Below are 72,089 nucleotides of genomic sequence, written 5' to 3'. Positions count from 1 at the left end.
ATATATATATATATGTAACCATTAATATATAATTATATAGGTAATATTAATTTAACTTAAATTTTTTTTATTAAAAATATATATTTTAATCAAACATGGGCAACACAAGGTTAATATACATACTTATAAGTCACATTTTTCTTTATCGATGCAAGTATGTTGCATTAGGTTAACAAATAAAATCTGTCTTTATTTGTCTTGAATTTACTACTTGAGAGTCATCTCAAAATTGAGTTAGACGTCTCAAAGTTTTATTTAACAATGTCTGTATAGAGTTTAATATATACTCGATAAAAAAAAACCTCATAGTCCAATACAAATGCATTTTGCATGCAACCAAATTGTTGAATAAATAATCATAGAAAATATTAAAAAAACTTGAAAATATTTATTCCAAAAATAAATTAGGCATCATGAGTTAAAATTTTTTTATTTAAATTTGACTCAATTTCAATTTTTATGGGTACATTTTATTATATAGCGTCTAGCAAATTATACAAATTATTAATTAATTATTGCAAGGGTAAAGTTTTACATAAATTTTATGGTGGTAATGTCCTGATATTATGTGTTATCATTGTAAGAAGGAGGATCATACAAGAAAAGTATGTCTTGATCGAGTGAACAATCATGGTGGAAAGGATAATGGTAATGCAACCATTGTGCAAGATGATTATGAATCATCTGATGCCTGTTTCAAGTATCGACTCTAACAAGGAGTGAAATATGGATTTAGGTTGTACTTAACACATGACTCCAAACAAGGACATGTTTGAGAAATTATGTGATCAAGATAGTGGATCAGTGGTGCTGGAAAACAATAAAGCTTGCAAAATTGTAGGTATTGGATATGTAAGATTCAAGCTCTATGATGAGTCAATAAGGATATTGGCCGAGGTTAGGTATGTACCTAAACTTAAGAGGAATTTGATTTCTTTTGGTGAATTTGACGAGAAAGGATATGTTTTCAAAGGAAAGCAATGGTTCCTAAGGGTAATGAAGGGGTCGAAGGAAGTCTTAAAGGCGTGAAGAAACAAGTCTTGTATACCCTTGAGGCTTAGGTTGTAGGTGGCTGCAAATGTGGCATCTATAAAACATGTGTCGAAGACTGAGCTATGGCACGAGATACTTGACCATGTCAGTGAAAGAGGCCTGGTCGAATTGTTGAAACAAAATTTGTTGTGTGGCGACAAGGTCGAAAAATTGGACTTTTATGAACCTTGTGTATTTGATAAATCCTGTAGAATTAAGTTTAACAAAGGTAGACAAAGAACACATGGATCCCTTGATTACATTCTTGATGATCTTTAGGAGTCTGCAAGGAATCCTTCACACTTAGGTGCAAAGTATTCCTTATTCATAGTTGATGACTATTCTAAAAAGTTACGGGTATTCATTTAGAAAGCTAAGGATGAAACTTTTGAAATTTTCAAAAGTTAGAAGACCCTGGTTGAAAACCAAATTGGCAGGAAGGTCATGAGGTTAAAGACTGACAATGGTCTTGAATTTTGCAATGAGACTTTCAACAACTATTGTGTTGCGTCTGGTATTGCAAGGCACAAAACTACGACAAGAGCTCCCCAACAAAATTGTTTGGCTGGAAGATTTAATCGAACCATCTGGGAAAGAGTGAGGTGCATGTTGGTTAGTGCGGGATTAAAGAAGGTGTTTTGGGCATAAGTTATTGTGACTGCAGCCTACCTGATAAATAGGGTCCCCTCGACTTCCATGGATATGAAAACACCGGAAGAAGTTTGATCAAAATATCCACATAATCTCGACAGACTTAGAGTATTTGGGTGTTTAGCCTATGTTCGCATTAGGCAAGACAATGCCGAACCTAGAGCTCTGAGATGTATGTTTCTTGGATATCCCAAAGGAATCAAATTGTTTAGGTTATGGTGCCTAGAGCCATGTCACAAGAGGTGTATCACAAGTCGAGATGTAGTTTTCAATGAAGCAAAAATTGTGTTCAAGAAAACTGACGGCGTTGGTCGAAGTACCAAGATATCCGAAGAAAAGCTGGAACAAAGGGAGATTCTTGTTAAGGTGGATCATGTTGATCCTGAATTGCATAACCTAGATAAAGTAGAAGAAGAAGTAGAAGTTGCTTTCGAAGCTGAGGAGATTAATAATGACTATCTTCTGGCAAGAGACAAATCGAGAAGAGTCATCAGGCCACATTAGAGACTTAGTTATGCGTATCTCATAACATTTGCCTTAATCTCTACAAGTCAGGTTCTTGACGAAGAACCTAGAGACTACAAGGAAGCTGTGAGGAGTCGAAATAAGACTGAGTGGATGAAGGCCATGGATGATAAGATGAAATCTCTTCACGATAATAAAACTTGGGAACTGATCGAGAAACCTGCAGGGGTCAGGTTAGTCAGTTGTAAGTGGATCTTCAATGTTAAGGAAGGAATTGAAGGAGTGATGTCAAAGTGTTTTAAGGCAATGTTGGTTGCTAGGGGGTTCACTCAGAAAGAAGGTGTCAACTTCAATAGGGTGTTCTCACTTGTTGTAAAGTATAGATCTATTCAAATGTTGCTTGCTATGGTGACGAAGTTCAACCTAGAACTTGAACAGATCGATGTGAAGACAACCTTCTTGTATGGTGATCTCACTAGTTTTTTTTTGTTTTTTTGTTTTTTTGCTTTTTGTTTTGTTATTTAATACAATTGAGTGTATATGATCATTGTTCATTTTACAATTTATTAAATTATTTCAAATTTACATATGTATCTAAATACATTTTATATCTTATCTAATATATTTCACCATGCGGGCGCACAATTATCTTACTAGTATATCGTGATTCCTCATTTAGAAAAAAAAGTCAATTAATTGTATCTGAAGAGATAAAGTTAAAAATAAAGATTGAAATTAAAATACAATATAATAATAAATTAAATAATAGGTATAATTTAAATAATAAAATCCAAATGAACTTTGACTAAAATATGTGATTTTAATAAATATTTTATGAAATAGGTGACCATTAATATATATTTATTAGGGAATTTTAATTTAATTCAACCAAATTAATTAGAATATGTATTTCAATCAAGCATCGGCAACTAAAGGTTAATATACATACTTATAAGCATGTTATATTTGTTTTTACCTATGCAAGTATGTTGCATTTGTTTAATAAATAATATTTGTTTTTGCTTGTCTTGAATTTACTACTTGAGATTCAATTCCAAAAATTGACTTTGACATCTTAAGTTTTATTTAACAATGTCCATATAGAGTTTAATATATACTTGATGAAAAAAACTAACCTCAGTCTAACACAATGAATTTCACTTCTATACTCCTCCTTTATAATTGTCCCTTTTTTATTCCAATGTCACTGTTGGTCAAATATGATATTTTTTATAAGACGGAGGAAAAAATAAATTATCGTAATCATAATTGTTGATTAATTTAAAATAAAATAAAAAATTACCTTAATTATCATTGTTATGTCAGCAAAAATGAAAGGGAACCAACAAAATCCTAACTGAAGTAAAGTTCATGAACTAAAAAGCATTTTTAAAATAGAGGGATTAAAAATTAAAAATCATCAAATTTTGGAATCAAAAATACATTTAAACCACATAAAAAAAGTCAATTAATTATACATGAAGAGATATAGTAAAAAAGAAAGATGAAATTTAAAATACACTACAATAATATGTTAAGTGATAATATTTAAACAATAATTATTCAAATGAAATAAAACAAGTGACTTGGATATATATATATATATATATATATATATATATATATATATATATATATATATATATATATATATATATATATATATATATATATATATATATATATATATATATATATATTTATAATAGGTGACCATTAATATGTAATTATATAGGTAACATTAATTTAATTTAACAAAATTTAATTAAAAATATATATTTTAATCAAACATGGGCAACGAAAGGTTAATATGCATACTTATAAGTGTCTAAATTTTTTTTTATCGATGCAAGTATGTTGCATTAGTCTAGTCTTTATTTGTCTTGAATTCACTACTTGAGAGTCATCCCAAAATTGAATTAGACGTCTCAAAATTTATTTACAATGTCCGTATAGAATTTAATATATATCTGATCAAAAAAAATCTCATAGTGTAATACAAATGGTTTTTGCACACAACTAAATTGTTGAATAAATAAATATTAAAAAAACTTGAAAATATCTATTCCAAAAATAACTTAGGCATCATGAATTTAATTTTTTTATTTAAATTTGACTCAGTTTTTATTTTTATGAGTACATTTTATTGTATAGCGTCTAGCAAATTATACAAATTATTAATTAATTATTGCAACTCTTTAAATTTAAAGAGATGCATGTAGGCATGGCAATATAACCCGTACTCGCGGGTATCAACCTGAACCCGCCCCGAAATTGACGGGGAAAACCCGCTTTGACTGACTTTGGGTTTGGGTTTTCCCCGATTTTAAAATATGAGGACGGGTCGGGTAATGGGGACACTAGTACCCACCCCGAACCCGTCCCCGAACCCGCCCCGTTTATTTTACTATGTACATTATTATTTATTTTTGATAATTTAAAATATTAAATATGTGGTTAATGTTTTGATATTTTAATTTGAATTTATTATTTAAAATATTTGAAATGTATGTATGAAATTTTTTTAGATTGTTTTATTTTATTATTTGTAATGTAATTTTATTTTGGAAAAATAAATGTTTCTATTAAAAAATTGATTTTACTAAATGAATGGTGGTGAGGCGGGGATACCCGAACCCGTTTGGGACGGGTTTGGGTTTTGATTCCCCATCCCTGTTTGGATTTGGGGCAGGGAACAGGGATTGTTTGGGGATTCGGGTTTGAGTTTGGGAGAGGTAAAAACCGTCTCCGACCCGCCCCGTTGCCATGCCTAGATGCATGTAAGGACGCTTGCACCATATTTATGCGCAAGAAGCACGGACACCTACAAAATAAAAACATATTCAAATGTTTATTTACTTTTGTTAAAAAAAAACTAAATAAGAGATGAAGATAAAGCAAATACCTTATTTATGCTAATAACCAGAGCAACGTTTTGCACAATATTCCTTGCACTCCGGAACAAAATCTTTACACTTAAGAAAACAAATAAACTTACACCAACCTTTTGAGAAGTTGTTTGGCTTAAAATCATCACAATACATTTCTTGGTTTGATCCATTGCCATTACTCTTATCAATATTTATATTTTCTCAAACTATATTAAAATATACAACTTTGAGATTAGAGTCTGCACAAAACACCCCTGCCAAAATGTTTGCGTTAGACCATTATTTATAGCTAACATATTCTTCTTTTTTTTTATTAAAAAAGTTTACTATATTTTAAAATAAATTTGATATTTCCTTAATCTCTTATTCTAGATATCTTTCCACTCTTATCCCACGCACATCTATTATTCTAGTCTATTATTTTTAACTCTCTCCAAACACACGCACATATTCTATATGTGTCAGAATTTCTTGAAATCAAATTTAAGTCTAACATTTTTATATCAAATCTCAACCGTTAATAAGATTTAATAAAACGATCGTATTAAATAAAATAAAAATATAAAAAATATGGTCATTTCTTTTTTCTAAAATAATAAACTACTTATATGATTGTTTGATTTATTCCTAATATCAGTTGAAATTTGATGTAAATTTTTTAAGGATTTAATTGAAATACATTGACAGCGTAAAAGAATTTTATTATGTCCGTTAATCCTAGACGTTGGATATTGAAATAAGTTTGACTTTTATTTTAAAAATCTATAAAATAATACAAACGGGTGATGGTGATGAATCGATAGTGTAAATCTTTTTACACTAACAGTGCATAGTAATTAATCTTAAATTTTAAACTTATAGTTGGTGTTAACGGATCCTGATTTATTTTATATATATATATATATATATATATATATATATATATATATATATATATATATATATATATATATATATATATATATATATATATATATATATATATATATATATATATATATATATATATTCAACTGATTCATAAAATTGGGCATGTTTATATATTTTATCTCTGTATTTTTTTGGATAAAGTCTTTAAATTATGCATTTTGTTTTATTAGTTAAAGTTAAAAGTTACAGTTAAGTTTATAGATTTCTAACATATTTTCCTGCCGATTTTAATTTTAAGAACTAAAATTAAAAGAATTTTAACATTCAAAAAGTATTTTGAAAAATAAAAAATAGAGAGACGATAATTAAAAACACATCAACTGACAGAGATCAATTAATTATTTAATATATATATATATATATATATATATATATATATATATATATATATATATATATATATATATATATATATATATATATATAATTAAATAATTGACCATGAATATTTTTCAAATAGCCAAAGTTAATCCAATAATTTAAAATAATAAAATACAATAGAAAAATAAAATATTAATGTATTTATCTATACTACCTTTTCGAAAAATATTAATTTCTTTTATCCTATTATTACTCTGGATGTAATTCTTTATGGCGGACGAAAATATGTGTTATGCTAGGGTTTGACAAACTGTTGAGGTTTTCACGTATAGCATTTTTCTTTTCTATTCATGATCACTCATCAATTTTTATGTGCATTGAACTGCATGTCTGCACCAAACTCACATGTTCCAAGAGAGAATCATAGAGACATATCATCTGATAAAAAACGGATGTCCTTTTTACAAGCATGGTAGAAAGAGGGAGACGAATTCACGACATCTCATTTACCTAAACTCACCATGAAAGGTGACACTGTTAGCACAAAAATCTCCCAGGAGGAATATTCTAAGGAATTAGAAGAATGTAAAACTCATCTTCATGGACGGTTGATTATGGGGAAGAGAGATATGCCTTGGATAACACGAGATCTAGCAAAAAAATTGAACGATCTTTGGTTAGACATGGAGGAATGGAAGATTGTGCCTTTATGTAAAGGATTCTCTGAGTTTCTATTAATAAACGCAGAGGATATGAGGAAGGTGTGGGTTGTTGGATCCCGTAACTTGAAACCATTTTTGCTTTGAATCTCAAACTATGCACCATATTTCAATCAACGCGTGCATGCATGGATACACATCCTTCATCTACCACAAGAATACTAGAGGCCACATATCTTAATCGAAATTTCCAAAGGCATTAAAACTCCTTTAATGTTAGATGAAGCGACGGAACAAAGGTCATTTGATTTTTATGCGAGAGTGTTGGTGGAATAGATCTATCTTAAAGACTGTCGGATGAAATATTGGTAGAAAGAGACAACTTTGCTTTTTATGTAAAGATTGCATACGATAAGTTATAAGAGTATTGTGCATAATGTATAGCTGAAGCTAGCGGAAATATACCCGAATGCATCGCACACTCAAACATACAACATAGTCGCCATCGAACTTTATTTATTCCTGAAGGAAAGGGAAAACATCGATAAAACCCGGGGGAAAGAGATATCCTAGGTAAGGAAGTCAGTTATGCAAGGGGAAGGTATTAACATCCCTAACATCCATGGTACTCCATGGGAACCGTTTTGATTGTTCACGCTCGAATATGTGTTATCTAAAGATTACTCGCAAAAGAATGAGGGAAAGAAAGAAATAGATAAAGTGCTCGGTGAGGATTGGGCCCCTCATGGCTACGTATCCTCATTGTGCAATGAGGAATTTAGAGCTCCGTAGTTCAAAGAACTAGTAGTGGGAGATGGAAAGAAGTGTGATCCAAGTATGGTCTGAATCATAGGATCATATGATTGAACTTCAACAAGAGGTGAAATGTGAACCCAAGAGTAAATTGGTATGAACCAACAAGTGAGGGGTCTAAGACATGGTATCACTGTATTGGAATAACCGAAAAAGAAAGGGTTTCCAGTATACGACTGCAAAGTAAGTAAGGAGATGTTCGTTTAAGCAACGAGAGGACTAACAAGATAAACAAACGGCTCTTGGTTCACAAAGGGATATTATATTTGGCTCAAAGAATAGGTATATCACGTGAAGTGAATGAAGGTAGAATCATGAATGCATCATGGAGATGAATGGAGAAATGCCCTAAGGCAAGAGTAATAAATAAGTATGCTCACGGAGGATTCGGACCCTCGTGCCTACGTATTCTCATCGTGCAATGAGAAAATCAGAGCAATCGTAGTTCGGCCCATTAGAATAAAAATAAAGAGAGATTTGATAGGATTGCCCGGAGGCAAATTGCTTAACAAGCAGGAATGTGGTACTAACCAATGATGGTAATCAACCACGAGGACAAGTGAGATACGATTGGCCTATACACGAGAGGATTTATAAGGCAAGAGCTTCGTCTAAGCACGAGAGGTCTTATAAGACGAACAATGAAATGATTGTCCTACACACGAGACGATTTATATGCCAAGAGCTTCGTCTAAGCATGAGAGGTCTTATAAGACGAACAATGATTATGTAATGATTGGCCTACAAGCAAGAGGATTTATAAGGCAAGAGCTTCGTCTAAGCACGAGAGGTCTTATAAGGCGAACAAAGATTAGGGGGGTTTGCCAAAGCACAAGAGGACTAACGAGGCAAATAATGATTGACTGGAGTGGCCCTAAGCACAAGAGGACTGATAAGGCTCACGATAAATAGGGTTTGCCAAAGCACAAGAGAACTGACGAGGCAAACAATGATTGAGTTGCTTGATTATGATTTCAAAGGCTTGGTTACAAGGGAATTGATCCAAGGGATATCTGAATGTCAAAGGGGGTATGATTAATGATCCACTGAGGAAAAAATGATTGATGAGGTGGGTTGTCGCTACACCGTCCTAAAAGGATGTACAAAGAGTCTAAGGGGAAATATATTTGATCTCAAAAAGATGGTCTTGATTGATGAATGAAGAATGATTGATTAATAAATAGGATAGATTGATAAACAAGGTAGCTCGCGAAGAATCTGAATTCTCCTGCCTACGTATCCTTATAGTGCAATAAGGAAATGAGAGCTTTCGTAGTTCAGCCCATTATGGCTGAAAACAAGGTGATTAAGGAGGCAAAAGAAAAGATGATAGAATGATTGAATGAAAGAGTGGAATAAACTTGATAGTTACTTGATAAGAATCACACTAAAGTCTATGAGTAAAGATGGATATGATAAGCAACGAGCCAAACGTCTCACACCCAAAGATATCCAAAATGAGTGTAGGAAAGCTCTAGTCTCATTCCTTCTTTACTACTTAAGGCTCATGGCATGTAATTCTCATCCTAACTTTCAAGTTGCGAGAGGAGAATCTTTGTTGTTCTTGTGTTGATGAAGACCTTATCAATCATTCGATTCGAATTGCACTAAAGTCTATGAATATAGGTGAATACGATGAGCGATGGGTCATTCGTCCCATACCCAAAGATATTCAGAATGGGGATAGGAATTCTCCAGTCTCATTCCTTCTCCATTTCTTAAGGCTCGTGTTGTACAACTCGATTCATGATTGATAAGTTGTTGATGTAGTCCTTTGCTTGTTGCACTAATGCTTCGTGAAGAGAGACTTGTCAATCGTATGATTAGAATTATGCTAAAGTCTATGAATAAAGATGAATACGATGAGCATTAGGTCATTCGTCCCATAACCAAAGATATTCAGAATGGGGGTAGGAGTTCTCCAGTCTCATTCCTTCTCTATTGCTTAAGGCTCGTGTCGCACACTTTGAATTACGATCAACAAGTGTTGATACCCTTGCAGTGCTTGAGAAGTAGTCCACTTTACTAGTCATGCTTGACTTGACGTTGACTTGAAGTCTTGATCTTGCACTTGAACCTTGAGCTCCTGAGATTCAACATATCCACGATAGCTTAAGCGTAATGAACTTTCCATATCAAGTGATCAAGAGTCTTTTGATCACTTGAAATAGACTTGGGGCTTATAGCACGATTACAAAGGATTTGGTTAACAAAAACGACTTTTGGTCAACACTAATCAATAATATTAAAATAATAGTTTGATTATATATAATAATACTATTAAATTAATCAACTAAATGGCATTAGACAATTCTAGGGTAACATTTATTAAAATCAAGATTTTTCTACCTATGGGTAAAATAGTCATATTCTAAAAATGGACTAATTTGGTCAAAAGCTTCTAAAAACAACTTCTAATCAAGAACTAAGTAATCTTAATCATACCTAACTATGTGAAAATCTAATTATTCTAAATATTTTAATCAAATCTAAACAAGACCTAATCAATATTTAGAACTTAATTAAATCCTCAAATTTTACAAGAAATTATAGGATTCTAAATGTTAACCTAATTAAATCTCAATCTCATTACCCTAATTTACCCTAATTTGATTATTAAATCTAATTATTTAAATCCACATAAGTTTCTGATCAAAATCTAGACTAATCATCGTTGAATCGGTTATCAGCACGCGGGATCATAGCTCCGATGCGGTGATTCTCCGGCAATCCGCAGGTATGTTCTTCTCCTTCTTTGTTCCTTCTTCGATTCTTCTTCCTTCTTCTGAACCGCTTTTGCTTTTTGTTCTTCTTCTTCTCACTTCTGAGTTTGTTAGGTAGAAAACGACACTCTCCGGTTGCAGGAAGAAAATCTCAAGCCGTCGTGTCGAAAACCAAGTTGCAAAGTAATGTTTTCAGCTGCAGAATGAAGAATTCAGACGCAGAATGTAAAATCTAGATGCAACATGAAAGAACTCTGATGCAGAATAAAGGTTTTTGGATGCGAAATGAAGAAAAAAAAGATGCAGGGCGAAGCAAATCAGATGCAGAATCCAAAACTCTCTCCCTAGATCGTTGCACAGGTGTGTTTAAATAGTTAAAGTTGTTAGAGATTCAACCTCAAACTCCTTTGAAATTCACTCTAAATTAACTTCAAATGCCAAAAACAGTTAGCTCCTTTTAGGTTAGTTATGCCAGCTGGAAAAAATGCAGTTAGAGTTAGTTGTAAGTTGGTTATTTAATGAAGCCACTGTCAAACCAATGTTTTCTCCTAAAGGAAGCTGATACAAGTGAGTGAAGAATGAAATGTATTTATAGTTTTTGTTTGTCTTTTCAATTCGTTATACCTGTGTGTTATACCCTTGTATATATTATTGTATATACTGAGTAAATCAAGGATTACACTAAAATGGGGGGATTTGTTGGTGATTTTAGTATCATCAATGTATTTTAGTAGTAATGTGATTTACTACAGGCCGATGCAATTATGCGTTAAAGCTTGGAAACGAGTTAGGGGTAGTGCGGAGTGCACGCTCGTCGAGCCAGCGTATAATTGAATGCGAATAATTGAAACGGGGTTCCAAGGGGCGAAGCCCCTGGCGGGGTGCGGGGTGCGGGGCAGCGCCCCGTTCGAAATTTTCTTTTGAACAGTTGAATCCTTTCCCAACCAACATAACCGTTTCTGAACAGTTGCGTCTTTTCGGTTTCTGTTATTGATCTCCTATATAAGGAGTCATTTGGCCTCAGTTTAAAAGAGATAACGAAACCAAACTTTCTCTCTACATTCCTGAACATTTCTCTTTGCCAGAAACAAATTGTTCTTCAAGAATTATCCCCACAAAGATTTCGTGAACCCAGGCAAGAATAGGGTCGAAATACTTTGTTCGGAAAGTGTACGAACGCGATTCTTCGAAGTTATCCAGGATTATCATACCCGATTCTCTCACAAACGAACAAAGTAGTCTCTGATAATCATGGCTGGAGGAAGCACCGTCAAGGAGATGACTACAAACTTCGGAAAATTGGACAAGCTTCAAGGACAAGACTTCAGGCGTTGGTAGAAGAAGATGCATTTCATGTTGACAACGTTGAAGGTGGTGCACGTCCTGTCTACACCGATTCCAGAACTTCTGGAGGAAGACACAGTTGAAAATCTGAGACGCAGATCAAAATGGGAGAACGAAGACTACATATGCAGAGGGCACATTCTTAACGGTATGTCTGATCCCTTATTTGATATTTATCAAAACATAGAATCTGCAAAGGAATTGTGGGATTGTCTCGAATCCAAGTACATGGCAGAGGACTCATCCAGTAAAAAGTTCCTGGTAACCGATTTCAACAATTACAAAATGGTTGAATCGAGGTCTGTCATGGAACAATTCAATGAACTCCTTCGAATCCTTGGATAGTTCACACAACACGGATTGAAGATGGATGAAAAAATATTTGTCTCAAGTATCATAGACAAGTTGCCTCCTTCATGGAAGGATTTCAAACACAATCTGAAGCATGGAAAAGACGAACTGTCTTTGATTCAACTTGGAAGTCACTTGCGCATAGAAGAATCTCTAAGAGCGCATGAGGATGACAAAGGAAAAGGCAAAGAAATTGCTGGACCCTCGGTTAATATGGTCGAAGAGAGTGGTAAGAACGGTAACAACAAAAACAAAGGAAAGAAGCGTGCTTTCAAGAACAATAAGGGCAGTTTCGGTGCTAACAAGAAACCGAAACTAGAATGCTGGAAGTGTGGCAAAACAGGCCACTTCAAGAAGGATTGTCGTTCCGGCAAAAAGCATGATAACGCGAATGCAAGTGGTTCAGGAAAGGGGTCTAAGGACCAATCCGAAAACCAAGGTCAGAAATCAATTCGTGATTTGAATAGTTTGATTAAACATTCGGTTTCACTAAATTCTGAAGCATTCTATGTGCAGGATGATGCTATCGCGTGGTGGATTGATTCTGGCGCTACAACACATGTTTGCAAGGATCGTTTCTGGTTCAAGACTCTTGTTCCAGTGGAAGATGGTTATGTCCTCTACATGGGAGATGATCACTTCGCTCTCGTTGAAGGCAAAGGAAACGTGGTGCTAGAATTCAGTTCTGGAAAGACTATGACTTTGTTTAATGTTTTGTATGTTCCTAAACTACGTAAGAATTTAATTTCTGGTCCTGTATTAAATAAGCTTGGATACAAGCAAGTGTGTGAATCCGATAAATATGTTTTATCGAAGTCTGGTGTGTTTGTAGGATTTGGATATTATAATAATGATATGTTTATGATGAATTTGAATTGAGTTCCTAATGATTCTGGTTTTGTATTTATGTCCTCTTCGAATGTTATCAATTCATCGTTATGGCATGCTCGTCTAGGACACGTACATTATAAAAGAATGCATGAAATGTCTAAAGATAATTTAATTCCTGGTTTTGATAAAAATGTAGAAAATTGTAAAACTTGCATGTTAACAAAGATCACTAGGCAACCTTTTAAAAGTATAACAAGGAAATCTGTCATTCTTGAGTTGATACATAGTGATTTATGTGATTTGTATGCTACTCCATCATTAGGACATAAAAAATATTTTGTCACTTTCATAGATGATGCATCTAGATTCTGCTATGTTTATTTGCTGCACGCTAAGGACGAATCCTTAGATAAATTCAAAATTTATAAAACTGAAGTTGAAGTGCAACAGAATGTGTTGATTAAAACATTACGTACAGATAGAGGTGGTGAATATTATGATCCTGTATTTTTCCAATCCGTAGGAATCATTCATGAGACTACGGCACCTTATACACCTCAACAAAATGGTGTGGCTGAAAGGAAAAATAGAGTGCTTAAGGAAATGGTGAATGCCATGTTATCTTACTCTGGTTTGAGTGAAGGGTTTTGGGGAGAAGCTATGTTAACGGCTTGCTATTTGTTAAATAGGGTTCTTAATAAAAGGAACAAGACTACCCCATATGAACTTTGGTATAAGAAACGACCCAACTTAACATTTCTACGTGTTTGGGGTTGTAGGGCCGTGGTTAGACTCCCGGACCCAAAAAGGAAAACTTTGGGTGAAAAGGGTGTAGCTTGCATCTTTGTTGGATATGCTGAGCACTCCAAGGCCTATAGGTTTTATGTTATAGAACCTAATGACTCGATTTCTATTAACATAATTATAGAATCGAGAGATGCCATATTTGATGAGAATTGTTTCTCTTCTATACCTAGACCAAAGGACTTTATACCTAATTCAGATGAATCTCTAAGGGATGATCATTCAAATGATGTGCCAAGTGAGATACTTGAACCCCGTAGGAGCAAAAGAGCTAGAAAATCTAGATCTTATGGATCTGATTTTCAACTATATTTAGTTGAGGGATCAAAGGATCAGATTGACACTCAATACTATTATTGATATAGTATAGAGGAGGATCCAAGAACGTATGATGAAGGTGTGAAATCTCGAGATTTTGCTTTTTGGAAAGAAGCAATTGACGAAGAGATTGGTTCTATCATGGAAAATAATACTTGGGTATTATCTGATTTACCACCAGGTTGCAAACCATTGGGTTGCAAATGGATCTTCAAAAAGAAGATGAAAGTCGATGGTACAATTGACAAGTTTAAAGCTAGATTAGTTATCCAAGGCTTCAGACAAAAGGAAGGGATTGATTATTTCGATACCTATGCTCCTGTTGCCCGTATCACTACTATTAGATTGTTGATTGCCTTGGCGGCTATTCATAATCTAGTGATTCATCAAATGGATGTCAAAACCGCATTTCTGAATGGTGATTTGGAGGAAGAAGTGTATATGAAGCAACCTGAAGGATTTGTAATGCCTGGTAATGAGCATAAAGTGTGTAAGCTAGTTAAGTCATTGTATGGGCTAAAACAAGCTCCGAAGCAGTGACATCAAAAGTTTGATGAGGTTGTTTTATCTAATGGTTTCATTCTAAACCAAGCTGACAAATGTGTATATAGCAAATTTGATACTTCCGGTAAAGGAGTTTTCATTTGTTTATATGTTGATGACATGTTGATCTTTGGCACCGACCAAAATCAAGTTGATAAAACGAAGAATTTCTTGTCATCAAAGTTCTCCATGAAGGATATGGGAGAAGCGGACGTTATTCTTGGTATTAAGATTAAACGGGAGAATAAGGGGATTGTAATTACGCAATCTCATTACATTGAGAAAATACTCAAGAAGTTCAATTATGAAAGTTGTTCTCCAATAAGTACTCCCATGGATCCGGGAGAAAAGCTTATGCCAAATACAGGTAAACCTGTGGATCAACTCGAATATTCAAAAGCTATAGGCTCTTTGATGTATGCTATGATTAGCACTAGACCGGATATTGCTTATGCGGTTGGAAAGTTGAGCAGATTTACTAGTAATCCTAGTAGACATCATTAGCATGCAATAACTAGGGTATTCAAGTACTTGAAGGGTACGATGAATTATGGATTGTCATATATGGGATTTCCTTCAGTGTTAGAGGGTTATTCAGATGCTAGTTGGATAAATAATGCTGAAGATTCATCCTTTACAAGTGGATGGGTGTTCTTGCTTGGGGGAGGTGCCATCTCATGGGCTTCCAAGAAGCAAACATGTATAACTGGTTCCACAATGGAATCTGAGTTTGTAGCATTAGCTGCTGCTGGTAAAGAAGCGGAATGGCTAAGGAATTTGGTATATGAGATTCCGATATGGCCTAAACCGATATCACCAATTTCTATCCGTTGTGATAGTACTGCCACATTGGCTAAAGCTTATAGTCAAATATACAATGGAAAGTCTAGACATTTGGGTGTTAGACATAGTATGATTAGGGAATTAATCACGAATGGGGTGATATCTATTGAGTTTGTTCGGTCGCAACAAAACTTAGTTGACCACTTGACGAAGGGGTTAGCTAGAGACTTAGTGAAGAAGTCGGTAATTGGGATGGGATTAAAGTCCATTTAAATCTATTAGCTATGGTATACCCAATTCCCTTCTAATACAACATTAGAAGCAGAATTCAATGTGGAAAGATCATAGTTAGAGATTGGAGCAATTATGTTTATCTTCCCAAGGTATGTGCTCAGACCTGCAAGTGATTGCTAGGTTGAATTATATCTTCTTAATGGTTCTTTTGGAAAATTGCAAATGCAGGTGCAAGATTAAAAGAATCGCCTATGTGAGCATGAAGTTTTGCCGCTTCAAGAAGCTCGGACTTGGCTTCCTATATGCTTATTAATGGATAAGGACACATGGCTTGTAAAGTGTCAAGTATGAATAGTAGAGTATTGTAAGAAACATATGTGTACTATATCTTCAGACACTCAAATGGATTGACGGGTTCAATCGCTATGACACCCCGATTTTCTACTATTTGGAATGTGTATTTGTACTAAGATGAAAATTCAATCGTAAGACATTTTCATTGATGCATTTGTTTGATCGTTATACCTGTGTGTTATACCCTTGTATATATTATTGTATATACTGAGTAAATCAAGGATTACACTAAAATGGGGGGATTTGTTGGTGATTTTAGTATCATCAATGTATTTTAGTAGTAATGTGATTTACTACAGGCCGATGCAATTATGCGTTAAAGCTTGGAAACGAGTTAGGGGTAGTGCGGAGTGCACGCTCGTCGAGCCAACGTATAATTGAATGCGAATAATTGAAACGGGGTTCCAAGGGGCGAAGCCCCTGGCGGGGTGCGGGGCAGCGCCCCGTTCGAAATTTTCTTTTGAACAGTTGAATCCTTTCCCAACCAACGTAACCGTTTCTGAACAGTTGCGTCTTTTCGGTTTCTGTTATTGATCTCCTATATAAGGAGTCATTTGGCCTCAGTTTAAAAGAGATAACGAAACCAAACTTTCTCTCTATATTCCTGAACATTTCTCTTTGCCAGAAACAAATTGTTCTTCAAGAATTATCCCCACAAAGATTTCGTGAACCCAGGCAAGAATAAGGTCGAAATACTTTGTTCGGAAAGTGTACGAACACGATTCTTCGAAGTTATCCAGGATTATCATACCCGATTCTCTCACAGAGGCTACTGTCATGGTGTTGAGAATATTAGCAGTTTTGAAATGGTTATAAGTCTTGCATATGCTCCAATTGGCCTATGGTTATTAATTCTGACTTTCTTTTCCTTAAACAACATGGTAACCTCTTGAATTGTTTTTTTTGTTGTTGTTGTAGGAACAACACTTTATGCACGGCGTGTTATCTCGGCGGCCGATGATGCAATTCCAGATGGAAGCAATGGAAGATAGAACATGGTAGATCAAGGGCTGTCATGGTCTCTAATTCATGTTGAGATTTAGCCACACAAAAAAAGTTAGACATTAGGATATGGTAGTGTGTAACTTGTGAATGTGATATTATGGATGTTGGTATAACATCCTTCTATACTTGTAACGGATTTACCTTAGGTAATGAATGTTTGGATGGTTATAACAAAGACCTTAGATATATTGATGATTAAATATAGAAAGTGGCATTGAATGAAATGATTGAATGTGTGCATGGAGCTATTTTGAATGAAAATATGAAATCTCTTGTAATTTTAGAATTGAAACATGGTTTGTGGTTTGTAATGGGATGTTGATTAATGGGAAATTATGGACTTGAATGTGTATTTAATTATTGATTATGAATGAATTTGAATGTGAATCATGGTAAGTTAATGGTATTAACATTGAATATGGAATGATTTTAAATGATTAAAAAAATGGTTTAAAATATTGAAGTGATTTTGAAAAGTTTAATTTAAAAAGGTCAAAATGTTAATTAACATTTAATTTGGAATGGTTTCAAAACTAGATTGCAATTGGATTTGGAAATATTAATCGAGATGTTGATGGAAATTGAAATTAAAAGTTCAACATGGAAAGAGCATTAGAAATTGAATGAAAGCTTTTAACGCCTTAGTTGCTCATGACTCGTTAATATAAATCAATGGAAAGGAACGTAATCGATGTTGTCGTCTAATTACGGATTATGATATGGGAATGGTATATAAACAAACCGAGTTAAGTTGGGAAGGTTCCAACTGGAATGATTGACTTTGGTCAACTGGTTGACCAAAAAGTCAACAGTTAACCAAGAGTCAACATAAGTAAGAATGATGCAATCCACACCATCATACCTGTAACGAAACTCAAAATGTGGTACAATAGAAGAATGGATCAAATATGACAACCAACATTTGTAAATTAATCAACCAAATGGAAGGGGTCATAACCCAACTTGTATATGAAGTACAAGATGTGGCCATGAATAACAGATGACCATAACTCAGTCAAGCATACAAAGCAATGAATGAAACAATGCCTTGACGCAATAAACTAGGGCATGATGCAATCCCCCCAAGAATCAACCAAGACCAAATTATGTTATTCACAGGCCTTGAATCTATGATGTTTGTGAGAATGAATGTATAATGCATATGATTGCAGATGAATCTCAAGTTATGGATTGGGTGAAAAGGTAAAAAGCGAAGGGCAAATTTTGGGGTACGACAATAGCCATTGGAAACTTAGTCAATGGTTACAGGATTATTATGCGCATTGTATAACAATTGGACACTCAGTCAATAGCCGTGGGTGCACAGGTTTGTAGCTCCTAAATTGCAATAACAATATATGGTTAAGGAAAATTATAATCAGCAACCTATAAAGAATTATTGTTACTTTTGATTGGTTGCATTAAGTAAAACAACTTTGATAATACAAGATATATTTTGTGCAGAGCCAACATGTAGGACAAGATATTCCAACATGTGTGTAACATCTTTCCTGAGTCTAGAAGACAAATTCAATAAGTAAATTTGAGCACATTTTTTTTCGCAATATGTTATTTAGTAATATTTTCTTAAAATATTTATTAAGACGGAATCAATTTAAATGAAGATTTAAGTGAAGATTTAGAATCAAATGAAGTTCAAATCAAATATAGTCTAAATCCAAATCAATTTTGTTGTCATCAATTAAAATGCTCATTGGAGAAAAGCCCACAGATGAATTATTATATAAAGACTCCTCATATTAAGAAAGAAAATATGAACAAGTATTGAAGATTTAGTAGTCTAGAGTTTTGTTCTTTGAGTCTCTGTATCTTGTTGTTTATTGTAAACCTCTAAAGAAGTCTAACCTGAATATTTAAGGCATAGAGGTTGATTGTTAGTTGAGTGGTAATTCAACATCTTTATTTTGTTGAAAGCATAAATCACTAGATTAATGATTAAGAAAAAGTGAGAGGAGTATCATATTTAGGGGGAGCCCTAAATAGAGAGACACGGATAGTATTAAGAAGTAGACATTGAACAAGGTTTGTTCATCTAAGAATTATTGTAATGATACTATTGAGAATGGATTTTCTTTCTTGGGTTGAAAGGCTCCCAGACGTAAGTGACGTTGCACTGAACTAGGTTAAAAATTCTTTTGTGTTCTTTATTGCTTTCTGCTTTAAATTCCTTAGTCTGTGATAATCTATTTTAAACTATTTTATATGATACACATTGTCTAAGACATTGTGTCCAACATATGTCCTTGCGCTAGAATAGAATTTCAATTGGCATCAGAGTAGACACCATGTTCTGATTGAGTAAGATGTATGGTATTTGTATTCATGACCTCCAAAAATAACATTGAAGTCTCCAATGACGCACCAAAGGTATTTGTATGTCTGTAAGAGGGAAGAAAGCTTGTGCCACAAGGTTCTTTTAACTAAGTAATTAGTGGAGGCATAAACAACAATAATACCGAAGAACTTCTCATTAAGAAAGGAAGAAAAAGCTACATACTGATCAGTAACAGAGATGACAATAGGGGAAATATAAATCTTACAGAAACACCATAGATTAGGCAGAGCATTGTGTCTATTATTGAGAGAGATTAACTTCAGACCATGTTTCACCTACCAAATTTGAGGGAAGTGTTCATAGTTCATCCATGGCTCAGCTACCAACAAAAAATCAAGTTTATGACAAAGAATGATTCTTTGCAGGGCTAGTTTAGTAGGGGTGTTGGCCAAACGACTTGTATTCCAAAATATGCAGATCATTTCAAAGGCTTGGGGTGACCAACCTTTGACCTGGTTACACTAGGATTCCTAGTTTTCAATTTCTTTTTCTTGTTTCTGGTTTTGACTAGAGTGAAGTTGTGATCCTGTGTCATATGGTCACTACAAGAATTGTCAATATCTTCATCTTCAAGGTCTGATAAATTGGTCTATGACTCGTGTAGGAACTTCTGGTTATTGGCCAGGTTATCAGTACGAAAATTTTCAATCACATCATTGTCATCTTCAATGCACTAAGTAGCATCAACGAATTCATTCCCAAGAGAACTATCTACTAATTTGTCAACAAGGTCATCACTTTTCCGTGTTCTCCTTAGGGATATTATCATTTCTAACTTGGACATAGGTCTTCTTATTTTCATTTGGCTATGGGCTTTTTTTCTTAGGGTTCACCGGTGAGTTTTTTACATTCCTCCACACTATGGTCAATCAACTTATAATGAGAAAAATAGTGTGGTAGATTCTTATATTCAATATCTACAAAGAAAGAAAAAACCTTGCCTTTAAACTAAAACATTATGATTAAGAGGGAGGGAAATATCCATATCAATAAGAACCCTAACATAATGTCCAAAAGTTTGAACACACATGGATTTGAAGCTATTGCATTAGTGTATATGAGGGAACCCGCATTACATGCGATGGAAAAAAGTATGTTAGGTCACTAGTATTATTGCTCAATACTAACAAGTTTAATCAATACATGTGTAGTGGAGATTCTTTGCAAGTTATGGCTAAAATCCTTTGTCCAAGGGAAATGCTTCAGGGATCATAGGGATTAATTCCATGTGACAGCCAATCTAACCTGTTTAACATCTTCGAGCGAAGATAATGTAAACTCGTAAAAGCCTTTTTTGAGTGAAGTGAACCCCATCGATTTAAATGCTTCCAAAATGGAGTTAGAGTGTTCTTCAAGGCAACCATGAGCAACAGTGTTGACCCATTTCGCCAAAACACCCTCCCGGGTAGATTGTGCATACACGATTCTATTCCAGCTAAGTATTTATCCTCTGTAATAGAGATTGTGACTTTTCCCCCTTTTAAACAGGGTTGAGGAAGCTGAGAAGTGGGAATGTGACAAAGATTGTTGTTACCGCTCAGTGTCTGAGCGAAACGTTTTGCCATCCGTGGAGTTGATTTGGGTTGAACAGTTTCTTTTGGCGACGTGTCTCGGCACGACCAAATAATTTGGAAGCTTGTCATTCAAAAAGAGGAGAAAACTGCTTCCAGGAGCGGCTGGTGATTGACCTAGGACAGTGCTAAACCACCAAAAAGAGTCGTTGAGAAAGTCTACCTAGCAGAGTCAATCTTCCATTTTTTAATATATATATATATATATATATATATATATATATATATATATGAAATAATTGACCATTAACTATTTAAAGCTAGGTTCCAATAATATCAATTAAATTAAATTATAAAATACAAAATAAAAGTGAATTATTTGGTATTCTTCTAAGATAATACTCGTAAATAATTATTAAAGAAATATATATATATATATATATATATATATATATATATATATATATATATATATATATATATATATATATATATAAAGAGAGTGAGTGTGAGGATCAACTTATTCTAAAAATAAGTTTATTGATCTTACTTCAAATCATAGCCTTTAAAATGAATATACTCTAATGATTAATTAGTATTTTTTACTTAATTAACCATTAAATTATATTCAATTTAAAAGTTATGATTTAAATTAAGTTAAAAAAACGTATTCTTGAAGTAATTGATCTTCCCTTTTATATATATATATATATATATATATATATATATATATATATATATATATATATATATATATATATATATATATATATATATAGATAGATAGATAGATAGAGAGATATATTTCTGTTTTTTAATAGAATTTCATTTTGTTAAAAAAAATGTAATCCAACGAAATTAATTAAAACAAATATTTTTATCTAACATGGACAACATAACTATGTTGCCTTACTTTTACAGAAAATGTGTCTTTATTTGTTTTGAATTTACTACTTGAGGGTCAATATCAAAAATCAACTTAGATATCTTAAGTTTTATTTAACAACACATCTGTAAAGTTTAAGAGAATCGTTATTCCTATCCTAAAAATTAGACTCAATGCTTACACCAAATATTATTCACCTTATTTATACGGTGAAATTGTTTTTAATTTTTTAATAAATAAAAAAATAACATTTATAAAAAAATATTTTTATTTTTATAATTATTTTTATAACACAAATATAAAAAAATTTATTAACCAACTTCATTATTGTATTAACCACAAAACTATAAGTGATTAACCACATTTTTTACTTATAATTTATTAACTAAGTTTGTTATTTAATTAACCAATAAAATACATACTATTAACCAAATTCTGATATTAAAATATAAAATATAATAATTAATTTTTAACCAAAATTTATATATATTTTAATGTCAGAATTTAGTTAATATTATAAATTTTATTGATTAATAAAATAATAAACTTGGTTAATGAATTATAAATAAAATAAGTGGTTAATAATTTATATTTTTGTGGTTAATTCAATAATAAAATTGGTCAATAATTTTTTTTATATTTGTGTTATAAAAATAATTTTAAAAATAAAAATATTTTTTTATAAATATTACTTTTTTATTTATTAAAATATAAAAAATATTATTTACTGTATAAATACGATGAACAATGTATGGTGTAAATATTGGACGTAAGAATAGCGAAAGTTTAATATAAAAAAGTAGTCTCGGATTCTAACACAAATAGTTTTTACATACAACCAAATCTATAAATTAACAAAAAGAAAATAATAATATTAATAAAAATACATCCACAAAATATTTTTAAAATTAAATCAGACGTGATAAATTTAAATTCATTTATTTGAATTTGATTCAATATCAATTTTTATCATTACATTTTATTAAATAGCGTCATGCAAACATACAAATTATTTAGTAACTATTAGAACTTTCCAAATTTGAAGAAATGTTTGTAAGCACGCTAGCATGATATATATCGCTAGAAGCACACGAGCACCTACAAAATAAAATAAAAAATTATATATTTTTTATTTATTAGAAGATATGAAACAAAAGATGAAGAGAGAGTAAAGAAGAAGAAAAATACCATTACTCATGCGAAGAAGCATTGCAGTGGTGTTCTGCCATACAAGCAAACATGCACCTATCATAATGACCAATTTCTTTGGGGGATGAACACTTAAAACCACACTTTAGTTTACATAAAAATTGTGACTTATTTGGCTTAAAATTTTGAGATTCAGTGATGCCTTCAACTTGTATCGTAAATATCATTATCATCAAGATCATCACAATACATTTTTTGAGTTGACTCATTGTGGGTACTCTTATCAATATTTATCTTTTTTCAAAATAAATTTAAATTCACAACTTTGTGATGTTTTGAGTCTACACAATACTCCTCTCAATGAATGTTAGACCATTATTTATACCCAACATTTTCTATTTTTTTTTATTGAATATAGGCACAATATTGAGAATATTTACTATTTTTTTTATTGAATATAGGCACAATATTGAGAATATTTACTATTTTTTTAAGTAAACTCCGTATTTCCTTAACTTATTATTCTAAATATCTAACAATACCTTTAAGGATGTTTCTTATTATATAAATTCTGCTTACGTAATAGGTCTATTTCTTCTTACTCTTAATAACATCATCCTTTTAAACTATTTTATCTATATTAAAAAATAGTCAATCCCATTAAAGATTTTTTTTATTTTAAATGAAATTCATGATATATATATAGAAATATATAGAAATACATATATAAATATTTATATATAGAAATACATATATAATATTTATATATAGAAATACATATAGAAATATATAGAAATACATATATAAATATATAGAAATACATATACAAATATATAAATATATATTTATATATAGAAATACATATAGAAATATTTATATATAGAAATACATATAGAAATATATATATAAATATTTATATATAGATATACATATAGAAATATATATATATATATATATATATATATATATAGAGAGAGAGAGAGAGAGAGATTCATTGAAATACACTTTCAGTGTAAAAGAGTTTTACACCATCACTTAATTATAGACGTTGGATATTAAAAGAAGTTTGACTTTTATTTTAAAAATCTATAAAGTAATACAAACGGGTGATGATGATGAACCGACGGTGTAAAACTTTTTACACCGACAGTGTATAGTAATTATTCTCATATATATATATATATATATATATATATATATATATATATATAGAAATATTTATAGAAATTTATATATAAATATTTATATATGTATTTCTATATATATATTTATATATAGAAACACATATTGAAATATATAGAAATATAGAAATATATATATATATATATATATATATATATATATATATATATATATATATATATATATATATATATATATATATATATATATATATATATATATATATATATATAGAGAGAGAGAGAGAGAGAGAGAGAGAGAGATGAGAGAGAAAGATTAATTGTTATGCATTGTCAGTGTAAAAAAATTTACAAGGTTAATGCATCATAATCATCCGTTTGTATTATTTCTTAAGTTGTTAAAATAAAAGTCAAACATTTTAAATAAATCAATGATTGTGATTAATTGACCGTTTAAAATTTTTTTACACTGTCAATGTATATCAATTAATCTCTCTCTCTCTCTCTCTCTCTCTCTCTCTCTCTCTCTCTCTCTCTCTCTCTCTCTCTCTCTCTCTCTCTATATATATATATATATATATATATATATATATATATATATATATATATATATATATATATATATATATATATATATATATATATATATATATATATATATATATATATATATATAAAATAATTGACCAATGACTATTTTCTTAAATTTTCATTTACTAGGTTTCCACAAAATTAGTAAATTCTTTGTATTCTCTATAATATATATGTGTGTGTGAAGAAGATGTTCATCATCTATTTTAGTTTAGCTTTGATGAAAAAATGTTAACAAAGAAAAAAAAATGAATCTAGAATCAAGAATGCATAAGCTTATGGATATTTTGGAAGTAAAGGTAATCGATCTTGATGCTAACGTATTCAATTGCAATTCATTATGTATAAACTTTAGATGTTCAAAAAATAATAGTCATTTTCATCTCTAAAGTTATCAAATTAGCATGCATAAAGTTTTTGAAGCAAAGACATAAAAAGTATATTTTTAAAAAGTTGTCTGCAATTTTTAATTCAGATCTAGTTAACCGACTTAACATAACCGGTTGCTGTTTGAAATTTGAAAAATTGTTTGTTATTTAAAATTTGTCATGCACCTTTTAACAAGTTCTGAACAGAATTCAAAATCATGTCTTTTCATGAAACATGATCATTCTAAACTATTACAAACCTTTATGAAAATGTCTCAAATTTTCGCATCAATTCATAGAGGTTTCTTAGGATGTATTTAATAGAAAATACATTAGTTTTCATATTACCTCTTTCATTATTAATTTTTCACATCAACTCAAATAATTTTCTAAGTGCTCATTCTTTTTTTAAAAATATCGAAACTTTGTGCATAACTTAAAAATCATTCAAAAAGTTTCATAATATATTCTAAGTACCTAAGATTTGTATATATTGTTGAATTGTATATTGAAGGGGAAGAAGAATTATTTATTCTTGGAAATTGTCCAAAAATTATCTTTCATTCAAAAGTATCATTTGTTATAACTTGGTGACAAATATATGTAAATAGAAAGTGGCGTGCTTTCTAAATGTATGTGACAATCATCATAGTGTTGGTGATTATTAGAGAAATGTCATTTGGATTGGTTTGATTCAAAGTCCACCATATTTGTTGGTGTATTTGTGAATTCAAGGAAGTGATGTGCTTCTTTGTTGTTATTAGAAGATTGTAGGAGAAGTCTTGGTGTGAGGCTTGTACAAAGATCTAAAAATAGTAAAAATCCCTCACGGGGTGTGAGGGGACTAGATGTACCCTTGGTTGATAAGGGGAACTAGTATACATCATTGTGTTCATTTACTTTACTGCACTTTACTTTTTTTGTTTATCATCTGTTCATCGTTCATAATTCCAGAAAATTTCAAGAAACTAGAAAAGTATCATAAATCTCTAAGAACATCTTTAAACCTTATTCACCCCCTCTTAGGTTGTGCACTCGAATACTTATAGTAAGTCCTTTTGGTTGGCTGCATTAAGAAAAACAACATATGTACATGATGTATTTTAGGCAACATGTAGTATAAGATGTTCCAGTATGTGTTTTGGCATCTGAGGTTGTGGCTAAGAAGAACTAAAGAGTTGTTTAACTAACGTTCTTGACATAACCAGTTAAGCAATATCTGTTTAGATAAAGGTCTTGATGGAACCAGTTAAGCAATAGATTCCAAGATACAACTAAACTGCTTGACATAACAAGTTAAGTAATAAGCCTAAGGTTTGGATTCTGACTATCTTCAGATGTCCTTCAAAAGAGTTGCGGTGTTTACTTCTTCATCTAATCTAGAGGCTTGCTTTTGGGGAGAAGTTTGTGTTGATAATCCAAAATCAATTAGAAAAGATTTGGATTTGTTTTAGTAAAAAAAGATCTGACCGAATGTACTTTTAGGAAGGTTTTATCCAATAACTAATCTACAAAGAATACTTATAGGAAGAAGAGCCGTTTTGGATGCTCTGGTGTAAAATATGGAACACGATATTCATGTGTCTTACAACATCTGGTCTCCATCAACAATACATATGTTATTGTATACTACAACATCTGTCAACTATTGCAATTGTGGTTCGATATTTTTTTAATCTAAGATTCACTCTTCAAAAGAAGATCTACAAGTTATGGAGAAGAGATAATTTGGATGTACTGTTGCAACATGTGTAACACGATGTTCTAGTGCAACATCTGACCTTGTTCAGCAAGCCATGATGGACGTTGTTTTGGAGAAAAATGTTGGTTAGGATTTAATCAAATCCGTTACTTTATTATAACAATTGTTTGTTTGACAAATGTTGAAGATCAAATCAGATTTAAATGGAGATTTAAATTCGAATTTGAATTAAGAACAAATCATATCTTTTGTTGGAAATCTTTATGGAGTAAATCAAATCCAACAAGATTCTGCTATTATTATGGACGAAATCAAATATGAAATACAATAGTGAAAAACTCAAAAAGACATTGATATTTAAGGAGACTCAAACCTCACTTTTGAGGTATGCAAGTTTTGAAGATACCTAGTGTTAGAGTTTATCTTTTGAGTCCTTGTTTGTGCACCACTCTAGCATTTTCTTTCATATTATAAGGCATAAACTTTAGTTTATTACTTGAGTTGTAAACCTTGTTCCAAGATGTTAAGTCTATAAACTTGAGAACATGGTATTTCTTGTATTCCACGCTAATGGCATAAGTGGATTAGCGTTGAATCTTTGTTATACACCACTATGTTTTAGTAACTTGGCATAGTTGGTTTTTCTTAGTTGAGTTGTAAATTCAACAATCAATAGACTTGTTATTAAGGTGAACACTAGGGTTTAGTGATAGACGCAAGTGAGTGGATTCTCATATTTAGGGGGAGACCTAAATATAAAATCACTAGGATTAGGGAGAGTCATAGAACTTCGTATGGGTTGAAGGTTGTTATAAGAGTAATTGTTCTAATTCAAAGTAGTGAATTTCCTTTCTTGGATAGAGTGCCCCCCCAAATGTAGGTGTGGTTTAACCAAACTGGGTTACTAATCTTTGGTGTTCCTTACTGCTTTTCTTCTTCATCATCTTGTTTAAGTTAATATATCATATCTTGATTGAAAATTGGTTTTTTGTTTCTGGTATACAATTTCCCATACATTGCGTCTGTCATTTTTCCCTAGAAGTTGCAATATATCATAAACCAGTAGTACTTGTTCTCCCAGGCATCTGGTCCAACATTTATTCTTCTGAGAATAAAATTTTCAATTGGCACCAGAGCAGACACCTTATTCTGTTTGGGTTAGTTCCAGGGTTCTTATTCTTTTCAAGATGGAGAACGTCAAAGAAAGAGGAGTTGTTTATCAATCAAATATTTGTTATGGTTCTAAGAATCCTCCAAAGATTATTGAGAGTTATGAAGATTATGATGTCCAAGCAGAATGTGATTCTGAAGAGAATATCAGGCTTGCTAAGATCTTTAGTAAAGTCATAACATAACTTCACAAGAGATCTGTGAATAATTCTTTTTCAAATGTCAAGAACATTCATCATAAAGAAAAGGATTGTGAAATACATAATCTCGATTATTCCTACAAATGGAAATGGATTCAATGTCTTAATTGCAAAGACTTTAGACACATTCAAGTTGAATGCTCAAGTGTTCCAAGAGAATAAAGAAGAATATCCAATGTCTCTATTGATGAAGAAGGTGAATCTAATTTAGGAAACAATGTTATAACCTTTAAATACGTGAAGAGGTTATTCATATTAGTGAGCAATCAAATTCAAAGAAAATATGTATTGCTCCTAATCAGAAACTACAATGCATAATGACATGTAACATGTCTCAGCATCTGGTCAAACATGATTATCAGTTCCTTAAGTTCGTCTCCTTCATTCCTATGTACTACTGTAATATGTATGGTAGACAACCACACCATCAATAGTTGTATCCTCAGTGGAATGAGAAGATTCAAAGGAAACATCAACAAGGTTGACTTGGCAAGCCTAATATCCTCGTCGCAAGTTTATCCCATGATGAGTTCTCTTGTGAAGATTGGTATCTTGAAAGTAGTTGCATTAGACAGATGATATGAGAAAGAAACTTTGTTTCACCTTGTGATAGCCATGGGAGAAATAAATTTGTAAAGATGAAGATGGTGGCTGCTATTTTTAAGCAGAATGTTGAAGTCCATATTTCAGACATAATGAAAGACATGTGAGAATCTGAACGATGGTGCAGAAAGCTTGATGGATGTTACAGAGAAATATGTCATATGGGTATCAATCTCAATGTTGAAGAAGGAAGTTGTTATGAAGTTTTCCAACTTGAGAATCAAACTAAGATATCATACAATATGGTTATACTTCTTTCTCATACTTTTAATTTACCATATGTGGATTTTATGAGTCTCAAGCAAGGAGTTTTCATTGAAGGGAAGGTTGATGGTTAGGTTGGAGGTCCTCCCTACATTAAAAAAAATTGTTTAGAAGAAGATGAATAGGGATTATAAAATTCCTTCGCATATGTCTGAAGTTTTGATTAAACAAAAACATGATATTGTGTTGGTGAAGCTGGAATTGGTGTTACTCTTAATGTCTTGAAGTCAACCCATAGGTTGTTTGACAAATATGTTCCAGATATTGCTCCACATAACATTCTACAGGTTGATAAGATTGATCTAGTTTCTAGAGGAATTGTGATTCAAGTCCCACTCATGTATGAGCCTATGAGAAATCACCATCTCATTCACATGTTTGTTGGTGAAGAAACCCAGGAAATTAATCTGGGAATTCAAGATGTTGATGTGCCAGACATCCTGTTCGACATGTTGACAAAATCTCAAATGTATAAGGAGAAGGATGATCATATCCATGAAGATATTATGGGCGGTGGTGATGTTGTTAATACCCATAATCATGTAGGAGAAAAAGTGGAGACATTATTTGAAGATGTGTTAAGTAAGGATGAAAGCTTACTTGTGATTTTTGCTATAAGTAGCAAGATGGGAGGATTAATACCAAGGGCACACACTATGTAGATGATATGACTCCGCATAATGGGGAATATTTTCATCTCAGTGGTCATCATGTGGAGAAAATTGTTAATGACAAATCAGGAAACACTATGCTACTTGCTAAAGAAGATGGAAGTTTGTGTGATACTGAATCTTTTGATACTATTGACCATCATGGAGCCATCAGATTGATACCAAGACTATCACTCAGAATCTATCAGATGGATGTGCATAAAGTCTCTCTCAATAGGTACTTGAATGTGAAAGTAGAAGACCTCCCTTTTGCCAACATAATGAGGAGAATCGTGGATATTTTAATCAATTCTCATGACGAGGCTACTCAAGAAAATGATTATATGGAGAACAATATGAGTGGCAACATTGATAATATTGTTAAAGACTCTATCAGTGTTGGTGAGGGTTCTATTCACATGATCAAGGAAGTTCATGATGGGTATTCAAACCAGTCAATAAAGATGTTACTAAGGATGTTCATATTTGGATCACATCTCTCCATTGTGAGGATGTTGTGCTGAAGTGTTTATATCATATGATGATAGCCATTGATAAGCTTTGACATTTGAAGAGGATGTTCAACTATTGGAGGAAGTCATTGTGAAAGACAATATGAATCTTAAGAGATCTCACATGTATGTTGATGACTTGTCAGACATCATGGTGGAGCATGTTATTCATCAAATGCAGTTTGATTTTGAGTTGATCATGGTAGAGGATGTAAGTTTCCTTCCTGATTTTCAAGTGAAGAACTACACTTGTGGTTCTCAAGATAAATATGCTGAAAGAAGTTGCACTTAACTTTTGTGTAACAACCAAATGCTCAATGTGGTTAACAACAGTGTTAAGGGGGTGACAACTAGGATGTTCCAGACAACATGCATGACATGTTGTTTACTGAGTTTCCAACTCAATGGAAGTATGAACAAGCGACACTTACTAATAACAAGCTTATTAAAATAGGTCAATCTTAGATAGGTGTTGAAGCAACATTCCATAATATTATGTCCATCTTAAGGAGAAAGGTTGGAGAGAAGGGAACTCATGGGAATGTCTCATATTCTTACATAGATAAAGTAACATTTCATCCTGAAATAAGTGGTCAAAAGTGGAAGTATGTTCTTCAAAGAAGGATTACAGCTGAAAGAAATCTAGGTGAAAAAGCTCTTGATTGCAAAGAAAGAATCAAAGTTGTTGTCCTAATGAAGACTATTACTGATGATAGTCATAGCTATGAAAAACTGGTCAAGGAGCTTAGAAAGGTGCATAATATAGGCAATTTTGTGAAGCTTTCGTCTTCAACTTTTAATTGTCTAGACATAAGCAAGGTTCCCTCTATTGACAAGATCGTATCCAAGGAAAAAGGGAAGCGAGGAAGAAGAAATTGCCCATAAGGATGCAGAAGAACTTTTTGAAGATATAAAGCTTTTAAGTAATGATCATTTATTGAAGACAATAATGGATCTTGTTATCCTAAGGTAATATAGGAGATAGAGGTTAAGGATGATGGTATTACTCATAGGTTGCTAAGGATCGATTACAAGCCGAATGTTAGGAAATAATTATTAGACTTTACATCTATCATTTGTGTACTGGTTATTGAATATGGGTTGGTTTGTGCGAAGAAGTGTTGGAGTTATTTTATCTCGACTTGTTGTTGCTGCCTCAATTTTTTATTGCATAAGGTAGTATGATCTGACTACTGACTCTACTCATTATGTGGTATGGAGCTGATTTTTGTTGCTTACTTTGGTGTGAATGGTTCTACATGGTTTATTGAGAACTAACTATTCTTATTTTGTGTATGCACACAAGTTGAAGCACCGGGCCCGACATCTGGACCCCAACTATGTGTGTTGATTTGTGTGTTAGTAGTATCTATTGTTGATTCTGACTTAACTACTAATTGTATGTTCATGCATGGCAAACATTATGATTGTGTGACTATCTATTGTGGAGCATTGACTTCTATGTGTAACAACTTATGTCTTCTGACTCTATGCTACTAATTAGTATTATTGCTTCTCTAATTGTTATTCTGGATTCTGAAGCTTGTTATTTTGTTTATAGTTATTTCCATACCTTTGCTAAATTGTGGCAAAGGTGGCATAAATGTGTGGATGGGATAAGATGTTCAACCACATATTGATATGTAGTAATCACTTTACTTATGTGCTACTTTTGTTGCTGATGTTTGCTCTGGTGATTCTTTTGGATTATATGGTGTGTTACTTGTGCTGCTTCATAAAGATCACATATTGTAGTTGTTTTAGCCAAAAAAATCCAAATAGGGAGATTGTAGTCTAAAAACCCCATTTTTTTATGGTAATCGATTACCGTGTTTAGGGTAATCAATTACACCTGTTGGCAGTAGCCAAAATGCTGCATTTTTCAGTAGTAAAGAAGTATCCTTTGCACTCCAAACCAATACCAATGCTTGCATAAATACACATTGAAATCTTTACATGATTATGCAGTAACAAACCATATCATTTATGCATTGAACCAAGCTCTTAACACTTCAATTCACCAAACTTCTCAACATTTGTCCCAAGCTAACTCCAAACCTCTTCAAACTAATTCCAAGCTAATTCAACTAACTCCAAACCTCTTCAAACTAATTCCAAACCAATTCAACTAACTCCAAGCCTTATTTAACCAATTCCAAGCCACATCAAAACTAACTCCGAATATCCATTTGATCCAAACCTATAATCTATATAAACTCATCACTCTCATCAAATCAAGGATAATGACCAAAATCAGAATTCTCTCAAATTACTCATTGCAAATTCAACTTTTCTCCTCTCACTTCATCTTCTCCAATTCCTCTCCATACACCAAAGTGTTAGGGACCAATTAGTACTACTTTTATACCATTTTATTGGTCCCTTTTACCAAGTTTTGATGTTATTACACACTTGTATTCTCACTATTTTGTATAAATGCAATTAGGTTTAATTTATTTTGTTTTGAATAGTTATTTCACATTTTTGTTAGTTTTGTAGAATTTCTGGGATAAGAAGGCTTTGGATTGCAATACCACATCTTGGAGGAAGCTTGCCAAACAAGGAAGTTGGAGAAGCAACAGTTCGCGCCGCGAAGGCTGCGAATCCAGCAAGCTGACTGAGGGTCAAAAGTGTTGTTCTGCAGGAAAAGTTTATTGCCATTTTGATGTCTGCCTGGGAATTGCTTTTCTGCTTTAGATGACAATGTCCAATTAGGGAAATGTCAACCTTTTTTGTTAGAGACAAAATACATTAATCTAGGGCATTGAAAGCATACACTATTATTCTTCACACATTATTATTGAGAGCTTTTTGTAAGAGAGAAAACAGAGTTTTTCTTCTTTATCTTTCTGCTTTGAACAATGATGATGAGGAGATAAACTCCCTTTTGTCAAGATTGGAGGTAGTAGCTATTCTCATCTGTTTATGTATTCACTTTGATTTATATATTTGATAAAGATTGTTGATGTATTGAATACTGTTTTTGCTCTACTTTAAAAACCAAATTTGAGTAGTTGTCGAGAGAGATTACTTGAGTTTAGACATAAAGCAGATTTTCAAGTAGTGAATAAGTTGTAGAGATAGATTTATTCATTACTCTTCTTTGGTATTAAACATTAAAGATTGCTATATTGATAGTTAGGTGGAGAGATCGTCTAAGGATCAATATAGTGATTATCACGATATCATTTAGACATGAATGACTTTGAGAGGATACTTGAACATCATCAATAATCTTGAATCTATTTATTTATCATAAGGAATCATAAACATTTGAAATAGTGAACTCCAATCTTGCCAAGCTTTTATATTTGACTAAAACCATTTCATAGTTTTTGTTAACATTCACTCACAAAATATTTTTCCAAACAAAACAACCCTGTTACTTTCTAAACTTATAAAATTTGAATTATAGAACGGCGGTAATATTACCCAATCTCTGTGGATACGATACAAAAATATTTGCCGAAGATATACTTTTCAACAAATTGGCGCCGTTGCCGGGGATTGGTGTCGATATTACAAGCATTGCAATAATTCTTTGTTTTAAGTTGTGTTACATTTATTACTATCCCTCTTTTGTTTCACTTGGTTTGTTAGTTTTGTAGATTCTAGTGTATGCGAGGAAAAGTAACCGAGGAGCAACTTCAATTCGATCCAGAAATTGAAAGAACACTTCGGAAGCTCAATAGCAAAACACGAAGGAGAAGGAAACTAGCCGAAGAGAGGAACCGGAGAGAAGAAGCATCTACTTCCGCACTTGTCTCAATCGAAGAAGTGGTTGTAGAGGCTTGTAACGGAAACATGGCGGATGACAATCGTACCGAAATGTCCGCTAATAGTCCAAGAAGAAATGCTCAATTTGCCCGTGGAGGAAGAAATACAGAGATGAAGACCGGAATCCTCCAACTTCTCTATGCAAATCCATTCACCGGAATGGATCATGAAGATCCGTATACCCATCTCATCAAATTTTATGAGATTGCGGGTTCTACGGGAATTGATGAGACGAGTGAAGAGGCATTATTCAAAAGGATGTTCCCACACTCCTTAGTGGGAAAGGCAAAAGAGTGGTACCTTGATCAAGCAGCAAGAGTGATGACGGATTGGAATTTGCTAGAAGAAAAGTTCTTAGAAAGATATTTCCCTCAATCTCGATTCATGGAAGCCAAAACGGCTATCGCGGTATTCACTCAAGGAAGCAACGAGTCTCTAAATGAAGCTTGGGAAAGATTCAAGTCAATGTTGAGAAAATGCAAGGGTCATGGTTTTGATGAGCTCACTCAAATTCATATTTTTCTAAATGGGCTCCAATCAACTCACAGAACACTTTTGGATGCTACCGCGGGTGGCTCTCTTATGTCAAAGACTGCGGAAGAAGCTAACGTTATTATTGACCGGATGGCACTCAATGACCGTCAAAGTCAACATGACCGTAGTCCTTCACAACGTAAACTGGGAGTTCTTGAGTTAAATACCAATGATGCCATCCTTGCTCAAAACAAGCTACTCTCTCAACAAGTGGAGCTTCTCACTCAACAAATGGCCAAGCTTCCACAGCAAATAAAAGAGATTCAAGGAATTCAAGTTCAGCATCAAGTAGCATGTTGCGAATTGTGTCAAGGGGATCACCCTACTGGTTTTTGTCCTCCACCCCAAGAAGAAGTGAGTTATGTGAACAATCAAAATCAGGGCTATCAAAGACAACAACCTAACAATCAAGGCTACCAACCAAGAAACAATCAAGGCTATCAACCGTCAAGGTTCAACAATCAGAATTTTCAGCAGCAAAGTCCTTACCAACATTCAAACGCTCAAGGACAGCAATCGCAAGGAGGAAATTCCAAGCTAGAAGACACTCTTCAACAATTCATGCAAGCTTCCATGGCAAATCAGAAGAGTAACGAAGCAGCAATTAAAAATCTGGAAAATCAAGTAGGCCAACTCGCGAAGCAACTGTCGGAACAAAACGCAGGACCATCTTTCTCTGCTAACACTCAACCGAATCCAAAGGAACACTGCAAAGCAATTGTCACAAGGAGTGGTAAAGAGTTGGTAAGTGAAAAAGGTGAAGAAATTGTAGAAGAGAACATCACTGATGGGATGCTGGAAGAAAAAGACATAGTTGGTGAAAGGGAAAATGCTTCTGGAAATGCTCAGTTCGCGCCGCGAACCACCTTCGCGCCGCGAAAAGAGCAGGTTTTGCCAACTGATCAGCAGACTGACTTAGAGGGGAAAAAGGATGCTGAATCAAAGAAGAAGAAGAAATCTGAGAAAGGGGTGAGCGTCATTCCAACCCAACATCTACCCTACCCACATGCTCCATCAAGGAAGGACAATGCTAGGCATTATGCACGGTTCATGGACATCTTCAAGCAACTCCAAATCAACATTCCATTTGCTGATGCATTAGAACAAATGCCACGGTATGCTAAATTTATGAAGGACATTCTTACCAAGAAAAGGCGACACGTGGAAGATGAGACCATATTTCTTGATGCACGGTGTAGCGCCATCATCCAGAAGACTCTACCAAGGAAGGAGTCCGATCCGGGTCGGGTTGTTCTACCGGTAACCATTGGAAGCACATACGTTGGAAATGGGTTGATTGACTTGGGCTCTAGTATAAATTTAATCCCCCTCTCCATTGTAAAAAGATTGGGGAATGTTGAGATTAAATCGACGAGAATGACTCTGCAACTAGCCGACAAGTCTACCACCTCACCATACGGAATTGCTCAAGACATGCTTGTGAAAGTGGACAAATTTTTGTTTCCAGTGGATTTTGTAATAGTAGAGATGGATGAGGACCGTGAGGTACCCCTAATTCTTGGAAGACCTTTTATGAAAACAGCTCGGATGATGATCGACATAGATGATGGGCTAATGAAGGTAAGAGTGCAAGATGAGGAGGTGACTTTTAATCTTTTCGAAGCTATGAAGCATCCAACCGATAAGCATGATTCTTTCCGAATCGATGCAATTGAAGAGGAAGTAGTGGAGGTCGCGAACCAAATTCATATCTCTAATCCTCTAGAAAGATCCCTTATCGGAGCATACAACGTGTTAACCGACAATGAGGAACGAGAGATTGAAGCAATGTTGCATGAGCTAGAATCTTGTGGTGAGCTGGCCTATCAAGAAGAATTAATGGAAGAGTTGGATACAAAGAAGAAAACGGAAGAGCAAAAGTTAGAGTTGAAAATGCTTCCGTCACACTTGAAGTATGTGTTTCTTGGAAACGAGTGTACTAAACTCGTGATTATAAGCAACACATTGTCCACGCAAGAGGAAGACAAGTTGATTCAAGTATTGAAAAAGAACCAAGGTGCGATAGGGTGGGTGTTATCCGATTTGAAGGGTATTAGTCCGGCCTATTGCATGCATAAGATCATGATGGAGGAAAATTTCAAACCAGTTGCGCAACCTCAGAGGCGTCTGAATCCATCAATGAAAGAGGTGGTCCGGAAAGAAGTTGTCAAACTAGTAGAAACCGGAATGATTTATCCTATATCTGATAGTGCATGGGTGAGTCCGGTACAAGTGGTCCCCAAGAAAGGCGGAATGACGGTGATTAAAAATGATAAAAATGAGTTGATTCCGACAAGAACAGTGACAGGGTGGAGAATGTGTATCGACTATAGAAGGTTGAACCAAGCCACAAGGAAATATCATTTCCCACTACCCTTCATGGATCAAATGTTGGAGAGGCTCGCCGGCAAAAATTTCTACTGTTTCTTGGACGGATATTCGGGGTATAATCAAATTTCAGTAAACCCGGCAGATCATGAGAAGACAGCTTTTACGTGTCCTTTTGGCATCTTTGCTTACCGAAGAATGCCTTTTGGATTATGTAATGCACCGGCCACATTTCAACGGTGTATGCAAGCTATATTTCCAGACTTGATAGAAGAATGCATTGAGGTGTTTATGGACGATTTTTCTGTTTATGGATCATCTTTTGAATTGTGCTTAAAGCACCTTGATGTAGTTCTGGGGAGATGCGTGGAGACCAACCTAGTGCTCAACTGGGAAAAATGCAATTTTATGGTCACTGAGGGTATAGTACTTGGTCACAAGATTTCTTCTGAAGGGCTAGAGGTGGACAAGGCCAAGGTGGAGGTTATTGAGAAACTGCCACCTCCGACTAACATTAAAGGGATAAGAAGCTTTCTAGGACATGCCGGTTTCTACCGGAGATTCATACAAGATTTTTCAAAGATCGCAAAGCCATTGAGCAATTTGCTCAATAAAGGTACGCCTTTTCTTTTTGATGAGTCATGTCTTAAAGCTTTCTTAGATTTGAAAGAAAAGTTGGTCACTGCACCAATAATCGTAGCACCAAACTGGAACCTTGATTTTGAGCTCATGTGTGATGCTAGCGATTATGCAGTTGGTGCGGTGTTAGGACAAAGAAGCGATAAAGTTTTCCATGCCATACACTATGCTAGTAAGGTGTTGAATGATGCACAAGTTAATTATGCAACAACTGAAAAGGAATTACTAGCCATAGTATATGCATTGGAAAAATTTAGAGCTTACTTGATTGGTTCAAAAGTTGTAATCTACACTGACCACTCAGCGATAAAATATCTGCTTACCAAGCCGGATTCAAAACAAAGACTTATTCGTTGGATCCTTTTATTACAAGAGTTTGATCTAGAAATTCAGGATAAAAAAGGTTCCGAGAACTTGGTGGCAGATCATTTGTCTCGTTTGGTCAATGTAGAAATTACAAACAAAGAAGAAGAGGTGAGAGAAGAATTTCCAGATGAAAAACTTTATGCGATTCAAGTGAGGCCTTGGTTTGCTGATTTTGCTAATTACAAAGCAATTGGTTTAACACCGGAAGACCTCACTTGCAATCAAAGAAGGAAATTCTTAGCAGATGCAAAATATTATGTTTGGGATGATCCCTATCTGTTTAAAGTAGGAGCAGACAATATTTTGAGAAGGTGTGTAACAATTGAGGAGTCAAGAGACATTCTTTGGCACTGTCACAACTCTCCGTATGGAGGTCACTATAGTGGTTTGAGAACAGCCACTAAAGTACTCCAATCGGGTTTTTATTGGCCATCTTTATTCAAAGATGCGCACGAACATGCGAAGAGTTGTGATACTTACCAACGGAGTGGAGGAATAGGAAAACGGGATGAAATGCCTCTAACCAACATGCTTGAAGTGGAAGTTTTTGATTGTTGGGGTATTGACTTCGTTGGCCCATTCCCCTCTTCTTTCTCAAATGAGTACATACTAGTAGCTGTTGATTATGTTTCGAAGTGGGTGGAAGCAATTGCCTCACCTAAGGCCGATGCCAAAACTGTGATCAAATTTTTAAAGAAGAACATATTTTCACGTTTTGGTGTGCCTAGAGTGTTGGTAAGTGACAGAGGCTCACACTTCTGCAATACACCCTTAGAAAAAGTTCTGCAACATTATGGTGTAAAGCACAAGGTGACCACTCCCTACCACCCACAAGCGAACGGGCAAACTGAGGTTTCAAACCGGGAAGTCAAACGGATCCTTGAGAAAACAGTCTCAAATTCAAGAAAAGATTGGTCCTTAAAACTGGATGAAGCTTTGTGGGCGTATCGTACTGTCTACAAAGCACCCATTGGGCTGACTCCGTTTCAAATGGTGTATGGGAAGACTTGTCATCTTCCAATGGAAATGGAGCATAGAGCATTATGGGCTCTTAAGTTCTTGAACTTCGACTCCACTCTAGTTGGAGAAAGAAGGAAAGGTCAACTCCATGAATTGGAGGAATTGAGGAACGATGCATACCATTCTAATAAGCTGTACAAGGAAAAGGTAAAGGCATACCATGATGGAAAGGTCCGCCATAAGGAGTTTCATGTTGGACAGATGGTATTGCTCTTTAACTCAAGGTTGAAGTTGTTTCCGGGTAAGTTGAAGTCAAAATGGTCAGGACCATTTGTTGTCAAGGAAGTACGGAATTATGGAGCCATTGTGATAGAGGACCCAAAGTCTCAAGAAAGCTGGACTGTCAATGGTCAAAGACTGAAAGTCTATCATAGCGGTGACATAAACTGTGATGTGTGTGTCCTGTCATTATCTGGATCAGGCTAATCGAGGTACCGTCGAGCTCTTAACGACGTTAAACAAAGCGCTGGTTGGGAGGCAACCCAACATTGTTAGTTTGCATTTTAATTTTCTCTGTTCTGTGATTTTTAGCTCTGTTAAAGTTTTAGAATTTTTAAGTTCTGTTTTTTGCAGTTCGCGCCGCGACCTCCTGTTCGCGCCGCGAACTGAATGAAAAATTTTTAAGTGGTTCTGTTTTCTGCTGTTCGCGCCGCGAACCCTGTTCGCCCCGCGAACTTTGCGAGACAGAATCACTTAAATTCTGTTTAGGTCATTTCTTTTTCATTTCAAACATTCCTCATTTCAAACCACTTTTCCGCGCTTTCACCCCTCTCTCAAAATCCCACCAAATCTTAAGATTCTTGCGTTTCAATTGTTCAAAATCTTCATCTTTTGGCAAGCGTTAGCGATTCATAAGGTATTTGCTCTTAAATTTCTCTTTTCCAATCCCTCTTTAGGATTTTCATTAGGGTTGATTTGAAGTCAAATTTTTCTGTTGAATACCGCTTCAAATCGTTTTGCATGTTTGATTTAGAATAGGATTAGGGTAGAGTTGAGAATTTTGACTGATTGGGAGTAGATTTCTCCCCAATGGTGGAACCCTAGGAAGCTTTGGGGATTTCCTGAATTCGTAGAGTTCGCGCCGCGAACTTGCCTTCGCGTCGCGAACTGTGAATTCCAGCAGCATATTTTTTTTTTGTGTTAATTGTTGCTAATGCTGTTCATATTTGTTCTGTGGTTGTTCTGGTGTTGATTGCAGATGTCCAAAAGAACTAAAACCTTGGCACCTCCTCAAGCACGTTCATTCAGGAAGTTCATTAGTGATGAACACGAGGCACGATTTGAGAGCCTCGTCAAGAGAACCATTTTGCCTGAAAGGTTTATTCGGCTAGCTCCAACCGGGGTGTATCACAGTGTGGTTGCGGCTTTTGAGCAACGAAAGTGGATGAAGTTATGCGAACCGGAAGCCGCAATCAACTACGACATTGTTCGAGAATTTTATGCGAATGCTATGCATCGCGAGGAGGGTACGGCTTTCATTTACCGATCCAGGGTAAGGGGGAAGATCGTCTCCTTTGGAAGGGATGATATTAATGCTTATCTGGGTAATCCCTTAACTCTCGGAGAGGGTGAGCGTTGTGAGTACAGTATCATGGAGGCAGCTAACAGATGGAATCTGGAAGCGGTCAATGCTACCCTATGTCTCAGCGGAAAATCTTATGAAATGAATGATCAAGGACACCCGAAATTGTGGAAAAGGGAAAATTTCAATTTGGAAGCTAGGGCTTTTCTGGTGCTACTGTTGTCTAATATCCGACCAAGAAGCCACACCACCACAATTCCTATGGACGTAGGGTGTCTATTGTACTGCATCATGGTTGGAAAGTCTGTGGATGTTGCAGCCCTCATTGCAGGCGAATTGAGAAAGATAGTGTTAAGCGGAACCAATTTCGGGGGCAAAGCTGGTGTGCTAGCTTATCCAGGCCTTATCATGGGACTGTGCCGTAAGGCAAATGTTCCCATCCCTGAGGAAGTACACTTCTCGATCACCAGCGTGATCAATGATTCATACCTGAACAGGTTCCTGCATAACCCAAATGATAAGACTGATGCACCCGGTACTTCTTCATCCAGAGCCCGAGCCAGACCCCGACCTCAACCTCAACCTCGCACTACCCCAGGTTTTGATCAGATGGCGTTTGCCAACTACTGCTGCGAGAACTTTGAGGCCTCCAGGAGGTCTCAATCATTTCTTTTCGATGCCATGCAGCAGCAGTTCCAGAACACGTTTCTGGCACCAGAGGCCCGAACTTTTCCTTCGCAAGCTGACTATGCAGCTTATGCTAATTGGCCCGAGGGCAGGCCAAATTTTATGGGGGGTGCAGGAGGTAGTGCTGACCCAAATGAGGAGATGGAATATGTTCTCGGAAATGTAGGTGGTGATGAAGAGGAGGAGGATTGAAAATGTGGAGATTTGAGAGTTGTTGTATTTTTGAGTTTCTTTTTACTAATTCTGTTTTTGTTTTTGGGAATTTTGTAATGTACTTTTGGGTGGCTCTAGTTCACCATGACTTTATCTTGACACTTTAATTTATTTATTTTTGGGTATTTTGACAATTGCATGAATGCTAGTTGAGAATTAAGTGTGTTTTAATCGACTACTAGTTTACCAACATTTTTGTTAATTGTTCTTACTCTTAAGTCAAGCTTTAAGCTACTGAGAAATGATCGCAAAGAAAGAAGCATCGGACACTTCGAGTGGTGATGATAAGAATTAGTGTCGGCATTTCAAGGTACACTTTATCGCTTTCTAGACTTAACATGAGTAGTTTGATGGTTTGTGCAAATTCCATTTCATAAACTCATTGAAATGTATGTCATCTTTGAATCAAAATAGGACTTAACCATTTGTGAGGAAGCTTTCCATTGTACACTAAAAAGCGGGAAACCGAGCATTATTTTAACTCATTCTTATCATGCTAAATCATGCATCAAGCTATTTGTGTGTAAATTTTTTTGAAAATGATAGAGGCATTGTTTGTGAGAAAAACCACTTGACCAAAAAGTTTGAATCAACTAACCTTGTGAGGAATAATCCTTAGTTAAACCCCTTTGAGCTTAATTTAGGATTCATTTTATTGATCATTGAAAAATCAATTGAAAATTGTGGAATAAATGAATCCTAATTTCTTTCGTGTCAATTGAAACCTTAAATCGAGTTGTTGAAAATTTTGCCTTTTGCTTATGTCTAAGTAGGGAGCATTATTGAATAAATTTGGTTTTGGAATCTAAAGTTGGGGAGAGTAAAGTGAAAAGTTGATTAGAAACTTGGAAAAGTGAATTGTTATAAAAGGATAAAAATTTGAAAAGAAACAAGAAAAAGAAAATACCCTTGAAACCATAGAGCATAAAAAAAATAAAAAATAAAAAGATTAGAAAAAGAAAAGCAAAGAAAATGCTCATGGTTGTGTGGAGTTGAAAAGAAAAAAGAAAAAGAAAAAGATAGGGACCAAGGAAAAGGAAATTTTGTAGAGTTGAATGGTTGGGAATGCTCCCTTAGGATAGGCAACTTTGTAAATTCTCTTAATCATATCCTTTCTTGTAACCTAAGCCACATTACAACCTTTGAAAGACCTCTTGATTCTCAATTTTCACATGATTTGGTATTTGTTATGATAACCGCATGATTTGAGTTGGTGTTGATTTAATTGCTTGGATGAGTGAAAGTAACCCTTCATGTTATTCATCATTATTATGATGTGTGTGTAAGTTTGATTCAATTTTGACATATATGGTTTTGAATTCCATTGGAATGATTTTTGCACTCAACCATTTTCCTTATTCATGTTTTGTCTAGAATTAAGATAGGTGGACTGAGAAAAAATTGCCAAACACTTTTGAACCATTTGAATGTCCTTGGTAAATCCTTGCTCCAATCTTTTGTGTTATTGTCTTGGTTGTGAGGGTGGAAACTTTTGTTTAGGGACAAACAAAATGCTAAGTTGGGGAGAGTTGTTAGGGACCAATTAGTACTACTTTTATACCATTTTATTGGTCCCTTTTACCAAGTTTTGATGTTATTACACACTTGTATTCTCACTATTTTGTATAAATGCAATTAGGTTTAATTTATTTTGTTTTGAATAGTTATTTCACATTTTTGTTAGTTTTGTAGAATTTCTGGGATAAGAAGGCTTTGGATTGCAATACCACATCTTGGAGGAAGCTTGCCAAACAAGGAAGCTGGAGAAGCAACAGTTCGCGCCGCGAACTGCCTTCGCGCCGCGAAGGCTGCGAATCCAGCAAGCTGACTGAGGGTCAAAGGTGCTGTTCTGCAGGAAAAGTTTATTGCCATTTTGATGTCTGCCTGGGAATTGCTTTTCTGCTTTAGATGACAATGTCCAATTAGGGAAATGTCAACCTTTTTTGTTAGAGACAAAATACATTAATCTAGGGCATTGAAAGCATACACTATTATTCTTCACACATTATTATTGAGAGCTTTTTGTAAGAGAGAAAACAAAGTTTTTCTTCTTTATCTTTCTGCTTTGAACAATGATGATGAGGAGCTAAACTCCCTTTTGTCAAGATTGGAGGTAGTAGCTATTCTCATCTGTTTATGTATTCACTTTGATTTATATATTTGATAAAGATTGTTGATGTATTGAATACTGTTTTTGCTCTACTTTAAAAACCAAATTTGAGTAGTTGTCGAGAGAGATTACTTGAGTTTAGACATAAAACAGATTTTCAAGTAGTGAATAAGTTGTAGAGATAGATTTATTCATTACTCTTCTTTGGTATTAAACATTAAAGATTGCTATATTGATAGTTAGGTGGAGAGATCGTCTAAGGATCAATATAGTGATTATCACGATATCATTTAGACATAAATGACTTTGAGAGGATACTTGAACATCATCAATAATCTTGAATCTATTTATTTATCATAAGGAATCATAAACATTTGAAATAGTGAACTCCAATCTTGCCAAGCTTTTATATTTGACTAAAACCATTTCATAGTTTTTGTTAACATTCACTCACAAAATATTTTTCCAAACAAAACAACCCTGTTACTTTCTAAACTTATAACATTTGAATTATAGAACGGCGGTAATATTACCCAATCTCTGTGGATACGATACACAAATATTTGCCGAAGATATACTTTTCAACACAAAGCTCAAACCACCATTGGAGCAAACTTTACATTGAAGTTTGTTATCAATTAAGCTAAACTTCTTGCCTTCAACAACCATCCCTACATTCATATAATCAACAACAACAACAACAATTCAATTCAGAATTTTTTAGAGTTGATTCTTGAAGAGGAGGAGTTCATAGTAGAAGTAGAAGATTAAAATAGTCCAAGTAGCATACCTCTGGTTTTCACTTCATCTTCATCACCTTCAAAATTCAACAAGTTCCAAGACAATCCTTTGTCTTGCAAGTCGGTGAATTTTCATCTTTGCTTGTTTGTTAAATTTTTGATACCACAATATTGTTTATTTAGTGAAGAATCAAAACCCCAAGGTTTGGTGGTTTGATTCTCCTCCATCTCCATTTAATTTCAGATTTTGTGCTTAGGGTTCTTGACTTTAATGGCTCAATTTCCAGAATTTATTAACTTCTAGTTAGATGAGATGAGATTAGGATAAAAGAGGCTGAGAGGAGTAGAAAAATGGTGCCTTTTCTTGATTTCGGCCAACTCCGCCGCCTCCAAAGCGGTGGTGCCAGAGCTCCGGTGGTGGTTCCTTGTTGACATGAAAATTGGAAGTTCATGTAAATTGCACACCATGCAACGTTATTCACCAAATCTCATAACCCAAAAAAACTTCACCGACGAAGACATAATCGCAACTTGCCGCCTCCTCTTACCATCATAAATCCTCAACCCATCCTCAAAGCTCCATAACTATACACAAATATACAACAAAACAACAATGTACTTTCATTTACCCTCTCCCTTCTTCAACTTCAATACTATCGTCTCACAATAAAGCACACAACCCTGCATAATCACTTATACACCATATCATTTTCTTCATAAACATAACACTTTTCTTTCATAAAACTTGTCACTACCACATCTATCACCCTCACCATCTTCTTATTTCACCAAAGACTTCTACCTTCATAATAGACTCCCTTCATCATCTTCTTAAAACAACTCTATTTTTCTCTCTCATTTCAACAGCAAAATTATTTTTCTGCATTGACAAAAAACCATTATTCTTACCAATAAATCTCTCTTTCCATTTTTCATTCCATTGTGGATCTTAATTGCTATTCACTTTTTCTGCCTCACAATCAATCAAAACTAAGCACCTTCAACATCTATTTTCTTCTCTCCCATACTACTTTCAACCCCACTCACCTTGTTTCTCACTTCAAATAACTCAACCTCCATCAAACACACATACCTAAAACTGTCCTTTTCCATAATATCTTCCACCATATACCTTACATTTTCATCTCCAACTTACCTTTCATCATAACTCAGACCCCCACTCTCACTTTTTTCGGTTAGCTTACTCCCATCACTTATCTTTCATAACCTCTTGGATGTTTATTTAGAAACTTTCCATAACCTAAAAATCATATAAAAAACTCAACATAGATCTATGTGTATCTCCCTTCAAACTTCATACCATAGAGAAAAATAAAAGGCTTCATACACAAAAAGACGAAGGGAGCAGCACTGATACAAGTTTTCCATCACGTACTCTCACCCCCTCTCTCCTAACCAATAAAAAACACATTCTCCTTGTTTATCCATCCCTGCTACTCAAAAAACACCCATCACCATGAATATTTTTCTTTCCCTCCTTCCTTGATCAACCTCACTACAACACTCAACAAACACCTCAATGTAAACTGCCACCGGCGAAAGCACACAAAACCTTTCACCATGTAACCCTCTCACTGTCTCTTTCTCTTCACCTCTGACTGCCGCCTTCTAAATTATTATGCATGTAGGAACAAATATTGTTTACATCGTCTTACATGAATCCACTTTAAGCTAATTTAGAGCCAAATTCTGTTTGCTTTCGATATCGGTTGGTTTTCGGTCCCGTGACTTGCTCTTGAGCCTTCTTACAATGATATCCTTGTGTTAATATTTACTTGTTTGATAGACTTGCTTTTAATTGCTTTATTATATCTCCATTCGACAAAATGTACCCCCGTTCCCATGACGTGTACATAATGTTATCGTTTTCCTATTCCGTAAAATCAACCATCTTTCAAAAAGAACAAAACTAAGCGCTCAATCCAACGTCGAGCAATTTTCACAAATAAAACCATTTTCACTATAATTTCAATAATCATTTTCAAACCCACCTCATTCAATCTCATTCGTATTCAAATCATTTTCTCAATTCACTATGTAACACAAATAAACGCTTGATCCAATGTCAAACTCTTATCATAATCAAAATCAAAACGGCCAATGCATACTTTGACCATTTCAAACAATAATGAAAGAAAAAGACTACATGGGTGAAAGGTCTAGTAATAGTCTCGAATATTAGGCCCAAGTGGTAATCGTTTGCAAGCCATAAATACTTCATCTTTCTTTAAAAACCAAACACGTCATAATTTCACAATAAATCGGAAAAAAAAAGACTACTTGGGTGAAAGGTCTAGTAATATTCCTGAACACTAAGCCCAAGTAGTAATTTCTTGCAAGCTCAAGTGTTCGTCTTTCATTTAAAACACTTGTAAATGCTCAAACACTTTTACAACAAATTGGGAAGAAAAAGACTACCTGGGTGAAAGGTCCAGTCATAGTCTCGAGTATTAGACCCAAGTAGTAATTGCTTGCAAGTCATGAATCCTCGTCTTTCAAACTTAAAACATACTCGAACCAATCGATATATATTTTTTCTCGCCGTCGTGCGATCAAACCCTTTTCTATAAACTAAATATGCTTTGTCCAGTCCAAGACGATGCAAATGATATTTGTTCCTACATGCATAAAAAGTTAGAACACTTTTCGCTCGAATGTGACGAGTATAAATATGTGAGAATATGGATTAAACTATTCGTTCTAATGCGATGTTAATGTTCACTTCTCCATGTTTTGGGTAGCAAGTCATGTTTTCCGCTCGAATGCGACTAGGTACCTTTCGCTAAAATCGACCAACAAACAAACATTTTCTACCCAGAACTAGGTAGCTTTGAGTTCTGTATCGCATCTAGAGATACGCAGAAGTAAGGCCCGCAATCTTGTCACACACCTTAACAAAAAAAATTGCGATCCTTTTCTTTTTCTTTAACCGTTTAATAACTCGAAGAAAATAATTAACATAGTGTCGCATCTCGAAAAATACGATTCCTCGCGATAGTCGCGGAAAAAAATTATGTTCGAACAGAGTCGCCACAGAACATTAATTATCCCAATGAAGGAATAGGAAAATATCGATAAAACCTTTGAAAAATAGAATAATGGTCGTCGCAACCATATTCGGGTTCGGGAGTCGATTACGTAAGGGGAAGGTATTAGCACCCTTCACGTCCATTGTACTCAACGGGAACCTTTTAGTCCAATTTGCTACTTGAATGTTAATTGAATGTTATTCGCTTTCTTCGAGTAACTAAATATTTAATAGAGATGGATAAAGACCTCAAAAGGAGAACGGGGAGGTTTTTTATTAGTGTGCTCGCCAAGATCTCGCAATCTCGTGCCTACGTATCCTTATGGTGCAATAAGGAAATCAGAGCATTCGTAGTTCGGGGAACTACGGTTTTTGTGGGTGTCTTTTAATGAACGACTGTGTAGATCACGTTCTAAAGGCTAAACGCTGGCTTGTCTACTCTCGGCGGAGGCTTAAGCATTGGTTTGTGGTGCGTATTAGAAAGGATTATCAATGTTCTTTTGAAAAGAATTTTAAGTTGTTGGTCGCACGGGGGCGAGACATTAATTTGATTTGTTAAGGTGTTTTGAAGAACAACGAAAGATCGAGCAATATGGTGTACACCAATCGTCCAATTCTTTCGAGGAATAATAAGGTGAACGCCTTCGACTCCTTTTTCGTTCGATTATTTTGAAAGTTTGTTTGTGGATGTTGAATATGCACCGTAGTGAGGCGTACGCCTCCTACTTTCTTATTCAAAGAATAATGAGGCGTGCGCCACCTATTCCCTTATCCGAGTTTATTTAGCGTATTTTAGTCTGAAGTCGATAATTTGTGCAATATGGTGTACGCCAATTATTCAAATAATCGAGAGATGGCGAGGCGAACGCCTCCCATCTTTTGTCATCCGAGGTTTAAATTGTAAAAGATATGTTTAGATGTTTGTATTTGATTTGTGAAAATAGTTTGAATTTTGAATTGGTAGGTTTTGATCGAAAGATGATTTGAGCAATGTGGCGTACGCCAATTATTCAAATAATCAAGGAATGGTGAGGCGTACGCCTCCCATTCTCTATTTGAGGTTTAAGTTATAAAGTTTGTTTTTGTGAAATTGGATTTTGATATAAAATATGATTTGAAATTGTATGATTAAGGTTTTAATTTGATGACGAAGATTCGAGCAATGTGGCGTACACCAATTATTCGAATATTCGAGAGATAATGAAGCGGATGCTCACTATTCCCCTTTTCATTCAAAGATTAATTATTAAAATAAAGCTTTTAGAATTTATAATTAATTGGGGGAGTGATTTTAATTTTATAGAGTTTTAGGATTTTAAATGAATGACGAAAGTCCGAGCAATATGGCATACGCCAATTGTTCGAATAGTCGAGAGATAGTGAAGCGGAGGCTTACTATTCTCCTTTTCATTCAAAATTTTAATTTAAATAATTTAGGAGAGTATATTAATTAAATATGTTGAATTTGAATTTTTTTAGAATTAATCTGATTTGAGAGAAATTACTTGGCGTTAGACCAAGGTTTAATTATTTTTACAATAAGGTATAATGACTTGGTATCATTTGCCAATATTAACATCTAACTAATATTTTAATCGCAATATTCTAAAGAATATACGAATATATAAAAAAATCTACACAAAATAAGGAAAAAATATTTAATTGGAAAATTAATCTATTTCTGACTATTATTAATGTCATCTTCTTGTTGGGAAAATTATAGTCAACGAAGTTGCTTGTAATTTAAAATAAAATTAATCAAATAAACAAGAAGAATAGAAAAATGTGAACGCCTCCTTGTCTCCTCCTATTTAAAAACTCTTTTCATTTTCTCTCTCTGCTTTTCATTTTCTCCTCCTATGTTCTAACACCAACATCACCCTCGAATTAACCACGACGGTAGTAACAGGAATCCTCGACAGGGTAGCACCGTCGTGAGCGCCCATAACTCAGAGAAAAATCCTAACCTTACCCATTAAAAACCCAAATCTAACCATGTAGTTTCCAAATCAAAAACAAAGGTCCAAAGAACCGAAGCAACAACAAAACAACAGAACAACAGAAATCTCATGTAATAATCATGGGGGTTATGGTATATGAGGCGATACATACAAGGTGGTAGCATCAAATCAAACAGAGGGAAAGTTTAAATACCAAATCGGAGCTAGTCCGACGTTCGACTCCGGTCAAGGCGAGGTAAACGATTTCTTTAGCGTCTTTCGAGGTTCTTTCTTCCTTCTTCTGAACTTTCCGTCTTCTTCGCTCCTTCTCCTCCTCTTTCCTTCTTACGTCGCTGCTATGGCGGTAGTAACCATTTTAGAGTAGTCTGTGGCTTTAGCTCGATTTTGCTGAGTTTCAATATGAAATTTCAACAAACTCCAAAAGAAAGATTAGAGCTTTAGTGATGTTTTGCTCCTATTTCTGCAGAGTAAGGGCGCTGGAAAAAGTTTTTTTCATCCTAATGATGGACGGTCTTTATATAGAGTTTTGGAGGTACGAGGTTTCTCACTCCTGAGCTGGCGGAAATTCCAAATAATTCCGTTAGAATCAAATCCCCTCTAGATTTTGGTGTGGTCCCAGGAATGAAGGTGGTGAGATTTGTTTCTGTTTTGTCCGTAGTGAAATCTTCAAAATCAAGTATCCTGTGTTGAGTTTCTCATTTACCGCCATGAAAGATCTACGTGTCGTGGTAAGAGTACTTTTTCACTTTTGTCTTGTTTTGCTCATAGAATCGAAGATTTTTAACCATGGTTGTAATTTGGTAAATCTTCTGTTGTAGCAGGTAATCTCAAGGCTAGCTTCACATCCATGTATCGCTTCGACGTCTATGACGGTAAGCGTCCTGCAGCAAGTTAGGTGTACCTTAGTTTGAAGTGTCGTAACGTTGGTCCTCCTTACTTTGGGAATCGACACGGAATGCTTTCTTTTGGACATGGTGATGGAATTATTTTATGTGTTATCATTTTGTTTCCTCAACATAACTCATGACTATTTGATACACAAACTGGTTTTTTATACTGATATGACAAAGTTGCTTTCAGTATGCAACTCACAGTTTTATTGGAGGAAGATTCTCCAACAGGTGCATTGAATCATGACTATGTTGGTTTAATATTGATGCGGGAAGTTTGTTGTGCCTTTTGTCGTTCTGCTGATGTTTCAGGTATGGACCGTGGGCCCTGTTTCTTTTGATCAATGCTCTTAACAATGCTCAACTTGTACTTTGCAGGTCTAACAGGTTTTGCCGTCATTCCAAATTTGGTTCAGCGGCGTTGATGCTTAGAGATTTGTGTGAAAATTTGGTTGAGACTTTGGCTTGATTAGTATTTGGTCAAACATCCATGTTTTCTCGAATTGCATTGTCTTATGTAGCTTGCTCTAGTTGGTGTTCAGCGGCGTGTGCCTTGCACTGTCAAAAATGATTGGCAGCAGTTGTACATGCTCTGTATGTTTCAGACTTTCGGATTTGGTCTGCAGCAAATTAAAGTTTGATGAATGCTGCCTTTGTTGCCGATTTTATATTCATAGCTGATAGTGCCAATTTTTAGAGCGGTAAAAAAAACATATATGTGTTTGTATTACCCTGTGCACATGTATTACATTTGTACTGGCAGCTTGTAACAGGTCTTGTGGCGTCCATTTGGCTTTTGTTTAACATGACTTGATTCCTTTGCGTTTGCATTTATGTGTTGTGATCCTCATGACTTCGTGGCTATATCGCGGGTATTGCTCATTAGGCATTTCATGTTGGTAGTGCATTCAATGGCACGGTCCTTAATATTCATGATAAGTCCATCTGTGCGGCGATCGGTTGTCAACTGGAGGGCCATTATCCCAACAACATATGCAGCTAGCTCAGTCGAGCAAAGGTGGTTCCTTCTTGATATTCTAGGTCAAGGTAATACGGATTATCACCACACGCAAACCCTCTGTACTCAGCGATGCTGTCAGGTACAACACCTAAAATTACTTGTTAATTCGACATCCGATCTTGCTAATATTTATGTCTTGATGAGATATTTCTGGACTTTGCGTTTTAACGAACATCAGGTTCTGGCTTTGGATTACACAGGAATGATACGTCGCACGCTGCTTCAACTTAAACGAAGTCGAAAGTAATAAGAAAGACGGAAGTTGGAGAGGTCGAAGTTATGACTACGTACACTTGCGTTTTCGCCCTTGCCGTAGACAGAACACTTGGGTCGATGACAGACGTCCTTTCCATGGATTCAACCAACAAGGGTTGTCTTGGTTTTTAACACTTAATCCTCACGTCCAACTTAAAAGATCCTAAAGGCGTTTGAAATGAAGTCAAACCAACAACAAGTACAAGCCCCTCCATTTACGATGATATGCTCACGTTAAATTCTAAGACGCTTATTATTAGAATGCTAATTGTAGGAAACTTTGTGAATTTGGGATGTATGGTTGGAATTTGTACTGAGTACTATTCATGAAATGGAATTGAGGCATGCTGGTATTGAAATTGTAACCTAAGTTTCTCTGAACAATCATTTAATTTGAAAATTTATGATGGAACTGCTAGCTTAACATTAAAAGAATGTATTGTGTGATTGTATTGAACGGTACCCACTTGTGTCAATGAAACCGTGGCCGGTGATTGTTGAAATGGTGTAACTTGGGTGTGTAGATATATAAAAAATGTAGAACATGATTATGAATTTGTAAAGTGTAGGCCCTGGTTATGATTTTGTAATGTGGATGGTGAGTGTAATAGTGAAACAAGGGTTATGATTTTTAAAAGGCAAGATGATTCATGATTTAAAAAAAATGAAAGATGACTTTGATTTTGAAATTGGTTCGGCAATATGAACATGAATCACAAAGAGTGAAATTTAATGGACATGATGAAAAGACGAATCAAAGATCATGCATTAAATGGCTTAAAGATGAATGGTGGGTTTTGGTCAATTGGTCGACCCAACAATCAGCCCAGGTAACAATGCCTATTTTCTCATGGGCAATCGAATATGTACCATAATATCAAAAATCAAATGCCCCAAGCCAGTAATTATGAACCAAACTAGATAAATGTCAACCAAACGACAGTTCATACATAAGGCCTTAGCAAAGTCATGAATCCAAGTCACTCGTCTCCTTGAGTTGAGCCATGCATATGCAGATGAAGTGAATGCTTATGATGATATGTAAATGTTTATGGTTATGGATGCTTAATGAAAGTTTAAAAATGCTCGGACAAAATTGGGGTATGACACATAGCTAACATTCAATCGTAAATCTAACTAAAAGGTTCTCGTTGAGTACAACGGACGTGAGGGGTGTTAATATCTTCTCCTTGCGTAATCGACTCCCAAACCCGAATATGGTTGCAACGACCATTTTTTAAAAAGTTTTTATCAATATTTTCCCTTTCCTTTATTGGAATAAAAAAAGTTTGGTGGCGACTTTGTTGAACAATTTTCCGCGAATGGGTGATTCGCTTCGCGAAGGTCGTATTTTTCGAGGTACGACATTATATTTATATAAAATAATTTAAATAAACTTGATTTTTCTTGGACTCATTATTCAGATTACATGGTAACACTCTCACTCCTCTATAATGTAATACCCCGTATTTCCTTATATACTCGAATTCCTATTAATTGAGATCAATTGAGTTCCTATATGTTCTAAAAGTTATCAAGTGGGATAAATAGAGTAAATAGTGAATTCAGATTGACTTAATTAATATTAATTGGGACTGACCTTTTATTAATTGGGACATTTTGGTAACACTAGTAATGTGTCAATAACTCTAGTATAACAAATATTACAAGTATATTTCCACTTGAGATATTTGTTACTACTAGTAACCTTTTTCTAACCACACATTTCTTGTGGCAAATTGTGACCACATATCTTTACTATCTTCTAATCTCCTACCAACCACCTTGTACCATGCTCATTTTCCAACTTATCAGTAAAAGGGAAAGATAGAGAGAAAGAAGAAGCTTAAGAGAATAAGAGGAAACAAGCTAGTGGAGAGAATAAGGAGGAAGAAAGTTTGGAACCCATCATCATCACTTCATCACCATCTCATCTCATTATCTTCTTCAACCTCCTCTTTCATTTCTTAAGGTGGGTTCTAGGTAGAACTTTAGATTTGGAAGTTAGGGTTAATGAACCATGGAACTCATAGTATGGTAGGTGGTATTATAATGAGTTTTTCATGAATCATGTGAATATTCATTGATGATACTTCCATGTGTGTTTTGTATATGTTAGATTTCTTGTGACTAAATGATATGGTTGTTTCTTTGAAGGTGTTGTTGATGTGTTTTATGTTCATCTTAAGAGATTAGTTGTTAGAAATGGAGTAAACATTATGCAGGATGAAAACCGTTTTGAGTAACATAGGAAATGGAGTTTCTATGAGTGAAAGAGTGGAAATGGGTTGGGACCAATCGATTGGTCCTTAGCCCCAATCGATTGCATAAACTTTCTGTTTTGCAGAAAAGGAAATTTTAGCAGGACCAATCGATTGATAGGGGACTCCAATCAATTGCACAAACTTTCTGTTTTGGAAAACTGGAAATTTTTCAGGTTCCAATCAATTGACACTGAGGACCAATCGGTTGATCCTCTGTATTCTTTGAAAAATAGAAATGTGAGAGGAACCAATCGATTGGGCTTCACCAACCAGTTGATTGGCTTATACCAAACACTTCAAAATTCCTTTCCTTGATGTTTCTAAATGCATTTCATTACCATGAATCATTTGTGATGTTATACTTGAATTGAATGAATGTTAAATATGAGAGTTACATATTGAATCTAGTGAGTTAACCTAGTGATCATTTTAGGAAATAAAATAGACCTATAACTTAGATAACATTAGAAGGCGGAATTCATTTGCACGATGCTTATGTGGAGGTCATGGGTGGATGGTTGCTATAGTTGAGAGTGAGACGCTTTGTATGGAACATGCGATGTATTTGCTTGTGTATATTGGTGAATGAAGTCACCTGTGATTGATGAATCTTGTTATAATTTGTGGAATCGATCATATATTCAGAATGTTTTGCCCTTGGTGGTGCACATCCCTATTTTATATGCTTAGATGAGTAAGCAATAAGATGCGATACCAATGATTCGTGCCTCAATTAGGTTTGATCCCCAACCACATCGGGGGTAGGGGAAATGTGGACACCTAAGTGGGTTAGAGTCCCATACGGTGAAAGATACCCTAAGTGGGTTAGAGTCCCATACGGGTGACAGTCTCTTGAAATGAGTTTGGAACTCATAGAGGACCCGATGTCCACCGCGAAAGTCGAATCATACAAGCATGCATGAATTGGGCTTGCCCTAAACATAGGTCCGCTCAGGGATTGATGTTTCGTGAATTTGAATACTGATCTTGTATTAAGTTGCGAGTGTAACACCCCGATAAAATATGATAATTATTTAATTTAAGTTAATAGTATATTTATTAATTTAATTAAATAATTGGAATATTATTGGATTATTATTATTGGAATAATAAAGTTGGAATATATATATATAAAGGTCCCATTTGGTAAAAAGGGGTTTTCACGTGAAAGCAGAGAACACGTAACATTGAGAGAAAGAGAAGAAACTGAAAAAGGGAGAAGAAGAGGATAGGGCTCAAGAGGAGAATTCACGATTGTTGAAGGTCAAAGAATCAATTGCCGGATTAACTCAGGTAAGGGGGGTTTATCGTCGTTTAATGGGTATTATGGGTTAACATGTAATGGGTAGTAATAAGCCATTGAATTGACCCTAATTGGGATGAGGAATGCTGTAAATGGTGATGAATAAGTTATGTTAAAACTGTAATTGAATCTATATGTGGGTGAATCGTAAATTTATGGACGTGTAGCTTTTTACGGAATTGAAATCGGAGGTCCGGAAGTCCTCCGACGGCGAAAAATGCGGGGGATTCTGCATTCTGTTCGTGTTAGCGCAGGAACAGCTTTCTGTCTTGCGTTAACCGGTTAACCCAGGGTGTTAACCGGTTAACACTGTTATGAATTATGAGAAATTGCTGTCTGTCTTGCGTTAACCGGTTAACCCAGGGCGTTAACCGGTTAACACTGTTAAAATTGCCAGGAAGCGTGTTCTGTGTTGCGTTAACCGGTTAACCCAGGGCGTTAACCGGTTAACACTGTTTGAAAAGTGAAAAATTGATATTTAAATAGTGTATACGTTCTGGAATGGAATTGTGTGTACACATTTGATGATTGGCCTATATGGGTGAATGATATACTGATGTATGATATAGTAGGGATCATTTCCCGTTGTTTTGAGCAGTATGGGTATTAGTAGAGTGTGTTAATACTGTGATTTATTATTTGGCATGATATGAATATGATTCTGTAATAAATATGCTGATGATGTATGATGGTATGCATAATGCTGTGAATGTATCTGTTATGTATGCAATTGTGAATGGACTGTTTATGGCTTAGAGTGTGAGCATATGTCCATTGTGGATTGTTGTTGATGTTGCATGCTAGGTGATTTAGCGTGCATAGTATGGCCTTTATGGTGGTAGCTAATTCCCATGGTGAGGAATTAGTGAGTGAGTTATTGTGGATTGTTGTTGATGTTTGCATGCTAGGTGATTTAGCGTGCATAGCATAGCCCTTGGGGTGGTAGCTAATTCCCATGGTGAGGAATTAGTGAGTGAGTCACTAGGTCTCAAATGAGTGGGACTAGTGAGCTTGGTAGCCGTATCTGGATTTGATCGGTGAGGTTGAACTATGTGTTCACGAATAGTCGGTACCGCATGCATGGAGTCTCATTTCATAATGTATGTATGGCGTATAATATGAATGGATGTATTCCAATATTATACGTGTGTTTTGTGTTGTGTTGTGTTGAGTATGATTATGAGTTGATGTTGTCGTTGCTGAATGTGTGATATGATTAGGGTGATGAAATGTGTTAATTTACTTAGCATTACATGATATTTTATAATGCTTATTATATCGATTGAGGAACTCACCCTTACAACTATGTTTCAGGTAACGAGCAGTGATTGAGTAGAAGCTAGTGCTTGGAGTCTAGTGTAGTTCCTTAGTGGGTCATGCTCTGGTAGATGTAACATCGGGACGGGATGTTTACTTTGTTTTCAATTGTGGTTGTTGAACAGTTTTACATGTAATGTGATTACATGGTTTGCATGATTGATTAGATCTCTATCCGCTGCGAATTGTGCAATATTTTATTTTGATTAATAAATGAGCATGACAAGTTATTATGGTGAATGGTGTGAAGTGTCAAGTGTGACACCTTTAAATTGCATATCTACTCTGATTTATATTTTGTTGAATTAATTGATTATTGGGGTATTTTAGAAGGGTGTTACATTAGTGGTATCAGAGCATAGTCGGTCGAGTCGAGTCGTAATTATTTTGTTTCCCTGTACGTGATAGGTGTTGTGTAACCCTATCAGTACTTATTGTTTTAGCTTGTTGGGTTTTCAGAATAGAGATGGCTGGAAGAGGTAGAGATGATGCTGCGATTTCTGAGGCTCTGGGTATGCTAGCTGGAGTACTTGGAGGGAATCCGAATGTTGTGGGATTGGGAGCTGCTCGTCAACTGAGTGAGTTCCAGAAGAACAATCCTCCAATGTTCAAGGGAGCATACGATCCAGATGGTGCTCAGAAGTGGTTGAAGGAGATCGAGAGGATCTTCCGAGTGACTGAGTGTGCCGATAACCAGAAGGTCAGGTTCGGTACGCATATGCTGTCAGAGGAAGCAGATGATTGGTGGGTTGCTACCCGCACTGAGTTGGAAGCTGCTGGGAGTGCTGAGATCACTTGGGCGGTGTTCAGAGAGAGATTCTTGAGGAAGTACTTTCTAGAGGATGTCAGAGGAAAGAAAGAGATAGAGTTCTTAGAATTGAAGCAGGGCAACCGGTCTGTTACTGAGTATGCTGCTAAGTTCACAGAGCTGTCGAAGTATTACACTCCCTATGATGAGGCTACTGAGGAATTTTCAAAATGTGTGAAGTTTAAGAACGGGTTACGTCCCGAGATCAAGCAGGCTATTGGGTATCAGCGGATCAGAGTGTTTTCTGACCTGGTTGACTATTGCAGGATTTTTGAACAAGATACCAAGGCCAGAGCGGAGAGCTATCAGCAGAGGGTTGATAGGAAAGGCAAGAATCAGAATGATCGTGGGAAACCGTATGCAGCTGGCAAAGGTTTCCAGAGACAGAGTGGGATGAAGAGACCTAGTGGGGGAGACTCCAGTGCCCCTGCTAAGTGTTACAGATGTGGTCAGGCGGGACATCGTTTCCATGAGTGTACCAGTACTGAGAAGAAGTGTTTCAAGTGTGGAAAAGGTGGTCACTTGGCTGCAGAGTGCCGGTTGAAGACTATGACTTGTTTCAACTGTGGAGAGGTGGGTCATATCAGTCCACAATGTCCTAAGCCGAAGAAAGAGAACCAGTCGGGAGGCAAGGTCTTTGCTTTATCGGGTTCTGAGACTTCTGCAGATGATCGTTTGATCCGAGGTACGTGTTATATTAATGGCTTTCCTCTTGTAGCTATTATTGACACAGGTGCAACTCATTCCTTTATATCTTTGGATTGTGCTGTGAAACTTAAATTAGAGATATCTGAGATGCATGGGGGTATGGTGATTGATACTCCTGCGAAGGGTTCAGTGACTACTACTTTAGTTTGTTTAAATTGCCCTTTGAGTATTTTTGGTAGAGACTTTGGGATGGACCTCGTGTGTCTTCCCCTAGTGCAGATTGATGTTATCTTGGGTATGAACTGGTTGGTGTGTAACCGAGTTTATATTAACTGTTTTGATAAGACTGTGATCCTTCCTGAGATTGAGGAAGGAAAGAGTTTGTTTCTATCAGCAAGGCAGGTGAATGAGGCAGTAGCAGATGGGGCAGAGTTGTTTATGCTGTTAGCGACTTTGGAGGCTAAAGATAAACTAGTGATTTGCGATCTAGCCGTGGTGTGTGATTTTCCTGATGTGTTTCCTGAAGAAGTGAATGAATTACCGCCAGAGCGTGAAGTTGAGTTCTCGATTGATTTGGTACCGGGTACTAGGCCGATATCGATGGCTCCGTACCGTATGTCTGTTGTTGAGTTAACTGAATTGAAAAGTCAGTTGGAAGATCTGTTGGATAAGAAATTTATTCGTCCGAGTGTGTCACCGTGGGGTGCACCAGTGTTATTGGTTAAGAAGAAAGAAGGTACTATGAGGTTGTGTGTGGACTACAGGCAACTGAATAAAGTGACGATCAAGAATCGGTATCCTTTGCCGAGGATTGATGATTTGATGGATCAGTTGGTTGGTGCGAGTGTGTTCAGCAAAATAGATTTGAGATCGGGGTATCATCAGATACGTGTGAAAACTGAGGATATTCAGAAGATTGCTTTCAGAACAAGGTATGGACATTATGAGTATTCTGTAATGCCTTTTGGTGTGACTAATGCGCCTGGGGTATTTATGGAGTATATGAATAGGATTTTCCATCCGTACCTAGACAAGTTTGTTGTGGTGTTTATTGACGATATTTTGGTGTATTCGAAATTTGAAGAAGAGCATGCTGAACATTTGAGAGTGGTTTTAGGAGTTCTACGAGAAAAGAAGTTATTTGCTAAACTATCTAAGTGTGAATTTTGGTTAGAAGAGGTTAGTTTTCTTGGTCATGTGATTTCCAGAGGTGGTGTTGCTGTTGATCCTTCTAAGATAGAAGCGATATCTAAGTGGGAAGCTCCGAAGTCAGTTTTTGAGATAAGGAGTTTTCTTGGGCTTGCAGGTTATTATAGGAAATTCATTGAAGGATTTTCTAAGTTGGCGTTACCGTTGACGATGTTGACTAGAAAGGGGCAAGCGTTTGTTTGGGACTCAAAATGTGAAGAAGGTTTCCAAGAATTAAAGAGAAAGTTAACTACTGCTCCTATTCTGATATTACCAAGTCCATCGGAACCATTTGAGGTTTACTGTGATGCTTCATTGTTGGGTTTAGGTGGTGTTTTGATGCAGAATAAGCAGGTTGTAGCTTATGCTTCGAGACAACTGAAGGTTCATGAGAGGAACTATCCGACACACGATTTAGAGTTGGCAGCTGTGGTATTTGTTCTGAAGTTATGGAGGCATTACTTGTACGGGTCAAGATTTGAGGTTTTCAGCGACCATAAAAGTTTAAAGTATTTGTTTGATCAGAAAGAGCTGAATATGAGACAGAGGAGATGGGTAGAGTTTCTGAAGGATTATGACTTTGGTTTGAATTACCATCCGGGTAAAGCAAACGTAGTGGCTGATGCATTGAGTCGGAAATCATTGCATATGTCTATGTTAATGGGTAAGGAATTGGATTTAATTGAGCAGTTTAGAGACTTGAGTTTGGTGTGTGAGAGTACTCACAATAGTGTTAAATTGGGAATGTTGAAGTTAACGAGTGGTATTCTGGATGAGATTAGAGAGGGTCAGAAATCCGATGTGCTTTTGGTTGATAAGTTGACTCTAGTGAATCAAGGTCAAGGTGGTGAATTCAGAGTTGATGAGAATGGTGTTTTGAAATTTGGTAATCGGGTGTGTATTCCGGATGTTACCGAACTTAAGAAGAGTATTCTTGAGGAAGGACATCGTAGTGGCCTGAGTATTCATCCTGGGGCTACGAAGATGTATCATGATTTGAAAAAGTTATTTTGGTGGCCGGGAATGAAAAGAGAAATTGCGAGTTTTGTTTATTCTTGTTTGACTTGTCAGAAGTCAAAGATTGAGCATCAGAAGCCGTCTGGGCTAATGCAACCGTTGGCTATTCCAGAATGGAAGTGGGATAGTATCAGTATGGATTTTGTTTCTGGTTTACCGAGGACAATTAAGAATTTTGAAGCTATTTGGGTGATTGTTGACAGATTGACAAAATCGGCTCATTTCATTCCGATCAGAATGGATTATCCGTTAGAGAGATTAGCTGAGTTGTATATTGAGAAAATTGTAAGTTTGCATGGTATTCCGTCGAGTATTGTTTCGGACAGAGATCCTAGATTTACATCGAAGTTCTGGGAAGGTTTGCAGAGGGCTTTGGGAACTAAGCTGAGATTGAGTTCTGCATATCATCCGCAGACTGATGGTCACACTGAGAGGACGATTCAGTCACTGGAGGATCTTTTGAGGGCTTGTGTTTTGGAGAAGGGAGGTGCTTGGGATTGTTATTTACCTTTGATTGAGTTTACCTACAACAATAGTTTTCATTCGAGCATTGGTATGGCACCGTTTGAAGCTTTGTATGGTAGGAGATGTCGGACACCTTTATGTTGGTATGAGTCCGGTGAGAGTGTTGTGGTTGGACCGGAGATTGTTCAACAAACTACGGAAAAGATTAAGATGATTCAGGAGAAGATGAGGATTGCTCAGAGTCGTCAGAAGAGTTATCACGACAAGAGGAGGAAGTCACTTGAGTTTCAGGAAGGAGATCATGTGTTTCTTCGTGTTACTCCGATAACTGGGGTTGGTCGAGCTTTGAAGTCGAAGAAGTTGACACCTCGATTTATTGGTCCTTATCAGATTTTGGAGAGGATAGGGGAGGTAGCCTATCGTGTCGCTTTACCGCCGTCACTTGCGAATTTGCATGAGGTTTTTCATGTGTCTCAGTTGAGGAGGTACATTCCTGATCCGTCGCATGTGGTCCAAGTAGATGATGTACAGGTGAGAGATAACCTGACTGTTGAAACATCACCTATGAGGATCGAGGATCGAGAGTTGAAGCAGTTGCGGGGTAAAGAGATTGCTTTGGTAAAGGTAGCTTGGGGAGGACCAGCAGGTGGCAATGTGACTTGGGAACTTGAGAGTCAGATGAAGGAGTCTTATCCAGAGTTATTCGCTTGAGGTATGTTTTCGAGGACGAAAACTCTTTTAGTGGGGGAGAGTTGTAACACCCCGATAAAATATGATAATTATTTAATTTAAGTTAATAGTATATTTATTAATTTAATTAAATAATTGGAATATTATTGGATTATTATTATTGGAATAATAAAGTTGGAATATATATATAAAGGTCCCATTTGGTAAAAAGGGGTTTTCACGTGAAAGCAGAGAACACGTAACATTGAGAGAAAGAGAAGAAACTGAAAAAGGGAGAAGAAGAGGCTAGGGCTCAAGAGGAGAATTCACGATTGTTGAAGGTCAAAGAATCAATTGCCGGATTAACTCAGGTAAGGGGGGTTTATCGTCGTTTAATGGGTATTATGGGTTAACATGTAATGGGTAGTAATAAGCCATTGAATTGACCCTAATTGGGATGAGGAATGCTGTAAATGGTGATGAATAAGTTATGTTAAAACTGTAATTGAATCTATATGTGGGTGAATCGTAAATTTATGGACGTGTAGCTTTTTACGGAATTGAAATCGGAGGTCCAGAAGTCCTCCGACGGCGAAAAATGCGGGGGATTCTGCATTCTGTTCGTGTTAGCGCAGGAACAGCTTTCTGTCTTGCGTTAACCGGTTAACCCAGGGTGTTAACCGGTTAACACTGTTATGAATTATGAGAAATTGCTGTCTGTCTTGCGTTAACCGGTTAACCCAGGGCGTTAACCGGTTAACACTGTTAAAATTGCCAGGAAGCGTGTTCTGTGTTGCGTTAACCGGTTAACCCAGGGCGTTAACCGGTTAACACTGTTTGAAAAGTGAAAAATTGATATTTAAATAGTGTGTACGTTCTGGAATGGAATTGTGTGTACACATTTGATGATTGGCCTATATGGGTGAATGATATACTGATGTATGATATAGTAGGGATCATTTCCCGTTGTTTTGAGCAGTATGGATATTAGTAGAGTGTGTTAATACTGTGATTTATTATTTGGCATGATATGAATATGATTCTGTAATAAATATGCTGATGATGTATGATGGTATGCATAATGCTGTGAATGTATCTGTTATGTATGCAATTGTGAATGGACTGTTTATGGCTTAGAGTGTGAGCATATGTCCATTGTGGATTGTTGTTGATGTTGCATGCTAGGTGATTTAGCGTGCATAGTATGGCCTTTATGGTGGTAGCTAATTCCCATGGTGAGGAATTAGTGAGTGAGTTATTGTGGATTGTTGTTGATGTTTGCATGCTAGGTGATTTAGCGTGCATAGCATAGCCCTTGGGGTGGTAGCTAATTCCCATGGTGAGGAATTAGTGAGTGAGTCACTAGGTCTCAAATGAGTGGGACTAGTGAGCTTGGTAGCCGTATCTGGATTTGATCGGTGAGGTTGAACTATGTGTTCACGAATAGTCGATACCGCATGCATGGAGTCTCATTTCATAATGTATGTATGGCGTATAATATGAATGGATGTATTCCAATATTATACGTGTGTTTTGTGTTGTGTTGTGTTGAGTATGATTATGAGTTGATGTTGTCGTTGCTGAATGTGTGATATGATTAGGGTGATGAAATGTGTTAATTTACTTAGCATTACATGATATTTTATAATGCTTATTATATCGATTGAGGAACTCACCCTTACAACTATGTTTCAGGTAACGAGCAGTGATTGAGTAGAAGCTAGTGCTTGGAGTCTAGTGTAGTTCCTTAGTGGGTCATGCTCTGGTAGATGTAACATCGGGACGGGATGTTTACTTTGTTTTCAATTGTGGTTGTTGAACAGTTTTACATGTAATGTGATTACATGGTTTGCATGATTGATTAGATCTCTATCCGCTGCGAATTGTGCAATATTTTATTTTGATTAATAAATGAGCATGACAAGTTATTATGGTGAATGGTGTGAAGTGTCAAGTGTGACACCTTTAAATTGCATATCTACTCTGATTTATATTTTGTTGAATTAATTGATTATTGGGGTATTTTAGAAGGGTGTTACAGCGAGGACTCAGGAACATGTTGCCATACATTGCGAGTTAGTTCCCCGTCACTTAAGTCTTCTTTCCCTTGTTGACTTAAGTTTGATATTGATTAGAAAACCCTGTAGAGCCGAGTGGACCCATAAGATAGGGAACCCACTGGGATTATTATCTCACCTGATGTTGTTGATTATTTTTCAGGTGGACCTGAGCAGGCGAAAGGTAAGGACAAGATAGAGTGATGTCTTGCTTACCTGATGTTTTGATTGGCTACTCCGCTGTGTAGATATTTTTGAGATCATTCTATAATGATCTAGCTCCTAGTTTTTATTTTGGGCACTTTTGTGTATGTTTTGTGCCATGTAGTGTTTTCTTTTGGGCATGTAAATATGTACGTTGTTGCCGCTAGGCGCTTATGTATTTCAGTACCAGTATTACACTATATATAACATGTATTCTAGATATATATTATATGTGGGTGTTACAATTGGTATCAGAGCAGGTCGTATCCTCGACCTAGCCATGAGATATTATAAGTATTTCTTTCTACCTCATATGTGAGTTGTCATCATTGTCCTTGATGTTATATTCATAGTATTGAGCCCGATCAACTTAATTCTATTTGTATGACATTTAGGACCATGGTTGACAGACGTAGAGGTCGTGGTAGACCCAGAACTCAGAATTCTGACTCTAAACTACCAAGTGGTAGTGAAGGTTTTCAATGGCCTCAGTTTGTGCAACAAATGTAGCAGCAACAGAACCAATTCATGCAACAGATGATGCAACATTAGAACGGTGGTCTTCATCCTCAAGGGGTTCCACAAGAAGCTACAGGTGGTAGTTTCCGGGATTTCTTTTGCATGAATCCTTCTGAGTTCCATGGTGGATTAAATCCTGTGAAGGCTCAGGAGTTGATGACAAGCATGGAAAGGATTTTTTAGATAGTGCATTGTAGTGAAGAGAATAAGGTTGTGTTTACTTCTCACATGGTGAAGGGTCCCGCTGTAAGATGGTGGGAGAGTGTTTCGACTCTTATGACCAATCAAGGGGTACTTAGAGATTGGGAGCATTTCAAGACTACTTTTCTAGATAAGTATTTTCCTATCTCTTTGAGGACTCAGAAAGAATTTGAGTTTCAGCAGCTTAGACAGGGTACTATGTCAGTAGCTGCGTATGCTGAGAAGTTCGAAGATATGGCTGCTTATTCTAGACAGGTTGAGTATGCACCAGATGAGAAATGGAAGATCGACCAGTTCCTTTTTGGTCTAAGAGGAGAAATTTCTCATAGTGTTTCTCAAAGGGAATTCACTACTTATGTTGAATTGTTAAGGAAATGGTATGTGGTTGAGAACAGTTTGAAGAAAGTTCAAGAAGAAATGGGTCAGTATAGGAGTGAAATAAGGACCAAGGGAGGTCGGGTAACCAATTTAGGCCTGGACCTCAAGCTTTCAAGGGACAACAAGTGCAACATGTAAGACCTAACCATCCTCCGCAATGTCAAGTATGTAAGAGGTCTCATTTTGAAAGACGTGCCGGAAGTGGAATTAAATGTTTTACTTGTCAGAGGTAGCGACACATGGCTAGGGATTGCCCTCAAAATAAGAATCAGATGCAAGGGAGGAACACTTTTCGAGTTTATACTTTGGATGCAAGGAAGGCTAAGAACAATAATTCCTTGATTGCTGGTATGTGTCTCGTCAATGATCATCCTTGTTTTGTATTGTTTGATTATGGGGTAACACACTCTTTTGTATCAATTCAGTGTATGAAGCGTCTTGGCTTGTAAGCAATTCCCTTGTTTCCTCCTATGGTGGTCACTACCACCATGGATGATATGGTTGAGACACCGTTAATTTGTGAAAATTGTTCGCACTCGCTGAATGGTGGAATTTTCCAGATTGATCTTATTTGTTTACCACTTAAGAAGGTTGATGTGGTTTTGGGGATGGATTAGCTTTCTGCCAATTCGGTGATTATTGGATGTGAAGAGAAGTTGATTATTATTCTATCTAGTGAAGCTACTCTAAAGGATGTATTAGTTACTATCTTGGAAGGTACGGTTGGCATGGTTAATTTCTTATTTGAGAAGGAAAAGTCAGTTCTCTTGGTTCTCACCAAGGAACCTGGCGATAATCTGAATGTTACACAAATTCCTATCGTTTGTGATTTTCCCGAAGTTTTCCCTGAGGATGTCACTTCTCTTCCTCCTGAAAGGAAAGTGGAATTCTCCATTGATCTGATACTTGGGACGGCTTCAATCTCCATTTCTCTGTATCGTATGGCACCACTCGAGTTGAGAGAGTTAAAGGACCAATTGGAAGAGTTGTTAACCAAGCATTTCATTCGACCTAGTGTCTCACCATGGGGAGCTCCAGTGTTATTAGTAAATAAGAAGGGCGGTAGTATGCGGTTGTGTATTGATTATCGCTAGTTGAATAAAGTCACCATTAAGAACAAGTATCCCCCTGCCAAGGATAAACGATTTGCTATATCAGTTGAAAGGAGCTTGTGTGTTCTCGAAGATTGATTTGCGATCGGGCCATCATCAAATCAGAGTTAAGAATTCGGATGTACCAAAGACCACATTTAGAACCCAATATGGCCATTATGAGTTTCTTGTAATGCCTTTTGGTGTGACGAATTCCCCTGCTGTCTTCATGGACTATATGAATCGAATATTTCAACGATACTTGGACCAATTCGTGATAATCTTTATTGGTGACATTCTTATTTATTCTCGTACTCCCCAAGAGCACGGAGAACACCTAAGGATTGTTCTATCAGTACTGCAAAAGAAGCAACTTTTTGCCAAGTTAAGTAAGTGTGAATTTTGGAAGGACGGAGTGAGGTTTCTTGGTCATGTCATATCACAAGGAGGAGTATCAGTAGATCCATCTAAAGTCGAAGCAATTATTAATTGGGAAAGACCGAAGAATGCTTATGAAGTCAGAAGTTTCTTGGGTTTGGCAGGTTACTATCGAAGATTTATAAAAGGGTTTTCGCAGATAGCCTTACCAATGACTAGACTTACCCAAAAGGAAATTTCTTTTAAATGGGATTCGAAGTCTGAGCAGAGTTTCATGAGTTTAAAGGAAAAACTAACTACTGCTCCTATTTTAATCATCCTCGACCCTAGTAAGTCTTATGAAGTGTTTTGTGATGCCTCTAAGAAGGGATTATGAGGGGTGTTAACGCAAAGTGGTCAGGTTGTAGCATATGCCTCTCGTCAGTTAAAGGCTCATGAAGAGAACTATCCAACTCATGATGTTGAACTAGCTGTTGTTGTTTTTACATTGAAGGTGTGGCGACATTACTTGTATGGAGTGCGTTTTGAGATGTTTAGTGACCATAAGAGTTTGAAATGATTATTTGATCAGAAAGAGTTGAACATGAGACAGAGAAGATGGATGGAGTATTTGAAATACTTTGATTTTGAGCTTAAGTACCACCCAAGGAAATTGAATAAGGTTGTAGATTCCTTAAGTCAGAAAGAGATGCATAAAGTTGATTTAACGATGTTAGAGTACGCATTGTTGGAAAAGTTTCGAGATCTTAACCTTCAGTTTAATTGGACGCAGAATGGTGTAATAATGGGAAATTTGAATGTTACTTCTAACCTAAAGGAAGAAATCCGGCAAGGACAAATGATGGATGAGAAGTTGCAAGAGATGTCGACTCAACCAGGTTTCACTCAATCACCAGATGGAGTTGTTCTATATAATCAAAGGATATGTGTCCCGACCGATGCCGAACTGGAAAGAAACGTTTTGAAGGAAGCGCACAAGGGTGCATTTACCATACATCCAGGTTCATCGAAGATGTACCAAGACCTGAAGAAGGACTACTGGTGGCCTCGAATGAAAAGGGATATTGCAGAGTATGTGTCGGAATGCATAGTATGCCAGCAAGTAAAGATCGAACATCAGAAGCCAAATAGTTTATTGCGACCTTTAGAGATTCCAGTTTGGAAATGGGATAGTATTTCAATGGATTTTGCAGTAGGGTTACCTCGGACCCAAGGAGACTATGATTCAATTTAGGTGATTTAGGTCGGTTAGCTAAGTCTGCACACTTCTTGGTCGTGAAGACTACTTACGAGGCAAGTCATCTTACACGGTTGTTCATTTCAGAAATCGTAAGACTACATGGTGTTCCAACTAGTATTGTGTCCAACAGAGACCCAACGTTTACTTCAAGATTTTGGAAGGCATTCCAACAAGCTATGGGATCGAAGTTGTGTTTCAGTACGTCTAATCATCCTCAAATGGATGGTAAAACGGAGAGGATGATACAGACACTGGAGGATATGTTAAGAGCTTGTGTACTTGAAAGTGGAGGAAACTGGAAGGAGCTATTACCATTGATTGAATTCGCATACAATAATAGTTACCATGCAAGTATCGAGATGGCTCCTTATGAAGCCTTGTATGGACGGAAATGTAGAACACCTCTATGTTGGACGGAAGTTGGTGAAGAAAGGATCTTAGGACCGGAAATTATTTAAGAGACTACAGATAAGATAAGGATGGTTCGTGATAAGATAAATAAAGTACAACATCACCAAAAGAGCTACGCATATCACAAAAGAAGACCGTTAGAATTTGATGAAGGCGATCATGTATTTCTGAAGGTGACTCCAAGATTTAGATTGAAGGGACCGTTTAAGTCACGGAAGCTAAGTCCGAGATACGTAGGGTCATACCAGATTATAGAGAGGATTGGAGAAGTAGCCTATAAATTAGCCTTACCACCTTCTCTATCAAAAATGCATGACGTTTTTCACGTATCTCAACTTCGAAAGTTCATTCCAGATTCTCTCCAGTCTATTCTTCCAGATTCAATAGAAGTAGAAGAAAACCTAACTTTTGAACCTCTACCAAGTCATATTGCAGGACGGGAAATTAAGGTGTTAAGGAATAAGGAAATCCCTCTTGTTAAGATTCAGTGAGATGAATCACATCCGGGCGATGCTACCTGGGAACTAGAGACAGAAATGCGAGAAGTTTACCCTCATCTCTTCCAGGTAATATTTAAACTCAGGGACAAATTTTTATTTAAGGGGGGTAGGATGTAATACCCTGTATTTCCTTATATATTCGAATTCCTATTAATTGAGATCAATTGAGTTCCTATGTGCTCTAAAAGTTATCAGTTGGGATAAATAGAGTAAATAGTGAATTCAGATTGAATTAATTAATATTAATTGGTAATGACCTTTTATTAATTGGGACATTTTGGTAACATTAATAATGGATCAATAGCTCTAGTAGAACAAATATTACAAGTATATTTCCACTTGAGATATTTGTCACTACTAGTAACCTTTTTCTAACCACACATTTCTTGTGTCAAATTGTGACCATATATCTTTACTATCTTCTAATCTCCTACCAACCACCTTGTGCCAAGTTCACTATCCAACTTATCAGTAAAAGTGAAAGATAGAGAGAAAGAAGAAGCTCAATAGAAGAAGAGGAAACAAGCTAGTGGAGAGAAGAAGGAGGAAGAAAGTTTGGAACCCATCATCATCACTTCATCACCATCTCATCTCATCATCTTCTTCAACCTCCTCTTCCATTTCTTAAGGTGGGTTCTAGGTAGAACTTTAAATTTGGAAGTTAGGGTTAGGGAACCATGGAATTGATAGTATGATATGTGATATTATAATGAGTTTTTCATGAATCATGTGAATATTCATTGATGATACTTCCATGTGTGTTTTGTAATTGTTAGATTTCTTGTGACTTAATGATATGGTTTTTGCTTTAAAGGTGTTGTTGATGTGTTTTATGTTCATGTTAAGAGATTGGTTGTTAGAAATGGAGTAAACATTATGCAGGTTGAAACCATTTTGAGTAATAGAGGAAATGGAGTTTCTGTGAGTGAAAGAGTGGAAATGGGTTGGGACCAATCGATTGCATAAACTTTCTGTTTTGCAGAAAAGGAAATTTTAGCAGGACCAATCGATTGATAGGGGACTCCTATCGATTGCACAAACTTTCTATTTTGGAAAACTAGAAATTTTCCAGGTGCCAATAGATTGACACTAAGGATCAATCGATTGATCCTCTGTATTCTTTGAAAAACAGAAATGTGAAAGGAACCAATCGATTGGGTTGCCCTAACCAATCAATTGGCTTATACCAAACACTTCAAAATCCATTTCCTTGATGTTTCTAAATGCATTTCATCCACCATGAATCATTTATGATGTTATACTTGAATTGAATGAATGTTAAATATGAGAATTACATATTGAATCTAGTGAGTTAACCTAGTGATCATTTTAGGCAATAAGTTAGACCTATAACTTAGATAACATTAGAAGGTGGCGTTCATTCACACGATGCTTATGTGGAGGTCGTGGATGGATGGTTGCTATAGTTGAGAGTGGGATGCTTTGTATGGAACATGCGATGTATTTGCTTGTGTATATTGGTGAATGAAGTCACATGTGATTGATGAATCTTGTTATGATTTGTGGAATCGATCATGTATTCAGAATGTTTTGCCCTTGGTGGTGCACATCCCTATTTGATATGCTTAGATGAGTAAGCAATAGGATGTGATACCAATGATTCGTGCCTCAATTGGATTTGAGCCCCAACCACGGCGAGCATGGGGGAAAGGTGGACACCTAAGTGGGTTAGAGTCCCATACGGTGAAAGATACCCTAAGTGGGTTAAGGTCCCATACGGGTGACAGTCACTTGAAATGAGTTTGGAACTCATAGAGGACCTGATATCCACCGCGAAAGTCGAATCATACGAGCATGCGTGAACTGGGCTTGCCCTAAACATAGGTCCGCTCAGGGATTGATGTTTCGTGAGTCTGAGTAGTGATCTTGTTTTGAGTTGCGAGGACTCAGGAGCATGTTGCCATACATTACGAGTTAGTTCCCTATAACTTAAGTCTTCTTTACCTTGTTGACTTAAGTTTGATATTGATTAGAAAACCCTGTATAGCCGAGTGGACCCATAAGATAGGGAACCCACTGGAATTATTATCTCACCCCATGTTGTTGATTATTTTTCAGGTGGTTCTGAGCAGGCGAAAGGTAAGGACAAGATAGAGTGATGTCTTGCTTACCTGATGTTTTAATTGGCTACTCCCCTGTGTAGATACTTTTGAGATCATTCTATAATGATCTAACTCCTAGTTTTTATTTTGGGCAGTTTTGTGTATGTTTTGTGCCATGTAGTGTTTTCTTTTGGCATGTAAATATGTACACTATTGCCGTTAGGCGCTTATGTATTTCAGTACCAGTATTACACTATGTATAATATGTATTCTAGACATATATTATATGTGGGTGTTATATCTAACATTGAAACTTATCTTAAAATTATGATGGGTCATCATGAGGAGCATTCATATTGGGTCAAGAGCAACACACAAGTGAGAGAGACACCATATATTCATAAAAAACATTAAGGTGATAGGTGTATGGGTCACATCTCACTTATAAAGTGCTCAACCTCCACTTTACTAAGCAATATAGGACTTCCAACTCACACTTGTACACAATAATCTCCACCTTAAGTGTGAGTCCATCCAATATGCTTATCCTCTAGTGAAAGCTCTTTCATTCACACAGTTGTACCAGCGTTGTGGATACTATAACAGAACATGTCGTCTGACCACCACATTGCTAGGAAGACTTTCAATACAGGGAGCCGGTCCTTTAATTCAACCATCAAATCTGATACAACTAATAAGTTATCATGAGAAGCATCCACATTGGGTTAAGAGCAACACACAAGTGAGAGAGACACCACATATTCACCTAAAACCTATCAAATTACATACTTGGTTTAGTCTATTTTCGACCTTGTGGAAGCATCTCAAATCCTTAGGGTGCCCGTGTATCTTAGAAGGCCTCAAGATGAGCTAATTTGGCATAACGATAAGGATGGCTTACTCTGTTCATTCATGCTACCATGCACCATTTCAGGACAAGGTTATTAAGAAACCTGGACTCTCAAGTGTCCTTTTTTAGAACTTATGGAAGAAATTATGGCACACTCCTTTGCACCCCACGTTAGAAACTTTCTATAGAGGCACGCCAAAAACATTCTACCAAAGAGAACAAACCTTCTTTAAAAAGGTATCATGTTAGATCCTTTTTCCACCTCTATCACTCTGCTCTGGATTCTGCTCAATACCTGTTTACGCAATGTGAATTCTCAAAACTAGTTTGCTTCTCCCCTCCTTTAGGTTTTCATATTCTAGTTAATACTGAGATACATGATTGGTTGATAAATTGGTTGCTTTGTTGTACTATTTTGAATTTTCAACTGATGTGCATGATCTTGTGGAAAATCTGGCATGTCAAAAACCAATTCCACTTCTAGCAGAAAGAGTTGAATCTGCAGTATGTGACAGATGAGGCTTTGGAATATGTGATGGAATTTAATAAAGAGAATCTTGTCAAGAAGTTGAAGTTGAAACATGTTCAAGGAGGGGGGGGGGGGGGGGGGCGAGGATTCAATCACTAGAGGTTTGTTTGTTTTTCAATTGACGCAGGTTGTTTTGTTGAGGAAGGTTTCGTGGTTTTTGGTTGTGTGATTAAGGATCGTGATAGGAAGATTCTTTTAGCTACAAGCCAAAAGGAATTCATCAGAATGGAACCAGTTGTTGATGAAATCTTTGCTATCAGATGGAGCTTGCATGTCGCTAAGTAGATTAATCTGGACATGGTTATGGTCCAATTTGATGCTTTGGTCATGGTGGATTGTATTAACTTTTTTGTTTCTATTGCTACTTTAGATCTTATAGCCATCGATCGCAGACAGTTGCTAGATAGTTTTAAGGTTGATTGAATCGTGTTTTTAAGTAGAGATCGTAATGTGAATGCTCACAATCTAGTTGGTTTAGACAAATTGCATGATTTTAAGACTTGGTTAGAGTTTCCCTGTTTGTGGAATCGCCTCCTACATTTTTGTTGTTTAATGAAATCAGCTTTCTTTTTAAAAAAAATTACCCACTCTTAATAACTTTATTCTTTTTATTTATTTTATTATTATGTACATCAAAAAATAGTCAATGTTTAAAACCGAAAAGTTAAGTTAATTTAAATTATACATTACAACAACAAAAAGTCAACTAGTGATCTTCTTC

General features: G+C 35.7%; 3 long non-coding RNA genes across 5 annotated transcripts; 2 read left to right on the top strand and 1 right to left on the bottom strand.

Annotated features, from left to right (window-relative positions):
* Nucleotides 1-22,725: 22,725 nt before the first annotated feature.
* LOC127085615 (uncharacterized) lies at nt 22,726-23,303 on the bottom strand. The gene is made up of 2 exons (XR_007789204.1): nt 22,994-23,303; nt 22,726-22,903 (listed from the first exon to the last, which is right to left on the bottom strand). It is a non-coding gene; the product is annotated as an uncharacterized LOC127085615 (long non-coding RNA).
* Nucleotides 23,304-48,926: 25,623 nt separating this feature from the next.
* LOC127085602 (uncharacterized) lies at nt 48,927-50,525 on the top strand. 3 transcript variants are annotated; one of them, XR_007789198.1, is made up of 3 exons: nt 48,927-49,337; nt 49,569-49,830; nt 49,924-50,525. It is a non-coding gene; the product is annotated as an uncharacterized LOC127085602 (long non-coding RNA). The 3 variants fall into 3 exon arrangements; XR_007789197.1 differs by having other exon boundaries at nt 49,569-50,076; nt 50,183-50,525; XR_007789202.1 differs by having other exon boundaries at nt 49,569-50,304; nt 50,371-50,525.
* Nucleotides 50,526-50,540: 15 nt separating this feature from the next.
* On the top strand, nt 50,541-51,633 carry LOC127085596 (uncharacterized). The gene is made up of 2 exons (XR_007789194.1): nt 50,541-51,092; nt 51,214-51,633. It is a non-coding gene; the product is annotated as an uncharacterized LOC127085596 (long non-coding RNA).
* The last annotated feature ends 20,456 nt before the right edge of the window (nt 51,634-72,089 follow it).

The sequence above is a fragment of the Lathyrus oleraceus genome, chromosome 1, assembly GCF_024323335.1.
Source record: "Lathyrus oleraceus cultivar Zhongwan6 chromosome 1, CAAS_Psat_ZW6_1.0, whole genome shotgun sequence".
Lineage (NCBI taxonomy): Eukaryota > Viridiplantae > Streptophyta > Magnoliopsida > Fabales > Fabaceae > Lathyrus > Lathyrus oleraceus.
This window is presented reverse-complemented; position numbering and strand designations above follow the sequence as displayed.